The sequence below is a fragment of the Hemitrygon akajei genome, chromosome 5 (assembly GCF_048418815.1).
Source record: "Hemitrygon akajei chromosome 5, sHemAka1.3, whole genome shotgun sequence".
NCBI classification, from domain to species: Eukaryota; Metazoa; Chordata; class Chondrichthyes; order Myliobatiformes; family Dasyatidae; genus Hemitrygon; species Hemitrygon akajei.
This window is the reverse complement of record NC_133128.1, coordinates 65,049,183-65,121,271: the sequence shown is the minus strand read 5'-3', so window position 1 is coordinate 65,121,271 and position 72,089 is coordinate 65,049,183. Positions and strand designations below refer to the sequence as shown.

The following is a 72,089-nucleotide window of genomic DNA, read 5'->3' as shown; positions in this document are numbered from 1 at the left end:
GTTAGAGGTATTATCCAGTGTACACAAAAGAACAACACTGTTCCGAAGAAGAGCAATGGACTAACTAATCATGTTGGGTTATATTTCTCTCTCAATCAATGTAATTTGTTATCACATTTCAGTATGTGCAAATTGGCTGCTGTATTTCCAATCTAACAGCAGTGAATGGACCACAAAAGCACTCCATTAGGGTGTCCTGGGATCATGTAGGATAGTATTCTTTCTTGTGGCTACCAATAATTGATTTCAGAGCTAAAAAGAACAGCTTCATAGAATTTATTGTGAAGAATTAATCTTTGTGTTTGTTGAATCTCTTTACTACCACTGCGGCCTTGACGTATGTGAAGTAGCTGCAGAAGCTTTGATTATGACTGTGGGAATACAATATGGTGACCATGGGAATGCAATACAACTGTGAGAATACAACCGTGAGAGCACAAAAGCCAGGTGAACACAGGAGTGGGACTCATAATGAGTGGTGACGTGATGGTTTGAGCTGGTGCTAATATATTGGTCAACACTGCAGCATTTTATATCGGTGGGTATAAAAGTAGAGTGGTCGGGCACTCGGTAGTCTTTTGAGGTCTCACCTCATGAACAGCGCCGCAGATCAGATAGAGTGGGAGGCATACTGCAGTGGAGGGGCCCGTGCATAACTAGGTAAGTATTTTAATGCTTGCTATTCTGTTCTGATAAACAAAAGTTTTGTAGTTCTAAGTAGATAATTGGAGTTTGTGCCTTTGTGCCTTTCTGCCTTGCTGAGCCAAAACACAATCCTTTTGATGTAACCTAATGAGGTTTTGTCCAGGACAATTGCTTGGCATTGATTCAAGTGCTCAGACTAGAAAACCCTTGGAACCAGGATTCGCAAGACCATTCTGACAGGGAAAGATACTATGGGATGTAATTTAATGATGTTTATTGTGTGACTTTCTCTGACACTATTTTGCTTTAGCTCTTGATAATCCTTATCACTTCCAAAGTACACTTGCTGCTTATATTCATCGTAGTTTAAAATGATTTGTGTAGCTACATTTATAAAAAATGCAGTGAGTCATGCATATCTGTGACAAGAACTGGGAGTTCTATCACAAAATTACTGATCCTTGTAAATACTTTCTTAATATTTCCTTCACAACAAAATCATTGAAATAATACAGCTGTGGAGAAGTTGGATTATATATTTATTCACGTATATCACACAGAGCTTCAGGTACATATAAATGTGAAATATATATTAAATTACAAAGGAAAATAAACCGATTGCATCATACCATAACACCTCACCTAAAAGCTATATTCTACACAAAGTGGTTGCTGATATTTAAGATGTTGAACTTTGTGAATGGAGGTGAAAAGTAATTTTCCTCCTACACAATAGGAAGAATCACTCAGTTCCAACTTGAAGGTATATGCCACAGATGTCACAGACTTAATTATATCCTGTGTGGATGAATGTGCGCCTCCGTGAACTTACTGTACATACCCAAATCGAAAGTCGTGGATGAATCAGAAGGTTTGTAGTTTGCTGAGGGCTAGATCTGTGGCACTCAAGTCTGGCGACCCAAGTCTGTACAAGAAAACCAGGTACGACTTGCAGAGGGCTATTTCAAAGCCTAAGGAACAATTCCAAATGAGGTTGGAGATGAAATCAGATGCATGTCTCTGGCAGGGTTTGCGGGCTGTTACTTTCTACAAAGCAAAACTTAATATCATGAATGGCAGTGATGCTTCACTTCCAGACAAGGTCAATGCCTTTTGTGCACGCTTTGAAAGTGAGAATAAAACTACAGCTATGAGCATCCCTGCAGCACCCAGTGTCTCTGTGATCTCTGTCTTGGAGGCTGTCTTTCAAAAGGGTAAACCCTCGCCAGGCAATAGAACCCAGTGGAGTTCCTGGTAGGGCTCTGAAAACATGTGCCAACCAATTGGTGAGGGTGTTCAAAGACATTTTCAATCTCTCATTGCAACAGTCAGAAGTTACCACCTGATTCAAAAGGGCAGCAGTTATACCAATGCCCAAGAGCAGGGTGAGCTACCTCAACAATAATCATCCAGTAGCACAGACATCTAGGGTGATGAAGTGCTTTGAGAGGTTAGTCATGGCTAGAATTAACTCCTGTCTCAGCATGGACCTAGACCCACTTCAATTTGCCTAATGCAACAATATCGTGCACGCGATCTCACTGGCTCTTCACATGGCCTTGGATCACCTGGACAACACAAGTACTTAAGTCAGGATGCTGTTTGTTGATGGCAGCTCAGTGTTTAACACAATTATTCCGACAGTTCTGATCAAAAGGCTCCAGAACCTGGGCCTCTGTACTTCCCCTTGCAACTGGATCATCGACTTCCTAACTGGAAGACCACAAACTGTGCAGATTGGTAATAACATCTCCACCTCGCTGACAATCACCACTGGTGCACCTCAGGGATTTATACTTAGCCCACTGGTTTCTACACCTATGACTATAAGGTTAGGCACAGCTCAAATGCGATCTATAAATTTGCTGACAATACAACTATTGCTGGCAGAATTTCAGACAGTGATGAGAGGGCGTACAGGAGCAAGATTTATCGCTGGTGTCATAGCAATAACCTTGCACCCCAAGTCAGTAATACCAAAGAGATGATTGTGGACTTCAGAAATGGTAAGGCAAGGAAACACACACCAGACCCCATAAAGGGATCAGAAGTGGAGACAGTGAGCAATTTCAAGTTCCTGGGTATCAATATCTCTGAGGATCTAACCTGAACCCAATATATCGATGCAGCTATAAAGAAGGTACAACAGCGGCTATATTTCATTCGAATTTTGAGGAGATTTAGTACGTCACCTAAAACACTTGCAGATTTCTGCAGATGTACCGTGTAGAGCATTATAACTGGCTCCATCACCGTCTAGTACGGGGAGGGGGGTGGCGCTACTGCACAGGATTGAAGTAAGCTGCAGAGAGTTGTAAACTTAGTCAGCTCCATCATGGGCACTAGGCACCGTGGTATCCAGGATGACTTCAAGGAGTGATGCTGCAAAAAGAAGGCATCCATCATTAAGGACACCCATCACCCAGGTCATGCCTTGTTCTCATTGCTACCACTAGGAAGGAAGTTTAGAAGCGTGAAGGTGTACACTCAATGGTTCAGGAATAGCTTCTTCTCCTCTACCATCTAATCTCTGAATGGACAGTGAACCCATGAATACTACACCTCACTACTTGATTATTTCTATGAGACTCAGACTTCTCAACTTCTCATGATTCTAAATGAAAATAGCGTGGTTTCCCTAAAACATAAAGTAGAAACATTCATAGGTAGTCCTTCAAATCCATGACTAAACTTTGATGCATTCTGAAAATTCTCTTGCATACTACACAATGAAAGAGAAGGGGAGGAATTAAAGAGAAGGTATAGAAGAGAGGAGGACCAGTGAATGAGAATTGCAAAATACATTATGCAATGTAGTTTCTCTCCCAGTATTATTCTCTACCCCAACACAATGGTATTCCTATATAGAATCCATTGTAGTCCAAGCATAGCTTTAAGATCTGAGTGTATTACGTTGGAGATCGGTCCAGGACATGAGCCACTCAACCAATGTTCTCACAATAGAGTTGACAACCCAATAGGGAAAAGTATGAGGGACCTTCTTACACCAGCAACAGCAGAAATCTACATCAGCACATCTTGTAGTACTGGGGGGTAGGTAGCTCCCTCACAAGCATACAATGCTGGAAAGAACGTGATGAATATTGGTGATATTAGAATGATCGAAGAGATCAGCACTGTATGAATGATTGTGGCATCAAGGAGCCTCAGTGAAATGGTAAATAGGAAGGATGGTTAAAAACCGGCATTGCTGGGCTCATAATCTGCAATCAACAAAACATTGTGATGAATAAAAAGCTGCAGATTCTGGAATCTGGAACAAAAATTTAGCCACTGGCCAAACAATGGGTCAGACAGCATCTGTGGAAGCAAATGGACAGTCAGCGTTCCAGGCTGAGACCCTTAATCTAGACTGAAAGATGGAGGGGGACGGTCTGTTGGTAGACATTAAGGGCAAAGGTTGGGCAAGAGCTGGCAAATAATAAGTAGATCTAGGTGAAGAGGGGTCAGGTGGGGGAGGTGGTGACAGAGGCTGGGAGGGTATGTGGTTGTGGATAATGGGCAGATTGAGTATTTCAGGGAAGGGAAAGAAACTGGATGATAAGAAACTCAGTAGGGTTGAGACCAAGGGTCTCGGCCCGAAACGTTGACTGTACTATTTTCCATATATGCTGCCTGGTCTGCTGAGTTCCTGCAGAACTTTGTGTATGTTTCTTGGATTTCCAGCATCTGTAGATTTTCTCTTGTTCGTGATTGGATTAGCTTCTACCTGGTGCCAGCAGCAAGAAAAGGGCACGGCCTGGTTGGTGAGGATCTTTGATGATGGATGCTGCTTTTCTACGGCAGTGTTTCATGTAGATGTGCTCAATGGTTGGGAGGGTTTTACCCGCGACATACTGGGCCGAATCCATTACCATTAGTAGGATTTTCTGCTCAAAGGCATTGGTGTTCCCATACCAGGCTGTAATACAGCCAGTCAGCACACTTCCCACCACACATCTTCAGAAGTTTGCCAGGGTTTTTGATGACATGCCGAACCTCCACAGACTCCTGAGGAAGTAAAAGTGCTGTGGTACTTGCTTTGTAATAATATTTTTATGGTGGGTCCAGGACAGCTACTCTGAAATAGTGACATCCAGGAATTTAAAGTTACTGACCTTCTTCATCACTGATCCTCTGATGATTACTGGCTCATGGCCCTCTGAATTCCCTTTCCTAGTCTACAGTCAGTTCCTTGGTCTTATTGACATTGAGTGAGAGGTTGTTGTTATTACACTACTCAACCAAGTTTTCAGTCTCCCTCCTGTGTGCTGATTCATCACCCCCTTTGATTCTGCCCACAACAGTGGTGTCATCAGCAAACTTGTATATGGTGTTGGAGCTGTACTTAGCTACAGAGTCATAGGTGTAAAGTGAGTAGAGCAAGAATAAAGTACACATCCTTGCACTGCTCCTGTGCTGATGGAGATTGTGGAGGAGATGTTTTTGCCAATCCAAACTGACTGGGGTCTACAAGAGAGGAGATTCAGGATCCAATTGCACAAAAAGGTGGTGATGCCCAGGTCTTGGAGTTTATGGATTTGTTTTGAGGGGATGATGGTGTTATATGCTGATCAGTAGTTGATAAAGAGCATCCTGATGTATGCACCTTTGTCATCCATATGTTCCAGGGTTGTGTGAAGAGCCAACAAGATAGCATCTGCTGTAGATCTGTTGCTTCAGTAGGCGAATTGGAGCAGATCCAAGTCATCATTCATACAGGAGGAACTGATATGCTTCAATACCAGCCCCTCAAGCACTTCATCACTGTGGATGTAAGTGCCACTGGGTGATAGTCATTTAGACAGATTACCACACTCTTTTTGGCACCGGTATGATTGAAACTTGTTTGAAGCAGGTGGGTTCCACACACTTTAGGAATGAGAGGTTGAGGATATCCGTGAACACACCAGCCAGCTGGTCGGCACAGGTCTTCAGTACTCGGCCAGGTGCCGTGTCTGGACTGGATGCTTTCCTTGGATTCGTTCTCTTGAAGGCAGCCCACACGTCACCTTCAGTACTAGAACATGCAGAATTCTTAGGTGTAATTTTGTTTATATTCGTTAAGGTGATGAGGCACTACTGACATTGCAAATCTTCCCTTCCCTTTCATAAAGCGCGTTCTCCATCCACTGCAGTCCATGGGGTCCAATGCACTCTGTGTCGCAACTTCCAGGATTTTGATGCTGTAACAACTTTGGGATGTGGATAGTGCACGAATTGGATGGAAACTTTCATTTTCCGCCTGGGGCCTCTGCCCCTAATGGCACTAATAATTCACTACCATGAACCCATGAAGGGTTGCTGCATTGGATCAAGCGTACCACAGCCATCACGTTTCAGTGGATGTGGGAGTGAATATTTAAGGTGTTAGCCGACCACCTAGCTACTTTATCTTGGCTGGTAACGAGGTTTACATGGGTTGTTGGAGCTAGTGATTGAAAAGGTGAGTCATTCACAATAGGATCCTCATCCACTGGCTAATTCATGCAGTAATCTCTGCATCGAGCTTTAGGATAAAGACGTCAGGATTATCGGTACTGAAAGTACTTCAAAATAGAAAATTTCTGTAGCATTTCATCTTCAAGCTGGCCATTGCTGTGTCATAGATTATCCTGGGTAATCACATACTAAAACCGGCTCTGGGTCCGTGTGGATCTTGACCTTGTTTGAGCAAAATTGCTTGGCAAACGAGCTAACTTATAAATAACCTACCTATAATTGACAGCATAATTCAAAGGCAATCTGTCCTTCAATCAATGCACACAGTAAATGTCAGTGAAATGAAGCATCAGTATCTGTGAATCAACAGCTGGCTGTATTTATTGCTGGTGACATGCAGTGACAGGATTCAGCTGTGTGTAGAGGACAGATTGTCAAACAGTCTGTCATTCTGTGAATGTCAACCTCAAGTTTAATCATTATTTAAGAATTATTTGGACACTTCTCAAGGTTGATGTGCTATTGGAATGTGCTTTATTTTGCAAGACATGACTGGAGACCAGGATGTTCCTTTCAGATCCATCAAACTGAGGAAAGGCACATGTTCGGATTCGATACTGTGGGAAGACTCTGAGTCCTACATCACAGAAATAAGCTTTTTATCCCGACCAGATTGTGTCGACAATCAAATGATGAGGCCTCTGTCAGTAGGGGTTAAACACAGATGTTGGACCCTAGCTGTCTAAGTACGTAAGCCAGAGCAGTGCAATATGGAGAGCAAGCTGTTGCCCATGTAGCAAGCTCCCCCTCTCCACACATCAGATGAACCCAAAGGAATGGCAGAGACTGATATAGTTTGGCACTAGCAGCATCGCATGAGTTTGCCAGTCTGTGTTGAACTCAACGTAGGACTGCCTCAGGGACTCCAACTCCGGACTTTTCCCTCGGGGTTTACTCCTGAAGCCTTCCCCATGAGTGGGTACAGCTGCAATACAGCGGAGGTTTGAGATCAGAGTTTCCTTCTCCTAGGTGAACTGCCAATGATGACTGACGAGCCCCATCTGCCCAAAGTGATTGGTTTTAAGGCGCCAGTAGCTGCCTTTGCTCCTGCTCCCGTCAGTAAAAATTGTTCTGCTGGGCTTAGTAGCTAAGCCGCATGTGAAGGCCAGGAGCTGGACTTGGCTGTCAGAGGCTATTTGAGATGCACACCATTGGGAGCATTTAATAGGTGGTGGGAGCTTGTCCCCATTGCCATTCCTGGCCATAACAACCTTAAAGAAGCCAATTATCAAATAACCACACACTAATTCTACACTAAAGCTCTTTTTTCCTTTCCCTACATTTACATCAATTCCCCCCACATTCTATCAGCACAAGGAGCGATTTACAATAGCCTATCAATGCACCAACCACACATCTTTGGAATGTGGGAGGAGACTCACTCAGTTTTGGGGGAGTACATGCAAAGCCTGTATAGATAGCATCAGAGGTCAGCATTGAAGCCAGGTGGTGGAGATATAAGGCCACAGCGCAATGAGCTTGTATCAGGACTGGCCATTGTTACCTGTCATTTGCCTCTTCCCTTTTTCTTTCATTTATATATTCTGGCCTGCTCGGCATGTCCCACCAGTTCAGACTGTGCATCCATGCTCAGACTTCACAACATTAACAACACAATACACAGACAAAGTGAACTACCCGTCTATTTCACCCTGTTCCAGACTGTTACGTACCCGTGGGTATCTTGTACTTGTCACGTGACAGTGGTGTTGAAGCTATACTAGACTTAAGGTAGTGGTCTTGTGATGGTGGAGTGACGTCATTTTCCTGCCAGTAGAGGTCATGTGACAGTTTTTTTTTTACAGGGTATAAAAGGAGGACCCCTCCCTGTGAGGAGGGGCAGTTCGTGGCTGGATTTGCCATTTTGACTCCATGCCACTGCGTGGTCCAATATTATGATGCAGTTTGGTTGAAAGGTGGAGTTTTATTTAATGCCTAAAGGTTAAAAGGTCGTTGCTGGCAGTTTCTTTATAATACTGCCAGTTAAAAATCAGTGGAGAGTGAAGATCGGAGTTCTGGAGCTAAAAGATCGAGGAAAGTTGATTTCGACGGTGAAACAGGTTCGACCTTGTTTGATCCTCATTCAGAAGGAATTCGTTGGCTGTCCCTGTGGTAAACCCTGTGAATAATAGCAGAAAGGGTTGGGTACAGTTTTGTATAGAAAAGGTCAGTGCCTTTAAGCCGTTTCATTTTCATCTTCGTAAATTCTCTGGGAAAAGTATAGTTCGACTGGGAACCGCAACAACACGACGTGAAAGAGAATTTAAATCATCTAAAAAAAGTCTCTCCTTTAATGGACTGTAAGCATTTTGAACTTTTGCAGTACTACTTTGAAGAACTGTTTTTGCAACATCGCTTTAAGAACTGTTTTCGCTTTATTCCTTTAAGAACTGTTTAAGCTGCCACACAACAGCTGATTTCCGGTTACGTTAGTGGTTTGTTTACTTTTGGGGGTTTGTTTTTCAGTGTTTAATAAATGTTTTATTTGTTATAAAAACCCCTGCCTCACTCATATATTTATTGTTGCTGGATCCGTAACACAGACAAAGCAGACTACCTGTCTATTTCACCCTGTTCCTCTCCCATATCCATCCCCATGTTCTTTGTTGCCTGGAGACACAAGAGACAGCAGACGCTGGAACGTGGTGAAATGCACAAAATGCTGAAGGACTTCAGCAGGTCAGGCAATATCTATATAGGAAAATAGAAAGTCAATTTTAATGGATAAACCCCTTCATCTAGACCAGTGGTTCACAAACTCTTCTGGGTTATGGCCCCTTTGGTTCCCAGACCACATCCCCAGTGACCCCGCTCCTTTTCTGTCCATTACATAATAGCTCAAAAGAAAATAGGAACTACAAATCCAAAACAATGACAAATTATTCAAATCAATTTAAGGCTACAAATTACAGTGAATTAGAGTAATTAATTACTGCAAAAGCAACTTTCACCAAAATTAGAGTGTAGATTGGTAGTCCAACTATTTACTCCTTCATTGCTTTTCACCTTTCAATGAGATGGATGGGCTTGGTGCAGTGATATCAGCTGAAAGTCACTCAGAGTGAATCCCAGGTTCCCAATTCAGCAATTTGCAGTCTGTTTCATTGGTTTGAAAGAAATTGGGCAACTGCACTGAAACTGCACTCTATTAAACATGATGTTGGAAAGGCAATAAAGAACATCTTGACCTTTTCCACAGTATAGTGTTCAGAGATTTTGCTTAATAACCCAAAATATTGACTTTTCCTTCATACCTGTTTCTAGTCCCCTTGCAAGTAACAGCTCTTGCACCAAGCTTTCATGCTTTATGAAGTGAACATAACCAAGAAGCAAAGGTTCGTTTTCATCCAAATGCAGAGGAAATTCTGTCTAATTATATTGCAGAATACACCTTCCACATTCTCAAACATTTCATCTATTCCTCTTTGAACAGAGTTGTCAGTGAGCAGAATCACTTTAATAATTTGGTCTGGTGAATTATGCAAAACCTCCCTTACTGCTGGCAAAATCAGGTCTTCTCCAATTGTACAGGGCTTTCCAGATTTAGCAATGAATAATGAAATGTTGTATGAAGTACACAACCTATCAGTGTTTTATTGCGAAGTGCTGGAAAACATGTTTTGAAATGTTTTCTGTTTCCGAAAGTTTTCACAAAGTGATTGGCAATAAGCCAAGTTCTTTTTTGCTTTATCAAAATGTTTTCTTTTAAAACGTTCGAGGAACTTGGATGGTCTTGTTGCCTCATTTGAAAAAAAAACTTTTTCACACAACAGCTAATGTTGGTTGCTTGGTGCTGGTATAAAATCTGTATTTCAGATACTCCACACTATACTGTCTACAGTTCTTTTTTGTTTGGTCCACTTCAGCCATTTTCATTATGGTTAACAACCACGGTCAATCGCCTCCTGTTTAAGACCAACCTTTAGTGCTGCGATTAATAAAGGGGAAGTTATGACACCATCATAGCTCAGGAAAAACTCCACTCTCTGCCTGAAGGTACATAAAGTGAAGCAGCAATGTCTCTGTTGGGTCACAGAATAGAGAAATGCAGCCAAAACCTTTTGAATGGGCAGATTCCCTACTTTACCCCATTGAATGCCATACCCTAATTCACAGGAATTGTTTCACTAGGTGATTCGAGTATGGGGATTGTACGAGCTAATACTGTACTACAGCAGTGAACGACAGTAATGTGTGGGCTGGGTCCAGAAATGACATGATTTCTTCAGTCCAGGTCTTTCATGATATGCTAAATAGAGAAGCATCGCAGTACTTTTGAACAACTAAAACGTGCTTTGAGTAAAGTCTAAGTGAACAAGGGATGAGGTGATTATATGATCATTTTAATCAGTTATGAGGCACTGAGGACCAAATACTTATTATTAAGTAATTCACTTCTTAAATTAGCCTGTAATCCTGTTGCTACTGAGCATCACCACTGACCACCCCCCCCCCCCGCCCCCCCGGCCAATCACTTTATCTTTATTAACCCTTTAGAAACTTGCTCTGCCCTTAGGGTGGCAATATTGCCAACTTCAAGAGCCACTGACCTAGACCCAGACTAGAAGAGTCTTGATCTGAAATCTTGTTTATCCATTGTCCTCCATAGATGCTGCTTGATCTATTAAGTTCGTCCAGCACTCTGTGTGCTTCTGCTACCTAGATTAACTTGCTTTTTACCTTTGATTAAGTCTCTTCAACATGAAACATTAATTGTTTCTCTTTCACAAATACTGCCTGACGTGCTGAGCAATTTCTGTTTTATATTAGCTCTCTTTGCTGCGTGACTGTGCCATTTGTTTAACTATTAACAGAACAGAACTGAACCAATTTTTGTTTGCTCTTTGTTCATCCCATTGCAAAATAAAACTGCAATGAGTGTCCACGATGAGAATGGCTCGGACCCAAATACTGAAGTATCCAAGGCTGGGATCAAGACATGGTTTCAAACTGGATCGAGAATCTGAGCACAAAACAAACACGAAACAAAATCACAAGATTGCACCATACTCTGGAGAGTTAAAGTGTCTAAACCTTGGAAAGTGTCTCAGATGGGTACGTGTTGTAAAAGTACCTCTTATCCTATGGCCAATTCCTGACAGCCCTGGCTGTTCAGAGAGATGATAATTATTGTCATGGATGAGAACCTGATCCAAGATGTCTTTTTCAGGTACCCAGCACCTCTCCTCTGCTCTGAATCCTTCCCAGTCCACGAGATATTGCTAAACACCTCGAACAGAATGCGAGTTCAAAGTTCTTCTCCACAAACCTGGGCGGCAGCAGGGCTGACGGTGATGGAGTAACGGGCTGATAGTCACAGGATTTTAACTTGGAAACATGGGAAGTGGGATTGATCATGAGGGTGTTGGGGAACTGCAAAGTATAGGCCACTGGGTTTAATTTCCTGAGAATCCTTTAGGGACCAATGAACTCCACTCAAAGAGGCAAATTCTGACTCAATAGCCAGACCTGTTGCCCAGGCTGCAAAACTGGTCCCTGTCTTCTCTTGTAGTTAGCCTTTACTTCAGCTTTCAGGGAAGAAGCTAACAAAATCTCCCTTGCCCTAGTCTCCTTGTAGCGTTGGACAAGATCATTTGAAAGGAGATATTCTGTGTGCCAAGTGCTGTAAGGTGTTGTGGGCAACCTCTGCCCACATCAAATGGTCACTCATTCAGAGGCCAGACACCTTGGGGTACATTCCATATCTTGGTTCACTCACTCCATCTGGCTGTTGGACTGAAGGTGAAACCAAGAGGAAAGACTTGCTGATGTCCCAATCAGTTTGATAAATGCTCTCCAGAAATGCCCTTGGAAGAAGGAAGACCCATGACAAAGCCCATGGAGATGTGAGCCCATGGTCTTTCCAGAACAGACAGAGGGTGAAGGAACCCTTGAGGTTGGGTGCGGGACTCCTTGTTCAGGGCACACACCTCGCATGTGATGGGCTTCACTTGCCATTCCAGGCCACCAATATCTTCTCTTAAGGAACTTGGGGGTCCTGGCAATCCTGGGGTGAGATGTCAATCTCGATGCATGCCCCCATTGAAGAACCCGAGACCAGATGGGGCTAGGAATGTACAGCCCACTTGGAGGCCTGTTCTGAGGTATCTCCCCTTGTGCCTGAGCTTGTCACCAAGTGTGCTGACCCCCAAAGTGAATTGATGCTATCTCTTTGGCTTGGGGCAAAATAGTGGTAGGCTGTTTTCCTTGTTTGTGTTCCTCAAACTGACGGGACAAGGCATCTGGCTTCTGGTTCTTAGATCCTGGTCGATAGGTCAGAATGAAATTAAAATGGCTGAAGAGAAGAGACCACCTGCCTGGAATTCAATCCCTTGGCCTCCTGAATATAAGCCAGGTTCTCGTGGTCCATCCATACACTAAAAGGATCCTTGGTCTCCTCCAGCCAATGATGCCATTTCCCCAGAGCCAATATGACCGCAAGCAGCTCTCTATTTCCCATATCATAATTCACTTCTGCGGGGAATATTCGGCTGGAAAAGAACGCACACAAATGCAGTTTATTGTCCAAAGGCGTCCATTAAGACAACACTGCACCTACTCCAACGTCCAAGGCCCACTTCCACAATGAAGGGAAGGTCTGGGTTAGGTGCAACCAAACTGACAGCTGTCATGAACCGCTGTGTGAGCTCTGTGGAAACAGCCTCTGCCTCAATAGTCCGAACAAAAGGGCCCATTGATCTCTTGTTAGTGCCATCAGCAGAGCGGCCACTGAGCTGAAGTTTCTGATAAACTTTCGATAAAAGTTGGCAAATTCCAGTAATTGTTGGACCTGCTTCACACTGGATAGCGGTGGCCAGACTCCGACTGCCTGTGTCTTACTGGGGTCCATCTTGAGATTGCCATTAGAGATGATGAAGCCCAAAAAAGAAATTGTGATTATGTGAAATCCAGACTTCTCCAGCTTGATGTAAAGTCCATGGTCAAGAAGCTTCTTTTGGATATCTTTGATGTGAGTGGCATGCTCCTCCATGAACTTCGAGAAATTTAGGATGTCATCCAAGCAAATGAAGGTGTACTTAAAGAGAGCATCTCAAACCGTTTATAAAGGCCTGGGAAACTGCTGGCACATTCACAAGGCTGAAGGGCATGACCAGGTACTCATAGTGCCCCATTAGAGTGTTGAATGCCGTCTTCCAGTCATCACCCTGCTTCATGTGAACCAGGTTGTATGCATTCTGCAAGTCCAGCTTCGAGTGTCAATTGGAGAATCCCGAAAGCAGTGCTCATGAATGGAACGGTAACGATTCTTGACCATTATGCAATTCAGCCCTTTATAATCAATGCAAGGCCACAGACTCCTGTCCTTCTGTACGGAGAAGAAGCCAGCACTGGTTGGAGAGGTGGAGGGCTGAATGAATCCCAGGACAAAAGCTTCCTTAGTATACTCCTCTATAATGCTTCTCTCCGGGCCTGAGAGCGCATATAATTGACTCCACAGAGGACATGTACCTGGCAGTAGATCCACTGCACAGTCGTAGGGTAGGTGCGGTGGAAGATTTGAGGCCTTTCCCTTACTGAAGACCTCTTCCAAATCCAAAGGATTTCTACTGGCTTGGGTGTTACAAATATCCCCGAACCTTCCTCTGAGGATGACTTTTGAGTCTCAGTTGTTAGCAGGGGTGCTTCAGCAGACCCCAGAGTCTCCCCCATAGATCCACAGGAGTCTTTAGTGAAAACAGAAGCCAAATCAGAAACCAAATCCTTGCCCGTCTCCTCAGATCTCAGCAGCATGGTGCGACAAATGGTCCTTTGGCTCCTGGGATTAGTTTCTGTTAGGGGATCCTGCACTAGGACTCCCAAGTTGCTTTGCACCTTTGATTTCTGAATATGCTCCTCATTTAGAACGTTGTCCACGACTCCCAAAGTGCATGGCTATACAAATCCTTATACCGTATTCCATCTGCCATTTCTTTGTCTATTCCACTAATCTGTCTCCTCTGCAGACTCCCTGCTTCTCCAATGCTACCTGTCCATCTACCTGTCTTTGTATCATCCACAACTACCTTAACCTGTATAGAGAGCAGAGCAGGGGGCTAAGCACGCAGCTGTGTAGATATCAGATGTTGTTACCAGACTTTACTGGTTAGGTCTGCCTGTGAAGAGGTCAAGTATCCGGTTACAAAGGCTCAGGTCTTGAAGTTTGAGTTTGGATGGGCCAATTGTGCTGAACGTCAATCTATAGTTGATGAACATCAGCTGATGAATGAGTTCCTTTTGTCCAGTTAATCCAGCTTAGAGTGAACAGCCAGAGAAGTTGTATCTGCTGTTAACCTGTTGTGGTGGAAGCAAACTGGAGCAAATCCAGTTAGCTCTGAGGGGGAAGTTGTTTCATGCCATGATCAACCTCTCAGAGCACTTCATTATGGTTCATGTAAGTGCCACCAAAGATCAGTCAGTGAGCCAGGTCTCCATCCTCTACTTGGGCACTGATTCAATGGGCCGTTCTGAAGCCGGTGTGTACCTCATACCGCAGAATTGAGAGTTTGAACATGCCATTGAGCATTCCAGGCAGCTGACCTGTAAAGATCTTTAGTGCTTGGCCAAGTACGCCTCTGACTGCAACTGCGTGTAGATCAGGTTTGGGTGAATTTCCTGCTTAATCTCTCTTTGAGGTCAGCAGATAGTGAGAGTAAAGAAATTTCTGTCCAGGACCAATCGTGTTCCTGTCAGATAGATCAGGTTCATAAAGGCAAATTCAAGTTTAAATATTGACCTAAGAATTGTAACGTAATGCAATATTAATATTAGAAAGCAAACTATTTGAACAGAAAGTTTGCAGATACACAGGATTCCTGGGGAGAAAGCAAAGAGAATGTTGAAGATAAATGTTGAGTTCACAGAGAATCAGACTGCATGTCTAGCTGTTTCAAAGAGTTGCTGCAGATACAATGTGCTGAACAGACACAAAGATTATAGAATTTTAATAATAGACAAATAGAAGCTCTGAGTTATATAATTTTCCATGGCATGCATAAACAAAGAAAGATATTCGACTGCAGGGTGAAACCCATTCACACTAACTTTATTTCAATATGACTTTTGCCTAAGTTTTGCACACAAGGCCACTTTTAAACGTGGGAGAGAAGCATCCATTGGTTACGATGTAAAATGATGACTTCCCACACTCTGGCTTGGAGGAGACTGAAAGAAAGACTGTTCCTAAATCTTTTAAGACCATTCTCTGAAAAACAGGGTCACATTCAAAAAGTAGAATTTTCTTATTCTCAGTTGGAGGCTTTTACGATTCCCAGATATAAAGCACACCTGCTTTCAGCAACTTGAGGCTCTGCTGGGTTTAGCTGGGATGGTTGTTCATGATCCACAAGAGGGAGTACCTCAAGGGATGCTCACTGACTTCATCCAGATCAAGCTGAGGATAAGCAGAAGTCATTCATTTTTATTTCAAAAAAGAAAATTTACTTAACTGTGTTAAAGGGCAGAAACTCAAAGGATTGACACTTCATTCCCACCCAACTCCCCTCCTCACAAATGCTACTTGACCTGCTGAGTACCTGCAGCAGATTGTTTTTGCTCCACATTCGTCTGAGGGTTAACAGATATCGACTACCTTATATACTGAGTCATTATTGGTAATATTCCATGATGGCTATTTACAGAATAGATGCAGTAAAAACTGAAGCTGCAACACCGTAAACAACATTGCACCTCTTTTCCTTGTTACTTGTCATTAGGTTTTACATTGACCTTGCATACAGCTATAGCATTGTGGCCCTGAGAGCACGTTTAAATCATTCACAAAGCACCTGGAGATGCGAAACAATGCAAACTTCATTTGCAGCCAATTTACATTAACATACAGTGTTTATACCCTCAGTTGACAGCAATGATGTGCAAACTGAAGTTTCCTATTTGTCAAATTACAAGAAGGTTGCTGAATTACACTGTTATTGTTCTCCAGTGTTATCTCTGTGTTGCTTCTGCTAATACATTATTTCTAAGCAGCACATCAGCCAGAAAAGTGCCAAGGTTACAAGTAACAATGGTACTGTAGTAAAAGTGACCTGCAGTCAATACAAATCAGGTTCTTCTAAGTGGTGCACTTGATCATGATAAGAAGCACCTTTCAGCAAGGGCTTGATAGATTTTAAGTTAGAGGAAGCTGCTTCTTGAATAGGGTGAATTCAAGGGGGACAGTCCACAACCATTTACGGTCCATTTGCAAACTCCCCCAAGCAGAAGTGTAATAATATTTTCTTTGAAAAAATGTTATGATCTAGTCTATTTGAGAATGCAGTGAATTACAAGATCAAAAGTAGCATTTATTTTCTTCTCTCCACCATGATCTCAGTAAAATATTTATAAACTTTTCATTAAGCCAGCACATTATTTTTCACTTTATAGGAACCTAGTTTCTGATCTCACATGACCTCATGACATTGAATCACAATATGAAGGCAACAAAGTACAGACATAGTGAAATAGTGAAATCAACAGGGCCCAGAAACAGCGAGACATGGGCATTCTTGTCCCATTTATTCAGCAGAAGTAGTGAGTATTTTTATCGAGGATTCAATGTATTCATGGAAACCATGGTACTTAGAAACAAAACTGTGTTTTTAAAGCCACTGGATTCTATCTCCTTCAAGCAAGGCTCTGGTAGAAGAGTTCCAAGGATATCAACACAATGCAAAAAGTGACAAATCAGCCTTCAATGCCAGTCAATTCACTTTCATAGAAAAACACCCATTTTTATGGGGGGAAAATAGCTGGTTAAGGTTGTGAGTTCATTTAAAATTGGAAGATTCTGATATGCAAGCCATCCAAGGAATTTTAAAATGCAAACTATGATTCTACTGTTTTAGGGAAAGGTTTAAATCAGGGGTAGGCAACCTATGGCCCACGGGCCAGATCCGGCCCATTTTAACTGGCCCATGAGCAAATATTGGGGTACTATGCTTATGCAGCTGGCGAGCGATTTTTCCTTATTCTGAGTGTTTCACCACACTAATGGACATGCATGGCATCTTGTTACCCTGGCCCCAGGTTCCTTTTCATTCCAAACCAAACACTGGTATATACGAATGACGGGAAGGCAGACTACCTTATTAATATGTATTAGATACTCTCCGTGAACGTGCAGGTTTTCAGATGGGATCGTTCAAATTTGTAAACAGAAACAGCATCACTGTGTTTTAACAAGAAATCCACGCTAAATATCCAGATATTTACATATGCTAAGATACTTGTTGAAATAAAATCGAGGAAAAAATTCCAATAGTAATAAATGCAAAACACAGAAAGGTAGACACTGAGTGCTGAAATTTCCAAGACACTTGGACACTAGGGCTACGTTCACATTAGACTGGATAATTTTGAAAATGCTGGTTTCGTGTAAAAATGATTGGTGTCCTGTTATGCCCGCAGCCCCCTCCTTTGTGAGAATCGCAAGAGCACTAAAGGGAGGGTGAGTCAGTGGACCCAGGAACTGGGAGAGAGACGTGCCAGATGCCTCGTTCCCCAGCAATGCAAAATAACGCGACATTGGCCATTGTCTCTTGGAGACACATTTATGGATTGGGGACTGGGCTACGTGCAAGCCCTCGGGCAAAGTGGACCCAGGAAATGGGAGAGAGATTGCATCACCCCCAACCTGATTGACATCTACTACCCTGCGAGTCAAGATAAAAGAGGGGCTGTAGAGACGGCCCCTCAGACGCACCAGAAGACACGCTAGCGATCCCGTAATAGCGGGCAGCCATTTGAAGGAAGCCACGTGCGTTCGATTCCCTTGCCTGGGAGCCGGTGGCGGGTACCACAGAAACGATTTTCTTGAACTAACAACGGGGAACCAACTCCCCCGACTCAACGGATTGGCCTCATCAAAAGACCCGGGCAAGTTTCTTTTCTCACAAATCTCTCTCTCTCCAACAAGTGAAAACCCAGCGGTCCCCAAAAATCAGAAGCCTGCAGGAACTGAGTGACTTTTATATTTCCAACGGACAATATATTACCCCCTAGACAAACGATAGAGCTATTTCTTATTGATGATTATTACTATACCCGCGTTTTTAGATTGAGTATTGATGACGTATATTATCTGAATGTTTGTATTAACCTTATTTTTGTGCCCCTTTATAAATAAAGACTTTTAAAAATAGTACCATCAGACTTCAACGGACCTCTCTATCTTTGCTGGTAAGTGACCCAGTTACGGGGTACGTAACAGTGCACACCAAGCGTTTTTTTGAAAATACCTCCGTCCACATTAAGACAGGTATTTGGGCGAATCTCCTCTTACCTGGCATATGCAGGACACATCTACAGAAAACAAGCGACGTGTTTAGTGTTGAATCTCATTGTGAAAGACTTGGAGTGGGTATGTCCAGTTACAGACTAGAAAAACTTAGAAGGAAATTGCCAAACGGCAGGACAACTGTTGGCTCTTACGCAGGAGGACTTAAAACTAAAAAATACAAATACTTGAGCATATGGAGGCAACCAACAGGGAGTTCACGGACCGTATTGGAAACATTTCCTACAGCCATAGTGTCTTCACCGATGAAAGGGATGACAGCTACAACTAAATGCAATAACCATATAACCATATAATAATTACAGCATGGAAACAGGCCATCTCAGCCCTTCTAGTCCATGCCGAACGCTTACTATCACCTAGTCCTACCTACCTGCACTCAGCCCATAACCCTCCATTTCTTTTCTGTCCATATACCTATCCAAATTTTTTTTCAATGACAAAATCGAACCTGCCTCTACCACTTCTACTGGAAGCTCATTCCACACAGCTACCACTCACTGAGTAAAGAAGTTCCCCCTTGTGTTACCCCTAAACTTTTGCCCCTTAACTCTCAACCTATGACCTCTTATTTGAATCTCCCCTACTCTCAATGGGAAAAGCCTATCCACATCAACTTTATCTATCCCCCTCATAATTTTAAATACCTCTATCAAGACCCCCTTAAAATTCTATGCTCCAAAGAATAAAGACCTAAATAAGGCTTGTTACTGTGCAAAAGTGAAATTTGCTGTTACCTCATTTGTTTGCCTTTACTTTTGCTATGTCTTTCTGTATTATTTTGCTGTATTTAACATGCGGAATAAAACAAGTTACTGGGCAAAAGTGATTTTGTTTTTACCTGAGTAAAAGTGAAACTTACAATTTTCCTTTTTTGTCCTTAACATTTTCACGTCTATGCCAAACATAAGCTACTACTTAAAAATGACATTTTAGAAGTAGTGACAATTGCACTTATTGAATGTTTGCACAAGCAATACATTAATAAAGCAGCTTGTTAAATGTATAAAACGTGTCTGCATCAATGTTATCTTGTATTTCCATACAATGTTACATTAGGTGGTAACACAGCTATTGTCAGAAAATTACTTGTATAAATAGGTAAACCACCTTCATACAAGCAAGGACAGAAAACAGGGCAAAGTGAGTATACTTATTTATTCATAAGTTATGGGTCAAAGTATTTGGTGAGTACATTTCTAACTCTTCTGGCTTCAGTCCCATTGCCGTCTGTTCTGAAATTGTTAGGTTGCGTTCAAGAAAACAATGAAATGTTGCGCTGCCGTCTGACAGAGTTTTCAGAAGTCTCCAGTTATCCGTCCACACTGATCTGCCGGAGCGGCATTTTCAAAATTACACACTTAGGAGAGCGTTTCTGAAAAGCTCTGGTTGTGTGGGGGGTTGAAATTCTCTGTCATACTGCAAAGCTGGAGTAACATTCTGCTCAGGGACAGTCTCCTGAAGCCGTCCGCCATTGTTGTTGTGGTGTTGGAGGTTGCGTTCAAGAAAACTTTGAAATGCCGCGCTGCTGCTACCATTTATTCCAGCACGTCATGACAGCGTTTTTATAAAGCTTCAGTTACCCTGTACACACTACACCGGCCAATTGGTGTTTTCAGATTTAAACACTCTGGAGAGAGTTTTAGAAAAGCTCCATTTTTGGGGGAGGAAAATGCAGTTTCAGTGTGGACAGAGGGTCAAAATGAAGAGAAAGAGCTTCAGTTGTGGATTTATCCAGTCTAGGGTGGACACGTAGCCTAGATGACTTCTTCATTGAGCAAGCTGGGAAACCAGTTGGTCTCATTTGCTGAGGAAATGTTGCTGTGAAGAAGGTGGCAAATATCAGGCAACATTACGAGACCCACCATAGTGGAAATTTTAACAAGTTTACTGGGTAAACAAGGAAAGCTAAATTTGAGCGAATGAAGGCTAGTTTTGGAAAACAAATGTCATTTTTTGCCAAGAAAAGCAATGAAGAAGGAAATATAGAAAATATATTCATCCAAATGGGAAGTATCCTAACTTAGTGGACCATGCAAAAAAGATGGCATCATTGTTTGGCAGCACTTATCTGTGTGAGCAATTATGTTCAAGAATGAAGCACACCAAGAACCATTTGAGAACAAGATTGACTGATGCCCGTCTGGATAATGGCTTGCTCTTGGCATCAACAAGTCTGACACCCAATATTGAGAAGCTTTCAAGCAACAAACAGCATCAAGTTTCACATTGATTTATCGACTCTTTGCATTAAAATTTTCTTTTTGATTGTACTTAATTTACCACTATTCAATGCATCATGTTCATACGTTTTATTTTAAAGATTCTTTGTGTCGTTTTAATAGATTGAAAAGCTGCCTTGATTGAAATAAATTGCAACTAAACTGAGTTCTTTGATTACTAATTGGCATCCTTGGTTAAGTACAAATAATTTTTTAGCATGCATTAGTCATTAATTTGAGGCAAAACATAACCAGATGTATTTAAATGGATAATTCCCATATTTCAAGTTTTAATGGCATTTATCTGGCCCACCGTCCGCTCAATAATACGCGATCCGGCCCACAGAGGCAAAAAAGTTACCGATCCCTGGTTTGAATGTTCCCAATGAACATAAGGAAATGAAGCACTGAAGGCTCTGATGTCAGTGATGAGATTTTATCACCCTTTCTACCATTCATTCCTCCTTTAAAAATGGTCCTTAAAATCCATCTCTGACTCACTTTGTCATTCAATGTAAAATCCTGTTTAATATTATGTAATGTTATTAAATTAAGGGCATTATATAAATGCACATGACTGCTTTTGTTTAAACTGTCCCTCCAGAGGCTTCAGTCAATCATCACCGAAACTGCAGATAGAGTTCTAGAAATATCTCCATTAGATTCCAGTCTGCCATGTCCCTCCCTTTCTGGAGTCTGGTACACAAAACAAATTCTTGACCATTGCATTGACACACAACTGTGATTTGGGGATCATGAATGAAAGGAGGGGATAGTGTTCTTATAAGTCAAAAACAATTATGTAGTGTTTCACAGGGAGTTATTCAGAGGGGAGAGTCAGAGGAAAGGCAAATCCAATTAATAGGGACAAGCTATGTTTTTGTTAATTCTCTGGGTAGTTTGCATGATAGACCCCTTAAACACTTCACCTTTCACCCTTAACCCATGATCTCTTGTTCTAGTCTCACACATTTACATTATCTATACCCTTAATAATTTTGTATACTTCTTTCAAATCTCCACTCATTGTCCTATGCTGTACGGACTAAAGTCCCAGTCTATTCAACCTTTTCCTGTATGATTTATAATACTTATAACACTTGTAACACTTATAACATTTATAACACTTATGATTTGTTTCTGGAATCAAAAACAATACAGAATTCCATGTTCTGAAACCAATAATACAGATTACATTATTGAGGTTCTATTTAACTAAAATATTACAAGCTTACAAATAGATACAAGTTTCCCATTACCATTAAGATATAAACATTTCACATTCCCACAAAACTATGTAGTCATTCATTCCTGAATTTCTGCAGGGTCTGGAAGACTGGTTCTTATTTATGACAAGAAGCTGAGCAAGGAATATTGGTTGGGAGTTTAACTTACTCAAAAGCAATCCTTTCATCCCGGGAAGTGTCAGTTGCTGTATTAGAAAGCTGAGCTTGGCTAAAAGCACCCCCCAGCCCCCACCGGCCCTAGGCAAAGGTATGTTTTTTTAAATTTGAGGTCATTCAATTGATAATCTGAGCTACCCCAGAAATTCCATTCTGGGAGAGAATTCAGTATGAACTTAAATAGTTGATAAATTCTGAGAGAATCATTGAAGGGAGCAAATCTTGAAAAAGGTTGTTACTCTGAAAAACTCCCAAAGGACAAGAATCACTGTGCATGTGTACTGATTGCCCATTACAGTGTATCAAAGAGAAGCCTCATCATTACTTCTCTAGGCATCTAGGGATGAGCATTGTATATGGATTGGCAATATTATCCAAAGTCCAAGTATTAATTAAAAGCGTCAATGTTACTATTTTTTAAATAAGAACGTTATTTTTCTGCTTTGAATATTCTGCCTTTCATTTTTGCTACCGTACTCTTCAACACAGGCACTTTCAAGTTGGGCCCGTGTGCTGGTGTAGAGCTTGTTACATACCTCTGGTATGACTTCTACAATCTGCCAATACCCTTGCTTCAGGTTCCGAATCTACATTGGTTGGGTAGTCTGTGGCTCCACCCCTCACTTTACTGCAAATGTAAAACTCACCTTCAGGATACAATACAATAGAGTAAAATCACACTGTTTTCAAATTTCAAAGAAGGCCTTAATGTTTGTGAAATCATAGAATTCATATCCCAAGCTGCCTTATAAATGCTAGGCATCTTACAATTCAGCAAAATCTCAAGTTTGCCTTATTGATGGTGATTCTCTGCCTCTAGTAACCTCACTATGCTTTATTGAACCTGGACTCACTGTGGACAACAGATAGATGATCTAGTAACATTGGAGATAGTCACTGAATTTTACAGGATAAATGACTTCTTGAATCTGAGGCAGTAATATACAATGTCTAGTTCATGTACAATCAATGAAAATTTGACAGTTGCATGCTGGATGAACAATTCACTACTTGAAACCAAAAAGTGAAGTTAAGTTTCCCCTTATTGGTGCTCAGTCTTACTTGAGTACCAGGCAGTGTTAGAAGTACTGTTGTTAAACTGACATGACATAAAGGGATCTGGAGAGGATCTGACAGAGACTGAGAAAAAAGAAATAACTGATAGAGGAGGTCGTAAGAAAGCACAAAGAAACTACCGTAGATTCCGGATTTTAAGCTGCTACTTTTTTCCCACATTTTGAACAGCTTTGAACTCTGCGGCCTTTAATACGAAGCGGCTAATGCATTATTTTTTTCATGCCGCCAAAAACATTTTGCCTCGTAACAGTAGACCAATAAAATTGATGAGTAGTTCACAGAGGTCCAATGAAATTGTACGATAAATCAAGCGCACTTTCACAATTAAATTATTGTAAATCAGTCATTTGTACTCACCCTCATCAACATGGAAAACACTCGAAGAAAAGCATTGTGCTGCCTTTATGGCAGTTATTTAGTTTATAATATTTTCGCTTAGTAATTCATTTTCTAGTTAAAGTTAGAAGAGTTTTAACTATATTTGTTTTCTGTACTACATCGCGGGATGCTATGACGTCACACCCGGTTTCGCCGTGTCTTGTGGGAAAAATGCCGTTTGCGATAAACGGGAAGGAGGGGGGCGAGCGCCGGAGCGGCATTAGACCCGAGCGAAACGCTGCTTTTAAGTTAAAGGTGATCAATAACTTTTCCTGGTAGGCTGCAGTACATATATTTTTTACCAGTCATTAGGAGATATTGGAATGTTGTTCAGTAAAAAAGTATACGCAACGTATATTTAAAAGTAGCCGCGTTACAGGCACGGTTCAAAAAAAAGCATTTGCAATATGTATTTGTTTATGTTACCATATGGATTTAATTAAAAGTTAAAAAAATCCTCATGTGTAATATCTTTCTGTGTAAATATCTCATATTACAACGTGGGACACCTGCGGCCGAAAATCCGGTGCGGCCTAAAATCCGGTGCGGCCTTTACAATTAAAAAATTGATTTTATTTCTAAAATTAGAGCCAGCGGCTTTTAATCAGGTGCGCTCTGTAGTCCGGAATCTACGGTATGTGAAGTGAGCAAAGTAGGAGCGAGACCGCAGTAACACAACAGCTTGAACCTCGGTTCGATCGCAAACTCAGATGTTGTCTGCACGGAGTTTGCATATTCTCCTTATGAAAGTTCAAGTTCAAGTTTATTGTCATTCAGCCATAGACCTATCTTCAGCTAAACCAGGGTTCCCAACCTGGCATCCACAGACCCCTCCATTAATGATAGGAAACCATGCCATAAAAAATGTTTGGGAGCTCAATGAAACGTCACTCCTCTGGGGCCAAGGTACAAAATATAGCACCTATAGTTTTGATGCAGCACATATAATTACAGTAAAGCACAATATCATCACAAAACAATATTTGCAGAAATCTCTGAGTGCCAAGGCCTGAAGATTGATGGTGCATGTGATGTTGTCCTGAAGCCAAGTTTCTGTAAGAATAGCATGGTGCAGTTCCTCATCTCATGCTGGGTCAGTTGCAGATGAAGGTAATCCTGTTTGTTGTCCAGGGAGTGAACACTGGAGAGTGATATCGCTGAGAGAACTAGCCTGCAGGCAGGGTTTACCTTTGAAGTTAGCATTGATTCCAGCACACTCCATCGCACCACTTCTAGCGCCTACTCCCCTGGGTGGCTGTAACAGACGATGCTGTGGTATGAGAGCCTGGAAGGCCTGCTGCGTGCATTAACCCACAGCTATGCAGTGCCTCCTCTGTCCACCTCACTAATAAACCGGACAGAGAGGATCCTTCCATTAATGATAGGGATCTGTGCCATAAAAAAATGTTTGGGAGCCCCTGAGTTAAATGAAACATCCTTCCTCTGGGGCCAAGGTGCAAAATATAGCACATATAGTTATTATTAATACCCAACAGGTTCTTATTATCATAAGAAAACTGTGTAAGGCAAACATTTGTACCATTTTCACATTGTTCCTCTGCAGCTTGGGTTTCTCCCATGTACTCATTTCCTTTCACATCCCAAAGAAAAGATGGTTGGCTACTATACATCCACCATTGCTGCAAGTAGCGGAAGGAGAATTATTAGGGATTTGATGGGCAGGAGAGGGAGAATGGATGACAAGGAAATGAATGAGGAAAATAATATTGACAGGAATGCTCTGAAAACTGGCAGAGACATGATGATCTGAACAGCTCCTGTTCATATTATATGGAAACATTAATTGAGGGGGAAAAATTGAGAAAGCTTTGATATTTGCGAATTATGTGAGCGTTTTCCTGCAATTTATGAATTCATCAGAATTCTGAAAATGCATTGGTTTACATCATTGAAATTCTCTCTTACTAATTTTTCAATCATAGTTTGAATTTCACTTTGTCTTATGGTAATGTTTTAGATGCTATTCCGGAGGCTAAAGCCTGCTATTATCTGCTAATGTTCTGAATAATCAAATTACAGGGCATTATTTTATCAGGAAAAAAATACATTTCCCTTTTCTGTAGTCAAAGGAATACAGTATTTTGTTAGTCATAATGTTGACATATGTTGACTTTTCCACTGGTTTAATCCATTACTATTCAGCTATCTTCATGCACTTTTTCTTCTCTGCCCAGATGACCAGGAGGTTAAGCAGCAGTGATTTAACAGGCTGTACTTTTCCTCCTTGTTTTCAACTGTCTTCTGAGATATATTCAGTATCTTCCTTCAGGGAAATAATAATTCCATAATGGCTTCTTGTCTGTCATTATCTACTTGAGACAAAATAGCTGTTACCATTTACATACATCTCTGTAACTTGTACAGTGTCCCTGTATAATATTCTCATGCTAACAAAAGACTGGGTGGTCTGTCCGTGAGCTCGGCTAATGTCCCTTTGACTGACTATAAAGGAACACAAGGTACCAGCCAGTTAATTTCTTCTCCTTACTAAGAAAACAGATTTTTTTCCTTCTTTTTTCAGGGAAATGCCTTATCTACTGTCCAGCTCAGATTGAAAAGCAAGACACTCTCTCCCATAGATCTAATCATTAATAAACCACCTCTGTGTCCTCTCCTTCTCCTCCAGACCTATCTGTCCCTCATTACTCTGTTCCTTTCCCTCCTCCACTTGATCCATCTGTCCATCACCCATACACTCCATTGACTGGTTCCCCATCCTCATTACCCCCATCAGCCCTTTTTCTGAAACTTGCAGCATGTGAAGTCTGTTAATGTCTGTATAATGTTTGTTCATAATTGGATTTTCAGCTGGATTCTTTCTTAACACAGGTTTTTTGTTTATATGTAAACTTTAACGTACTTTGAAAGTCCAAGGAATTAGTGTGCCCTGACGTGTCTGGACATGAGTGAATGAAATAACAAGTAACTATTAAAATGTGAATGTCTTTCTGGATTCGAGCTTATCACTTATATGTGTAAACTTTAATGTACTTTGTAAGCCCAAAGAATATTATGTGTTTGCACATGAAGGCATGAGAACAAAAGTTCAAAGAAGTTAGTCTATAAGATATAAGGGTAGAATTAGGTCATTTGGACAACTGAGTCTACTTTGCCATTTCATCATGGCTGATCTATTTTCCCACTCAGCCCCAATCTCCTGCCTTATCCCTATATCCCTTCATGCTCTGACTAATCAAGAACCTATCAACCTCCTCATTAAATACCACTCAATGACTTGGCCTCCACAGCTGTCTGTGGCAACAAATCCCACAGATTCACCACTTTCTGGCCAAAGGAGTTCCTCCTCATCTCTGTTCTAACAGGATGCACCTCTATTACGAGGCAGTTTCCTCTGGTTCTAGACTCCCCATTATAGGAAACGTCCTCTCCATTCCTGCTCTATCAAGGCCCTTCAGTATTCCATAGGTTTCAATGAGGTCACCCCTCATTCTTCTAACTTCCAGCGAGTACAGGCCCAGAGCCATCAAACGCTCTTTATATGACGAGCCTTTCTATCCTGGATTCATTTTTGTGAACCTCCTTTGAACCCTGTCCAATGTCAGCATATCCCTTCTAAGATGGGCCCAAAACTGCTCACAATAGTTCAAATGAGGCCTCATCAGTGCTTTATAAAACCTCAATATCATATCCTTGCTTTTATATTTTAGTCCTCTTGAAATGTATGCTAACATCGCATTTGCCTTCTTCACCACTGTCTCAACCTGCAAATTAACCATTAGGGAATCCTGCACAAGGACTCCCAAGTCCCTTTGCACCTCAGATTTTTGAATTTTATCTCCATTTAGAAAATAGTTTACCATTTTATTTCTTCTACCAAACTGCAAGATGATACACTTCCCAACACTGTATTCTATCTTCCACTCCTTTGCCCATTCTCCTAATCTATCTATATTTTTCTGTAGCCTCTCTACTTCCTCAAAACTACCTGCTGCTCCACCTATCTTTGTATTGTCCACAAACTTTGCCACAAAGCCATCAATTCTGACATCCAAGTCATTGACATATAATGTAAAAAGAAACGGTCCCAACACAGACCCTGTAGAACATCACTAGTCACCGGCTGCCAACCAGAAAAGATTCTCTTTATTCTCACTCTTTGCCTGCTGCCAATCAGCCACTGCTTTATCCATACTAGTATCTTCCCTGTAATGCCATGGGCTCTAAACTTGTTAAGCAGCTTCATGTATGGCAGCTTGTCAAAGACCTTCTGAAAATTGAAGTATATAACATCCACCAATTTTCATTTGTCTACCCTGCTTATTATTTCTTCAAAGAATTCCAACATATTTGTCAGACAAGATTTTCCCTTGAGGAAACCATGCTGACTATGGTCAATTTTATTATGTACCTTCAAGTACTCCAAAACCAGATTCTTAACAATCAACTCCAATATCTTCCCAACCACTGAGGTCAGGCTAAGTGGCCTATAATTTCCTTTCTTCTGCCTCTCTCCTTTTTGCAATTTTCCAGTCTTCTGGAACCATGCCAGAGCCAATTGATTCTTGAATGATCATTACTAATGCCTCTACAATCTCTTCATCTGCCTCTTCCAGAACCTGGGGTGTGCCCCATCTGATCCAGGTGACTGACCTATTTTCAGACCTCTTGGTTTCCCTAGAACCTTCTCCTTGGTAATGGCAACTGCATACACTTTTGCCCTGTCTCTGTCTGTCTCTCAATGACTGTGTTTGTGAAACCTGTATATATATTGTCCTGCTGTTTGAAATTTTCTTTGGCTTCAGACAGGGCCAGAAATCACAATAGATGCCTTGAACCCAGGGTGCTTTCACAAATGAGTTGGAATTCAAAGATCCGCAACAGCAACAACTGAGTGATGAAGGAATCGTGATCCGAGAAATCTTAGTGTACAGTAGTATTTTGTGTGGTTTATTTGTGCTTCTATTTTATGATAATAAATTAACGTTAAGTTACTCTGTTGTTCTTGTCCACTCATTACCACATCTCCTGGGCACTCGAATTATTGGAACTGATTAATCCAGCCCTTTACACTTTGGCACTGCTGGCAGGGTTCAGGAAAATGTAAAGGTGAACAAATGAGACAAGCTACCCCATACCCGAGATTTATCAGGACCCTGCATGGATGGAAAACTCTGAGGGTTTTGAATCCCTGGCTAATATTCGGAGTAAGTGAAGTCCTCTCAGATGTAGGGAGAAGATAGTTGCTGAATTATCTATGTTAGGCTTTCATGTGTGGCATCACAATGCTTTAAGCCAGTGGTTCCCAACCTTTTTTTTTGCCATGCCCCACCTAATCACCTCTAAAATCCTGATGCCCCCTGTGGTGATATATAATTCTTATTATTCAAAAAGTGAACTCCTATTCACCTGGAGGAAGCCTAAAAGACCATTAACTTGGTTTAAACAAGCTTCCAAAGAACATGGCATTCATGAAAGAGAAAAATAAAAGAACCGAAGGACTGTTAAAGTTCTGAGGAAGAAATTACTAAGAAATTGTAAAAAAAAGAACATTAAGTGATATTAAAATAATAATAATAATAAATAAATAAAACAATGCCGATTCGTTTCTACAGCATAGACAGATACACCGTTTAAAAGAGATGACGCAATGTACACACCTTCACACCACCAAGAACCGAAAGCTACTGCAAAAAGCAGCATTGGCGCGACCTCGTACGAGTTTCTTACGCGTTTGGACTTGTTCATTCGTTCCTTCCTACATCAGTCAATTCATTAATTTAATTATGAAAGCCATTTGATGGTTGTAATGATGGTGATACACTATATATACAGTACATACGCAATTACACATGTACATACACACAAGTATTTTTATGTATGCATACTGTATATACACATATGTATTAACTGGCACACACACTCATACTCACACAGACTTACTAGAAAAAATTCACTATTAATAACTCATTCTCGAATTGCCCCCCTTAAAAATCAAATTACCCCCCCCCCGTGGGGCATACGCCCCACGTTGGGAACCACTGCCTTAAGCAGATAGCTTTTCCGCTTAAGAGGGATTCTCTGCATCAAGTACGGTGGATTTTTTAAAACTGCATTGTGGCAGCTGAGTATTGAAACAGCTGAGCTCTCTGAGGAAAACAAGTGCCTGCAAAACGTGTTGGCTTCTTTGAGCCCTATTTTAAGTAATGTGCTGCAGGCAGGGCAGGCACTCTGAACCAAAACAGATTGCCACGGCAGACAGAGATATCTGGTATATTGATGACTCATATGTAGATGAAGACAATATAATCAAAGCTCAAACCTTCTGTCATGTTGATGGAATGTGGACCTTCATGGAGGAGGCATTTTGTTGGCTATATTAGGGCCAGCTGAGGGTTGGACTGTTGCAGAGACCGGCAGTCTATTGCCCCAACTACAAGGGTCAGATGTAGATCAGGGATGGGTGCAGGCTATGGCAGCTTTTAAATCCCGGCAGCAGCAGGGTCAATCTGAGTGCGTGACGAATGGAACTAGGAATACCCCAAAGCAGCCGACGACTGTGCCCCACAACTAATATCGAAGATACCCTCTTCCTGGCCTCGTAGAAAGGAAATGTTTCTCTCCCTGCTGAAGGCTGGGCTGGATAAGGAAAAGATTGACAGTGTACCTATTGCCGTTCTTTATGCGATATAACCAAGAGCATTGTGACCAAGGTGGGTTGCATTCTATAGGTCAGACAAAGGGACTGGTCACCCTTGCTGCAATGTAATGTTACTCCCGAAAAGAAGGACACTCCCCAGTTATATCTGGGCTTGAGTGAATTGGGCCCTGGATGGGGGGGTTACTCAGCCCATTGCCTAGAGGTATGGCCTGGGCTTTGGGACCACCACTGTGCTATGGCAACTCATGTTCCCAGAGGGGGACCTGAGGCCATAGCATCTACTACCATCTGATGATGACATGGGAACAAGCAGCAGCGAATCGCCCTTGTGGACATTGAGGCTGGGGTTACTTTATTACATAGGAATCCTGATCTATATACAGGGGAATGTGTGTGTACCCAGGGATATGTGCAATCAGTTATGGATGCTGTATGAACAAAGGTCCATCTCGCTATTGATGAGGGACCTCCTTGTTCTGTCCACACGCTCATCTCCCAGGTAACAGAAAACATTTTGGGTACTGATTTGTTAATGGGCACCTCTATCATGGCATCCTTTGGTAAGTTTGCTTTTGGTATTTAGAAGGTTTCTATTCTGGTTGGAAAGGCAAAATGGGAACCTGTCTTTATACCCTTGCCATTGTAAATAGTAGTTGCCAGGCAATATTGTATCCCTGGAGGGCATAACGAAGTCAATGAGACATTAGAGACCTTCCTAAACCTGGGGGTCTTCAGCCTGCTTCATCCCCTTGTAATAGGCCGGTATGGCCAGTTCAGAAACGTGATGGTTCATGACATGTGACCTTTGGTTATCACCAGTCAAATCAGTTTGCCCCTCTGCTGGCCATTGCTGTTTCAGGATTGTGACCCCGACTGAGGACCCTTCTAGGAACTGAAGGTTATTATGCTGTTACTGAATTGGTTAATGCTTACTCCTCCATCCATGTTGCCGAACCGTCCCAAGATCAGTTTGCTTTCACATGGAACAGCCTTCGGTACACCTTTACACGGCTTCCACTGGAATAGTTCATAGTCCGACGATTTGCCACAGTGTGCATGTGTCCTATCCCCCAGCATGAAAGTAGCTCACTAAACAGATGATGTGTTATTGCAGGGGCTCCTCTGAAGAGGAGGTTTCCGAAGTCCCTGATACTTCGATCAAGTTGATGGGAAATTAACCCCCATATAGTACAGAGCACAGCTACGACTGTTCATTTTCTGGGAATACAATGGACTAAAGGTGATAGGATAATTCTGGGTAAGGTTAGAAAGAAGATCTTAGACACAGCACCCTCTAAAACAAAACAGGAAGCCCAATGCTTTGTTGGCCTTCTGGGATACTGGCAGCACCACGTGCCCCATTTGACTTCGCTCCTCCAATCCTTGTGCTTTGTGACCAGAAGGAAATTTGGTTTTGTACGCAATCCTGAGCAACAATCAGCTTATGAGGCTGCAAAGAAGGCCATTGCTTTAGCCTTACCCTTATCTCCTCATCAGGAAAGCCTCCCTTTGAACTGTTAAAGATTATGTGTCTGTCTGGAGCCTGTGTCAGAAGTATGAAGGAGAGAACATAGAACATAGAACATAGAATAATACAGCACATTACAGGCCCTTCGGCCCACAATGTTGTGCCGACCCTCAAACCCTGCCTCCCATATAACCCCCCACCTTAAATTCCTCCATATACCTGTCTCTGGGTTTAACATGGCTAACATGGCTCTGGGTTTCTGGTCCCGAAAGCTTCCTGATACTGCTACTAAATAGACTGTGCTTGAGAAACAACCTCTTGCCTGCTACTGAGCTTTTGTAGAGACTGAACCGCATACATGGGATTTCCCCATCTCTCTCCACCCTGACCTCATTATGGGATGGGTACTCTCTGATACACTCACCAATAAGGTAGGGGAGTGCACAACGGATTTCTATTGTCAAGTGGAAACGGTATATATCTGAATAGGCAACATAGGGACTGGATGGAACTAGTAAAGTTCATAAACTGGATGCTGAGTCCCCTCAGGCGACATCAACCATGCTTGAAACTATCCCAGTCAAAGCCTTGCCAGTTGTGTGGGCCATTCCCTTTGATCTTCTAACTCCTGCTCAGCAGCAGCACGTCAGGTTTATCGATGGTTCTGTGACATGGAGAAATGGTTGTGGTTGTTAGGAGGCTGCCGCCTTTAACCCTCTCAACCAACAAGTTCTGAAAAAGGAAGGCTGTGATGTGTCAAGTCCATATACAGAGCTTATAGCAGTGCTTACTGTCATTATGCATAAAAACGAAGAAACCCATATTTTTTTATCAATTCTTGGGCAGTTGTTAATGGACTTGCTGTCTGGTTACCGGTTATACTGATACGGACATCCTTTATGGGGAGTGGAGTTATGGAAGGACATTTGGAGCGAATTATCACATTTCAACCTTGTCTTAAATATATTTACTGAGGGAGCCTCCACTGCTTCAATGGGCAGAGAATTCCACAGATTCACCACTCTCTGGGCAAAGCAGTTTCTCCTTATCTCTGTCCTAAATCTACTCCACCAAATCTTGAGGCTATGTCCCCTAGTTCTAGTCTCACCTACCAGTGGAAACAACTTTTCTCCCTCCAACTTATCTATCCCTTTCATAATTTTGTATGTTTCTATAAAATCTCCTCTCATTCTTCTGAATTCCAGTGAGTATAGTCCCAGGTGATTCGATCTCTCCTCATAGTCTAACCCCCTCATCTCTGGAATCAACCTGGTGAACTTCCTCCGCACCACCTCCAAAGCCAGTATATCCTTCAAGTAAGGAGACCAGAACTGCACAAAGTACACCAGGTGCGGCCTTACCAGTACCCTATACAATTGCAGCATAACATCCTTTCCTTCAATCCTCTAGCAATGAAGGCTAACATTCTACTTGCCTTCTTGATAGCCTGCTGCCCCTGTAAACCAAGTTTTTGTGATTCATGCACAAGCACTCCCAAATCCTTCTGCACAGCAGCATGCTGCAATCTTTTACTATTTAAATAATAATCTGCTGTTCCATTTTTCCTTCCAAAGTTGATGATCTTGCATTTACCAGCATTGTATTCCATCTGCCAGACCCTTGTCCACTCATTTAACCTATCTATATCTCTCTGCAGACTCTCCTTTCCTTCTGCACAATTTTTCCACTCAATTTAGTACCATCACCAAACTTAGATACACTACACCCGGTCTCCACTTCCAGATCGTTAATGTATATCGTGAACAGTTGCAGGCCTAGCACTGACCCCTGTGGCACACCGCCCACCACTGATTGACAACCAGAGTAACAACTACGTATCCCAGCTCTCTGCTTTCTATTAGTTAACCACTCCTCTATCCATGCTAATACATCACCTCCAACTCTATGCATCGTTATCTTATGGGTAAGTCTTTTATGCGGCGCCTTATCAAATGCCTTCTGGAAATCCAAGTAAATAATGTCCATCTGTTCCCCTCTATCCACTACACTTGTTGTACCTTAAAGAACTCCAGTAAGTTTGTCAAACGGGACCGGCATTTGCTAAATCCATGCTGTGTCTGCCTGACTTCTTTCCAGATGCTTCACTATTTCTTCTTTAATGATGGCTTCAAGCATTTTCCCAACTACAGATGTTAAACTAACTGGCCTATAGTTACCTGCCTTTTGCCTATACTCTTTTTTGAACAGTGGCGTGATATTTGCCCTCTTCCAATCCGCTAGGACCTGCCCAGAGTCCAGAGAATTTTGACAAATTATCACCAAAGTCTCTACTATAACTTCTGCCATTTCTTCCAGTACTCTGGGATGCATTCCATCTGAACCAGGGGACTTATCTACGTTTAGAAATTAAGGGCTGACAAAATTTAAAATGACCCTTGCCTACCATTTACCATGAGAGTGCTCCTGCTCGAACTTGGCAAATAGATTACCGTATGTCAGTCCCCTTCCTTTATAGAAGCAATTCTACTACCTTCTCACTATGGTAGACACTTATGATGCCAAACCCTACTGTTAATGATAATCAGGATGGTACTCTTCAGGGATTAGAACATTTTGTTTCTGCATACGGTGATCCCCTTGAATTTCAAACTGATAATAGTTTGCTCTTTTTGGGTATCGGGGTACAAGGGTGGGCCGTCTCCAATGGTATACAGTGGGTCTTCCATGTCCCCTATTATCCTCAAGCTGGTAACATGATTGAATGAATAAATGGCCTATTAAAACAGCAAATTCATTTACTTACTCCTGTCTACACTTTACCTGAATGGTTCCCTGTCTTCCCCATGCATTGTATAATTTGATCAACTGCCCCTTGAAAGGAGGTCCTCCTTTTTTAATAATGACAGGACAATTTGTTCCTGATGGCATAACTGACCACAGTCGATTCAGTTTTGCAAGGGGTTGAGGGGTATAGTATGGGTGGCCTACCCATCTTCCTCTCCAGTGGAGGGTGAGATTACAGCCGACGGACGAGGAAATACAAACTGGGTGATGGTATGAGGACAGACCCATCCTGTGTGTGTGGATAGGGTTAAATTGACTAAGAGAAAATGAAAATAGTTCTGACTATGTCTCCCCTTATAGTTTTTAAAGGTTGTTTTTGGAATGTTGCTTTGTTCTGTTTTAATGATTATCCTGTCTTTAGTTGGATGTTGGGCTTCTGTTGATGCCTGACAAGCCACTGATAGCGTTGTGATTTGTGAAAATGATATTATTGTTCTGGGAAAAGTTTACAATATGTGATATGTGCTAATCGGGAGTATGGGAGCCTATGAGTGGGAATGGTGTAAGCCTCAAGTGTCTGGCCCTATATGACTTCTCTTCTGTGAAACAAGCATAGCACCGAATTGATTGTAATTTGACCCTCGCATCCTTGATCACAATAAAGTGTTTACAAATCTTACTCATTCAGGTTGAATTTTCAACAAGATGTTGTTACCACCCCACCCGTCCCCCCTCCCCCAAGGATGAGGACATACAGTGTATATTTTAATGTAAGTGTTGAATTTAATCATTGGATTTGCATAATTTCTTAAATTTTAACAATGGACTTGGGATAATATTGGTTTTAATCATCCAAGGGATATTGACACAGCGTGAATTCTTTGCTTTAGGGAGGATGGAAAAGTTTTCTGTGTCTCTAGCCTAACAGACATTCAGCATGCATTTTGTAACACATTGAATGAATGACTGTCAGGTCATTGACGATTTAAATTTTCTGAAACTTGCAGCATTGTGAAGTCTGTTAATGTCAATAGAATGTTTGTTGATACGTGGATTGTTAGCTAGATTCTTTCTTAACTCGGCCATATTGTTTATGTACTTTGAAAGCACAAGGTGTATAGTGTGTCTGGATGTGTCTAGACACGAGTGAATGAAATAACAATGAGTAACCATTAAAAATGTGAATGTCTGTCTGAATTAGGAATTATCATTTATATGTGCAAACTTTAGTGTACTTTGTAAACTCGAGGAATGTTGTGTCCAGACGTGAAAGAATGACGAACAAGAGATCAGAGTTTGTCTGTCTCTTGATGACTGTGCTTGTGTACACATTGGACTGCTTTCTGAGATTTACTTTCAATCAAGGCCAGAAATGGTGATCAGTGCCTTGGAGCCAGGGGTGGTTTCACGAGCGAGTCAGAATTCAGAGATCCCCCGACGACAGCAACAACCGAGTGGTGAAGGAACTGTCAGTCCAGGAGTCTTTGACTTGCTATTTTGTGTGGTTTATTTCTGCTTTCTATTTTATGATAATAAATTAGGCTAAGTTATTTTGTTGTGTTTGTACACTTATTGCCACGTCCCTTGGATACTCGAAGTGTTGGAACTGATTAACACAGACCATTACAGAAGGGCAGTGGTAAGACAGGAGAGCAGGGTGATTGAGGGGCTAAGAATGGATGTAAGATGAGTCCTGTCTTGGCCTGAAATGTCAGCTGTTTATTCATTTGCATAGGTGTTGCTTGACCTGCTGAGCTCCCCCAGCATTTTGTGTGTGTTGGGCTGGATTTCCAGCGTCTATAGGATCTCTTATGTTTATGATGTAAGATGACAGGCAAGCCATGTCTGGTAGGGAGGGGAACGGGGATGGAAACTGGAGACAGCTCAGCATTTAATCCCATCATTCCCACAATCCTGATCAAAAAGTTGCAGAACCTGGGCCTTTGTACCTCCCTTTGCAATTGGATCCTCGACTTCCTAACTGGAAAATCACTGTCTGTGTGGATTGGTGATAATATATGCTTCTCACTGACGATCAACTCTGGCGCACCTCAGGGGTGTGCTTAGCCCACTGCTTTACTCTCTGTATACATGTGACTGTGTGGCTAGGCATAGCTCAAATACCATCTACAAATTTGCTGATGATACAACCATTGTTGGTAGAATCTCAGAGGTGGTGACGAGAGGGCGTACAGGAGTGAGATATGCCAGCTAGTGGAGTGGTGTCACAGCAACAACCTGGCCCTCGATGTCAGTAAGATGACAGAGCTGATTGTGGACTTCCAGAAGGGTAAGACAAAGTAACACATACCAATCCTCAGAGGGATCAGAAGTGGAGAGAGTGAGCAGCTTCAAGTTCCTGGATGTCAAGATCTCTGAGGATCTAACCTGGTCCCAACATATTGATGCAGTTATAAAGAAGGCAAGACAGTGGCTATACTTCATTAGGAGCTTGAAGAGATTTGGCATGTCAACAAGTACATTCAAAAACTTCTATAGTTCTACCATGGAAAGCATTCTGACAGGTTGCATCAGTGCCTGGTATGGAGGGGCTACTGCACAGGACCGAAAGAAGCTACAGAGGGTTGTAAATTTAGTCAGTTTCATCTTGGGTACTAGCCTACAAAGCACCCAGGACATCTTTAGGGAGCGGTGTGTCAGAAAGGCAGCGTCCATTATTAAGGACCTCCAACACCCAGGCCACGCCCTTTTCTCATTGTTATCATCAGGTAGGAGGTACTGAAGCCTGAAGGCACACACTTGGCGATTCAGGAACAGCTTCTTCGTCTCTGCCATCCGATTTCTAAATGGACATTGAACCCCTGGACACTGGCTCATTTTTTCAAAGTACAGTATTTCTGTTTTTGCATGTTTTTAAATTTATTATTATTTTATTTATTATTTTTTCCTCTTCTGTTTATCTATTGCATTGAACTGCTGCTGCTAAGTTAACAAATTTCAGATCAAGTCCTGGTGATAATAAACCTGATTCTGATTCTGACAGTGGAAGGAGAATGATAGGTTTTTTTGTATGTTCCACTTTCTTACCTTGCTTTGCTTGAAGAAATTTCTCTGAAAATATTTTTTAATACTAAGTTTAAGATTCCAGTATCAAGAAAAGGTTCTCTCCTAATCTGGCATCAATTAAAGCTCTGCTGCCCGTCTCAGTTCACATTAAAATTGTATTACATATGCAATTTCTCACTATATATTAGAAAAGAACTATTCTGAAGGCACTTTGTGTATTCTGAGGTTATGAAAAATGCTTTATAAATAACCTTTTTTATCTGTCTCTAACACAGATAAAAGTTCCACAAGTGTGAAGCTAGTAGGTAAAAATAGGAAGTGAGTTTATTTGGTTGATGGTCCATTCTCATAATCATGGGACTCAGCAGTCTTTCATTTTGTCTGTCTTTATTTCTCTACTTTCTACTTCAGAATAATGCAAATTTACATATTTATATCTGATTGAGAGATACCACAGTGCTATAATTAGTTACAAACAATTAACTATTGAGTAATGTTTGTAGGATACAAATAACTAAAAATAGCTGAAACTATCATAAATATGTGCCTTTAATTATTTTAGCTGAGGGTGACACATAGTAATGTCCATCAGAAGACACACTTCTATTGCTGCAAAATATGCATAATTCCTCAAATAAGATAATTAAAACTAGAGGAAATACTTAAAATGGCAACAATTATTCCTTATATTTTAACCAGGGATCTTGAACTCTGATATTTTTAGACCTCTTTACAGTGCTAGCCTTTGTTCAGAGATATTTATTTTGTTACTGCTTCAAAATTCAGTCCCGACTAGAGCACAGAATCTAAACTAGCAGGAGTGCTAAGCTCTTGTTATCGCATTGTCAATTGAGTTGCTGATGTGATGGTTCAAACCTGCTCTATCAAGGAAATGTAAAGTCTCCCCTAAACTCACCACTAGTTGAAGAATAGTAGACTTCTTGAGTTCTTTTAGCAGATATCTATCCCTCAATCTACATCTAAAGAAGCTGATCTGGTCATTTTAGTGACTGCTAAATGTAACACTTAAAAGAGGTTTAGATATGTACATGAATGAGAGAGGTATGGGGGGTTATAATCAGTGTGCAGGGAGATGGGACTAGGCAGAAAAATCAGGCTGTCATGAATTAGATGGGCTGAAGGTCCTGATTTAGTGCTGTACTGCTGTATGACTCTTGTGTTACTTTGAGTGTTTGCTGTGTACAAATTGCTTGATTTGTTTTTTGACATTACAACAGAGCCCACATTTCAAAACTAGTTGTCGACTTCGTAGTGCTTTGAGATCTATGAGGTTCTAAATATTTAAAGCAATGGATAGCTCCGAGCAATTCCTAATTTTCAGTCTGGTGTAGGCAAAACAACCCAAACTGACCATTCTTAGTACAGACAAAAATGTATTACTTGACTCCAAAAAAAACCGATAAAACTCTAGTTAGGCCACACTTGGAGTAATGTGTCCAGTTCTGGTCGCCTCACTATAGGAAGGATGTGGAAGCATTGGAAAAGGTACAGAGGAGATTTCCCAGGATGCTGCCTGGTTTAGAGAGTATGGATTATGATCAGAGATTAAGGGAGCTAGGGCTTTACTCTTTGGAGAGAAGGAGGATGAGAGGAGACATGATAGAGGTGTACAAGATATTAAGAGGAATAGACAGAGTGGACAGCCAGCGCCTCTTCCCCAGGGCACCACTGCTCAGTAGAAGAGGACATGGCTTTAAGGTAAGGGGAGGGAAGTTCAAGGGGGATATTAGAGGAAGGTTTTTCACTCAGAGAGTGGTTGGTCTGTGGAATGCACTGCCTGAATCAGTGGTGGAGGCAGATACACTAGTGAAATTTAAGAGACTACTAAACAGGTATATGGAGGAATTTAAGGTGGGGGTTATATGGGAGGCAGAGTTTGAGGGTTGGCACAACATTGTGGGCCGAAGGGCCTGTAATGTGCTGTACTATTCTATGTTCTATGTTCCAGATAAAATAAATAGAAATAAATGTAATTAAGTTCAATAAACAGGCATCAAAGCACATAAAAAACAAGCAAAACACAGAATAGGGATGTCTAGATTTTTTAGAGATGCTATGCTAATCATTACAATTTGATAGTCTATAACATAATGTGTCATACGGTGTAACATACAAAATACTATCTTATATAGAGATTGTTATCATACTTTAGTAATAGTAAATGGTGTTGAATTGAATGTTTTAAAAATCCCGAAAAGATCATGGGAAGATGATGACCTAATCCCAGATCAGCACTGAGTTATCAGAAGCGCACAAGAAATTGGACTAGAGCCTTTGAATAGAAAGCCTTGTTGGTAATTGTAATGACAAATGCACAAGTAGAATACATTTTTGGATTCAAGGTTGTTTTTTTAACAGCATAGTGTTCTTCTGCACAATGTTTTCCTTAAATTTGATTGCTGTTCTGTTTATTACAAGCATTTCAATTGGTTTCATTAGCTTCATTAACTCATAATCAGGAATTACCAAGGATTAGAAATGCAAAGTGGAAAATGCAATAAGGAATTATTCAAATAAAAAAAAGCATCAAAGGGAGCAGAAGATAACTTTGGAAATATTTGGTTACTTTTTCAGTGAAAATATCAATTGATTTTTGAGAAGGAGCAGCAAAATCTGAGTCAAGGTCAGAACTAGAGCAGAGCTTTATGTTTTGCCTGACAATGGAAATTTTACAGAAAGGGATGTGTTTCTGCACTGATCACAGTATGGTTTCAAATTATTTTAAAATAAAATAAGAAATAACAGCTGAATCTCAGAAAATAAATAGAATGAAGAAATACTGAGCACAAAAATCAAAGAATAACTCCGGAAATAAGCATTCAGTGAAAGGATACATTTCTAGATGGAATTTATATAATATTACCTGAAACAAATTACTGAAGTTATATTATCTATAAAATCTGTGAAGATTAAGAATTTCAGGATGTATATTACATACATTTCTCTGCTATTAAATGGAAATATTGAACTACTGAAATAATTTTGTGATAAAGAAAAGTTACATTCTTGGGGGATAAAAAAAATCAAGGAATAGGCTGCATGTTGAGAAGGCAGGACTTGCAAGAAAAGTACATGTTTTTATTTAAAGGATTAAAAACTATTTTGGAATATAGAAATTAAATTCCAGATTTGTAACTGACTTCTGAGCAGCCTATTATGATAACATTATTACCTAAAAATGGCATAAAATTTGTAAGGCAACAGAAAGAAGCAAATACAGGTCAGGTATCAGAATGTAAACCATTGGGAAAACAGAACTTGTTATGGAAAGGTACACAGAATATTTCAAGGTCATGAAGAAAAGTCTACACAAGAAATTAAGTCTGACCAATTTATTGTAATTCTTTTAATAAGCAGGACTTGCCTTTTAGGTGTAGAATGTGTGGGAGGAATTCACTGATCACACATGACCTGTCCGAATAGGGTAAGAAGCTAAGTTTGATCCCATGTTCCCAGAATTCATTCATTCCACTAAAGACAACTGAATACTTGGATAGATTTTAAAGAAATTGGGATCACTAGGACTGGGGAAGAAATTGAAGATCAAGATAAGGGCAAGGCTAAATTTATATCTGGCATTCTGTTGTCTCCTGGCTTGATTTTGAGGAAAACATGGTTAATGTTTTCCACTCAAAAATATTAGAAACCTCAAAGTGAAAAACACTGCATTTTGGCAAGTCTGATCACCTGGCTGTACTTCTACTGGCATTCAGGCAAAGACTGAGCACCACAACACCACTGGTGAGGACCATGGTCAAATGAGGCAGAGGAGCACTTACAGGGTGGACTGGACCATGTTGAGGGATTCATCTTCGGATCTGGACGAATATGCCACCTACTTCATCGAGACACCTGTGGATGAGTATTTGCTTTCAAGAACATACCGGAAATACCCAAACCATACTGAAGTTCACAATCTGCTGAGAGATAGATCTGTGGTGTTCAAGAACAGTTATCCAGAACAGTAGAAGTCCAGGTATGACCTATGGAAGGCTATCTTAGAAGCAAACAACCCAATTCTGAGTGAAGTTAGAGCTGGAATCAGATGTACACCAGCCATGTCAAGTTTTGCAGGCCATTACTTCTTATAAGTCAAAACCTAACTTCATAAATGGCTGTGGTGATTTGAATGCATTGAACGGGAGAATAAAACTGCACCTGTGTGAATCCCTGCAGTATCTGGTGACCCTTTGATACCTGTCTCACAGGATGACATCAGAACACCTTTGAGGTGAATGAACTCTCACAAGGCAACGGGACCAGATGGTGACACCGCTGTTATTGGCAGAATCGCAGATGGTTACGAGGAGGTGTGCAGGAGTGAGATAGTAGTTGAGTGGTGTCGTAACAACAACCTTGCAATCAATGTCTGTAAGACCAAGGAATTGATTGTGGACTTCAGGAAGGGGAAGTTGGAAGGACACACATCAGTCCTCAGCAAGCGTTCAGCAGTGGAAAGAGTGAGCAGCTTCAAGTTGCTGGGTGTCAGCATCTCTGAAGATCTATCCTGGGCAAAGGGAAGAGGTGGAAGCAAACATGAGAACTTAGTTTCAGACAGACTGTGAACAATCATGGAATAGAGGTATACAAACTATGTGCAGGCAGACAGGATTAGTTTAGACTGGCATCAAATTAGCACAGACATAATGGGCTGAAGGGCCTGTTTCTGCGCTGTACTGTTCTCCGTTCTATTTTCATTAGGTCAATCTCACTAAACTGTGCGCAGGAAAGTCTGAGTCACATTGATTATGTTATGCGTGCAGTGGTCAAATATCAGTTGTCTGTTTCCAGACGGTGCAGCGAACTCTTGCACAGTTCGATCCTGAAGGATGCATCTGGGTATGCACAGTCTGATCCCAGTAAGGACAGCTAGGTAAGCGCAGTCGGATCCCGGCAGATAAGGCTGAATGAGCACAGTCTGATCCCAGAAGTTGAGGCTGGGTGCGCACCGAGTGCATTGCGCCTGACAGTGGGCGCCCTCTATCGCTCCAGCCGCTCGCAGTGGGTGGGAACCCAGGCTGGACTCATTTATAAATGAGCCCGCAGCCTCGGAGCCCTCGCTGTGTGCCGGAACGCGGCCGCGATGTCTTCAGCCCGCGCCCACGTGTGTCAGTGCAAGAACGGCAGTGGTCTGAGCAGCATCCTGTACAAGCTCCTGAAGAACGAGGGTCAGGAGCTGCCGCAAGGGCACCTGTCGCCTACTGCTCCGTCTGCAGTCGCGGGCAAGCTATGTGCCTGCAGCGCCAGACGGACAGTGGTGCTCAAGTGCCCTCACATTACCTGTGCCGAAGCTTCTGCGGTGCTGGCCAAGACACTGACATTTATAAAGAACGTGCCCTGTTTCCAGGCGTTGCCCAGTGCCGACCAGCTCACCTTGCTGAGGAGGGGCTGGGCGCCCCTCCTCGTTCTGGGACTGGCACAGGACAAAGTCGATTTCGAAACTGTGGAAACCAACGAGGCGAGTATTCTACACATGATTTTAACCAACGGACCTGCGAACAGCCACAAAGAGAGCGGCGAAAATCACTCACCGTCAGCGGCTGAGATCCAGACCATCAAAAGGTTTCTGATGAAGTGTTGGAGCCTGGACATCAGCCCCAAAGAATATGCTTACCTGAAAGGGACCCTTCTGTTTAATCCAGGTCAGTACTTCTGTAAATGAATACAGAGGAAATGGGAAATGCTTTGTGATCTTGCAAACTCCAATGAATCACTGAGACCAGTGGGATTAATATTGGCAGTGTAATCTCTTGCTCTGTTTCCCTTCAGCCCATTCAGACTCTAGTTGTAGGACCAGCAATTTTGACAGGGTAGTACTCTTTAATTATCACCCTAGTATGTGTGTGTCAAGTGTCCAGAGAGACTTTGGAACTCATTGTCTTCTGTATCAGACTACAATTGAGCCGAATCTGAAACTTCAGTTTTGTTTAAAATGTATTCCGGTGGCCCTTAACTCAAAAAATTATTCTGGAATAGAACAAAAACGTTAAATGCTGTGTATGCTCCTAAATTAGCTTTCAGTTGTTTACAGGAATCCTGGGAGAGAGGTTCTGCATATCTATGCCCCGATGATGTGTCAGTATTTACCAAGGACACCACAGGTAGCCCACGGTACTTAGTATATCGGAAAGGCTCTGAGGTTGAATGATCACATTGAGAGTCCTTGATGTAAACAGAAATTGATTATCCAGCTACTAGTCTTTGACTTCATAACTACAATGGGAATGTGACATGAAGTACCAATATTGTGCTCTGAAACAAAATAAATAAATGTGATTTGCATCACCAAAGAATTCTCTATACTTCCATTGCGGCTGTAAACCTCTTCTCAAATCTCAGTGGATATTTCTGTATGACTACTGCTTGATTTTAATCTGGCTGCTCAGATGTTACATACTCCGAATGTATCTGTTACTCATTCAAACTTCTTTACCTTTCCTCCTTCAGGAAAACAAAATTAGCCCATTTGGAAAACATCTCTTATTAGCACTTCTGAGACTAGGTATTCGGTAGTGATATCATAAGTCTAAAAGTTCAAAGTAAAATTTATTATCGGAGAACATGCATGTCGCCACAAACAACCCTGAGATTCTTTTTCTGTGTCCATACTTAGCAAATCTATAGACCAGTAACTGTATACAGGATCTGTAAATTGGAAATAAACTGTGCAAATGTAGATAATAAATAAATAATAGCAATAAATAATGAACATGAAATAATAAGGGTCCTTAAATGAGTATAGTTACTCTCTTCTGTTCAAGAGCCTGATGGTTAAGGGCTCTTTTCCACGAATGCTGCCTGGCGTGCTGAGTTCCTCCAGTGTTTTGTGTGTGTTGCTTGGATTTCCAGCATCTGCAGATTTTCTCTTGTTTGTTAAGGGGTAGTAACTGCTCTTGAACCTGGTGGTGTGAGTCCTGAGGCACCTGTACCTTTTAAATTCAGAGGAGTTTGTTCATTCATCTGTGTTTGGATTGTCTTCCAGCTGCTCAAGTCCTTTTCAATATTTAGTAATTCAAAGGAGTTCTCACAATAATAGTCTATCCAAGGTGGCATTATTGGTGGCTAAGCCATTTGATTCATGTACTGATGAAGATCTCAGCCTGAAATGTTGACTGATTATTCATTTCAATAGATGCTGCCTGACATGTTGAGTTCCTCCAGCATTTTGTATTGCTTGATTCGGTACCTGCCTTCTTTATTAATACTGTACACTGTAGATATGGTACACACCACTGGCAGACTGCCTGGCAGTAACAAGATGAATGATTGGAGCTCACTCTTCAATTTACAAAGTCCAGAGCCTCAATGTCAGGAGAACATCTTCACTTCAAATAAAAAAGGAAGATTTTGGATTTCTGAAATTAAACAGAAAACCATTGGTTACACACACAAAGTGCTGGAGGAACTGAGCAGGTCAGGCAGCATCTATGCAGGGGTATAAAGAGTTAACGTTTTGGAATGAGAACTTTCATCAGAACTGGAAAGGAACAAGGAAGAAGCCACAATAAGAAGGTAGGTGGGTGGGCGAAGGGGGATGAGGTAAGAGGCTAAGAAATGAATATGTTGGAAACACTCAGCAGGTCAGCTGACGTGCATGGAAAGAAAACCAGAGTGAATGTTTCTGTCCAAAGACTGTTCAATCTAGTGTGCTATTGTTATAATAATCCCTTTTATTATTTATTATTACTATTCCTTTCTCCATTTTGTTGTCTGGCCTGCTGAATGTTACCAGCATTTTCAATCTTTGCAAGTTTCCCATCATTTAAAACATCGTCCTTACTTGGAAATATCATTATTTTAACAGTTGCTGGGTAATAGGGAAATAAGTGATGGAATGGGACCAAGGGTATTAATCTGAGAGACAGCATACACTTAGTAGGCCAAATGGCCTCCAGTAATGTCACAATAAAATTTTAAAAAATATATGAGTTGAGATAAAGAATCTCCTTTAATTCCTTATAGTAGGCAATATATCTTACGAACAGACATAGAACCATTACCAGACATAATTTTTTGGTGAGTGATTAAAAGTCACAGGCCAGAACTGGAGAAGGACAAGTAGTCCAGAAGGTTTCAAGGCTGGGGGCAGTAGCAGAGTTGGGGAGAAATGAGATAACTGAAGGATGGAAAAACAAGTCTCAGAATTTTAAAGTAGCATGCAATGATTAACCACAAATAGGGACCACATGAGATTTAACACACAGTCAGGCAGAAGATGTCCTCAAGCTTCTGGTGGTTAGAACAAGTTACAAGTGTGAAATTAGCAATTAATACTCTCACTCAATATCAGCAAGACCAAGGAGTTGATTATCAACTTCAGGAGGAGGAAACCAGAAGTCACTGGAGGATCAGAGGTTGGTGAGGATCAGCTAATTTAAATTCTTCAGTGATACCATTTTGGAGGACCTGTCCTGGGCCCAGCGTATAAGTGCCATTACAAAGAAAGCAAACCTCTATTTCCTTAGTTTCTCAAGATTCAGCATGATACTTAAACCATTGACAAACTTCTATAGGTGTGTGCTAGAGAGTACACAGTATTGACTAGCTGCATCACAGCCTGGTATGGAAACATCAATGACCTTGAACAGAAAATTGTACCAAAAGTCATGGATACGGCCCAGTCCATCACTGGTAAAGCCCTCCCAACCACTGAGCACATCCACATGATGTGTTGTCACAGGAACGCAGGTTATTGTCACATCATCAGGGATCCCCACCACCCAGGTCATTCACATTGTTGCTACCAGAAGGAAGAAGATAAAGGAACCTCAAGACTCACACCACTAGGTTGAGGAACAGTTATTAACCCTCAGTCATCAGGCTCTGAATCAAAGGGAATAACTTCACTCTACTTCACTTGCCCCAGCATTGAAATGTTCTCACAACCTATGGACTCACTTTCAAGGACTCATCATCTCATTTTTTCAATATTTGTTGCTCATTTATTTATTATTATTATTTCTTTCTTTTTTATTTGCACAATTTGTTGTCTTTTGCACACTGGTTGAAAACCCACATTGGTGCAGTCTTACACTGACTATTATGGTTATTTTTCTATTGTGGATTTACTGAGTATACTCAGAAGAAAATGAAGTTTGTAAATGGTGACATATATGTACTTCAATAATAAATTTACATTGAACTTTGACATTTGAACTTTAATACCTTATCAGTACAGAGAAAGTGATGGTAAATATGTACATCAATTAAAATTTAAGATTCAAGAATGTTTAATGTCATTTCTTGTACACAAGTGTAAAGGATAAGTAAATAATTGTTACTCCAGATCTGATGCAGCTTAAAAGAAACACAAAAAGGTAAAGAACAATGTTATAAAAAAAGACACTTGCATCATACACCAAGGTGCTCCCTCCAGTTACCTGATGAGGTAACCATAGCCTTTGACCAGGAGCTGATGTCATCAGGTGGTGCCCAACCTTCATGGAGTGTTTCGACCCTTAACCACTACACTCTCCAGTTGGCAGGTCAGCAGTAGTGGCCAAGTCACTGGCCATCTGCTCCTGGCTTCCAGCTCAAGTCCTTTCACCTGCTCCATACCTAGCAAGAGGCTCCTTCTGCTTCCTCCTCCATCCTGTAAGCTGCTTGGTTCTTGTTCTTTTCATCAAGGCTGAGTGCAGACAGAAATCTTCATGCTGACCTTGCTGGGAACCTTCTACAACCAATCTTCATGGGGAACAGCCACACCTGCCATCCTTTGTCCCTACACTCCTGGACTAAGGACTGGTATTTCAGGGCCTTCCTCTTGTGAGTTTCCTTGCATCCTTCCTCCCATGGTACTGTGAGCTCCACCAGGGTGATTTTCTTGACTTTGGTGGACCATAGTATGATGTCTGGTCGAAGTGTGGTTTGCACCACATCTGGGGACTGCAGATTTCTCTCTACATTGACCCTCATTTCCCATGCTTTGGCAGTTTGCGGCATATTGGACTCAGGTCTCTTTGATATGACTGGCATGGCCCTCTCCTTGGTGAAAATGACTGCCCTGTTTGTCCCTCTGCCAGCTGCTCTCTTTTTACACCTCCTCTTCTCTAGTGTGTCAGCAAGGGGCAGGAGGACCTTGTGGTGGTGCCACCTATATCATCCTGTGTTAGAACCTTTTTGCATCCTGACAGTATGTGTGCTAGTGAACCCCACTGACCACAAAGCTCGCAGTTAGGGTCCTCTCTCAGCCCATGTGTGTGGCTGTGATTGTGTAGGGAGAGTGCCATACACGGAGCGCAGAAGAGCTCCAATCTCCAAAGCTCTAAATAAGTGATCTTTTGCTTGGGAAGATCCCATTTCATCCAGACTCCCTGTGTCCCCAACTCTACTGCCTTCGATACTCATGTTTCGTCCTCACAGTTCCATATTCTGCCTGGACCACGTCATGCCTGTTCCTTGCACTAGGAAGAGTGCAGGGTTGAGGCTTTGTCATCCCAGGCGTGGGTTGCTGATGATGTCTCTCAATTGCAGGGTGCTCACTGCCTGGTCTGTGTTCGAGTTGGCAGCCCACTTTCAGTTGCCTTTGTTGTGACTCTTACTTGGTCTATTAGCTTCTCATTGGAGCCTCTCAGTGTTAACACAACTCTACAGTTTTCCAGAATCCCCAGCCACCTCCGCAGGTGCTTGTTGACTTTCCTTTTGATGCCTTCTACAGAGGTCATGGGGAACTTGTACACTGTGAAAAGCCCGAGCAGCCTCGTTGGAAGACCATGTTGATACAACTGTGTCTTAAATTTACCAGAGAATCCGGTTTTGTCGATCTTCTTCAGCCAGTCTTCAGTCTGTTGTGCATTATCGGTGATGTTGGTGTTGTCCGTTATTGCTGAATTAAACTACTTTCCAAGTCACATTACTGGGTGTCCTCTATGGATGGGATGACTTCTCACTGTACTTGAAGACTAAACTTGCTGGTAACCTTGCCCTTTTTGATCACCATGCATCAAGCTTTGAAGGTCATCCTAGCCCAGGTAGCTACATTGCCCAAGGTTCCCAATACCCATCTTGCTTGGACATGGGTTACAGTGGTCCATGAACTCCTGTGTTACAGGTTGTCAGATGCCGGGCTTCAACATTGGGCCTCGGGTTATGTCTGCTGCTGCTGATAGGAGGAAGTTCATACCTGTGACAAAAAAAAATAGGGGAGATGGTACAGCTGGTTGGAATCCATTTTTGGAGGTATTGCAACCTGGTTGTAAAGTGGGCTGAAGTGACGCCTAGCTTGAATCCTCCTGGGTAGCTGGTGATCATGTCTCGCTTTACTGGTGGGATCTGGCAGTGGTCCGGGACGTGTGGAATTGATCCATAGGCATTGGCTAGGTTTTATCAGACAACTGTTAGCTCTCCTTTGCCTGGCCTCGCAGATCAATTGGCTGATTATTCAGGTGTGTTCAAGGCACCCAGAAAAACCGGGGGATGCCACCTTTCTGAATGAATGTGTTGATATAGTGGTTCTCCATTAAGTGGGTAAATATAAACACAAGTTAGGTTATATACGTAGGTTGATTGTATGTTGATATAATGATGCTTGGTTGTACATAAGGTGACTGACAGGAAACAATAAAGTAGTGGTGGTGGTGTTGATCAGCCTTACTGCTTGGGGAAAGTAACTGTTTTTGAGTCTAGTGATCCTAGTGTGGATGTTTTGTATTCTCCTCCCCGATGGAGCGGGACAGATGGAGCGTGTGTAGGATGGGTAAGATCCTTCTTAATGTTACTGGCCCTTTTCCGGCATCTTTCCATATAGATGTCCTGGATAGCAGGTGGGCTGTTGCTGGAGGTTTGCTGGGCAGTTTTGACTAACTGTTATAGAGCCTTCCTGTCTGTCGCAGTGCAGTTTCCACACCGAGTAGTGATGCGGCTTGTCCGGGTGCTTTCTACTGAGCATCTGTAGGATGACGTGAGTGTGGATGTGTAAAGTTCAGCTCGCTTCAGCCTCCTCAGAAACAAGAGACATTGATGAGCTTTTGTGACTCTGCAGGATGTGTTCTGACACCATGAGAAGTTGTGTGTGATAAGCACTGTCACGAGTTTCTGTGCCACCGATATAAAGGGGTGTGAGAGTGGTGTTGAGTGGAGTTTTCTTGAAGGTTATAACCATCTCCTTTGTCTTGTTGACATTAATGAAGAGGTTTTTTTGGCTGGCACCAGGCCTCGAGTTCTTCCCCCTTCTCTCAGTAGGCTGTCTCATCACTGTTGATGATGAGCCCCACCACTGTTGTGTCATCAGCAAACTTGACAATGTAATTGTTCGGGTGTTTGGCTGTGCAGTCATTTGTGAGCAAAGTGTACAGCAATGGGTTCAGCAATTAAATTACTGGTTTAATATTTAGAACAACAGGAAGACTCTGACATTGAATTGAAAATGTTTCTGTTCAAAGACTCTTCCACTTTCTGTGTTATTATTACAATCCTTTCATTAGTTTATTACTATAATAAAATAATAATCTGTGTCCTGATGAAGGGTCTTGGCCCAAGATTTCAATGGTTTATTCCTCTCCATAGATGCTCCCTGACCTTCTGCGGTCCTGCAGCACTTGTATGTGTTGTTGATGTTAATGATGTTGCTCCTCAGAACTTGAGTCTTTATCCAGTGATCACTTCAGAGGTGTGGCTCACGGAAACTTCAAAGATAACGGCTGCATAGTTGAGAGTTCAGGCAGCAAAATAACAGAGGTAGGGGGTGTACCTGTGGTGAGACGAGATGATTGTTTTGGTAGCGAAGATATATAGTCTAAATCTTACTCAAAGGTCTATGTAACATCAGAAATGATAATCATCTGGTTCAATTCCATACATTCACAGAGATAATGCAAATGAATCAATTTGAGTGTTTGCTGTCAGGAAAAAACACTTTTAATTTCCAAGTTACTGTAGGTTGATTTGGTATCTAAAACCTCTTCCAATAAAAATATATCAATTTTAGTTTTAGAATTTCTGTCACCCTTTTTACTCAATGGATCTCTTCTGAGCAGACATCTTTTGAACAGACTTTCTGGCAATAACATTAACAGGTGCAGCTTTTGAACGTTGACAGTGAAATGAGGGGCAAGTACAAAGCTGCCTGTATCAATCAAGGTGGTTTCAGGTGTCTGTGCTGTGACTAACTGGGGTCATCATGTCCCCAACAGTTCCCAAGTGCACATTTCTGATTTTTGATGCACACATTATTTTTAAATGACTATCTAGTTGTAAGTTCAGAATGGTTCTATTGGTGAGCAGACTCATCGTATTTCATGGGGTTAAGGCACAGAAAGGAGCCATTGTTCTCGCTGTTGAGTAGGATCTCCTGTTTCAGTCTCATTCCCTTCCTTTTGCTCCATCTTTTGCAATAAAATTCTTCTCCTGTTTTATTTTAAATGATGCTATAAAGTTTGGGTCAGTGAGCTTGTGGTAACCAATAGAGTGGTAATCTCTCTGGGAAAAATGTCCATTAAGTTCCCCCTTTGTTCTTCTTGTAGAAGATTATGATTTTGTCCAAATTTCCAGCCACTGGAAACATTTATCTTTTCATCATTTTGAAAACCTCAAATGGGCACTGCCTTATTAGTGTTTTTTCTTCTGATAGAAAAGTCTATAATTATTCAGTTCTTTCACATCAATAATAACTTCTCATTACTGGTATCGTCTGGTGATTTTTTTTATTGTATCCATTCAATACCACTGGTGTCCTTTATTTATGACTTGCTTAGAATTGTATGCTCCACCTGTGTGCCAACCAATGTATTAAACAAACTCAGTCTTACTTTCCTGGTTTTATAGTCAATGTCCCAAGAAGAAAAACAAATCTGAATACCTTGTGTTTTCACATGTGCTTCATATTCAGTCCTTGCCCACGACGTCCCTAAATCCTGAGAAGTGAAAAGAAACTTACTGTTTATTCTTGCTTGTCATTCAAATCTTGCACAGATTCCAATCCAATAAGGACATTGTTGCTTGATATAATTTCCAATTTAGCCAGTGATTAATCCATAATTGTGTATATGACGTGCGCTGCATGTTCAACTCTCTGGACTGGTGTCAGATATTATGAGATTCCAAACTAAATGAGAACAACCACTATGTACTTTATACTTAATGCCAGGGTGTTCCTTTTAAACTAATTTATATTGCGGTCTGAAAACAATTCCTCAAGTCACACGTCACAATGCAACTATAGGGTTTACCACTTAGAAAGAGACATTCAACCTTGATGTACCTGTACAGATTAATGGCCAGAATTAAATCTTGTACCCTGATGACTTCATTCTCTTTTCTCTACCTTAAGTACTGATTCACCTTTCTCTTAAAAAGTGAAATAGTTGTTGTCTTATCCTTTTATCCCAGCAGCAAGCATTGTCTGTTCTCCTTCTTCACATTTTTAGTGACAACAGAGGTTCATATTTGCTCATATCTAATCTCTGTGAACAAAGGACATACCTCTTCTCCATTTATTCTATTAATACTCATTGAATGGTAAATAACTATTAAACTTCCTTTATTCTCTTTTTTCCAATATCTGCACTTAATCTGTTACAGTTGAGGCTTGTTTTTATAATATGCAGCCGGGCATTATTGAATGCATTGTTTAACTGTTAAAGTGATAATGATGACACGTATTTCCAGTTTTACTGGTGACATAGATCATGTGACCCACTGAATCTATACCAGAGTATTTCAGACTCAATCCCTCAAGATTTGGACATAACCTCAACATCCGGGAGAGTAGATTTAGGATGAACAATTAGGAGGAACTGCTTTTCGCAGAGAGTGGTGATGTGGAATTCTCTGACCAATGAAGCAGTGGAGGCTACGTCAGTAAATATATTTAAGACAAGGTTGGATAGATTTTTGCATAGTAGAGGAATGAAGGGTTGCGGGGAAAAGGCAGGTAGATGGAGATGAATCCATGGTGAGATCAGCCATGATATTATTGAATGGTGGAACAGGCTTGATGGGCCAAATGGCCTCCTGCTCCTGTTCTTATGTCTCACTACCCTCTCTATTTCCCTGCAACCTGTTCTCTCACAGGTGCCCATTAATGCCTTTTTGATTCTACCACCAGCTAATTACAATCAATGAAATGTATGGTGTCCAGTAAACTGACCAAGCAACATATCTTTGGGATAATACTAGTGTTGTTATTTAAATCTGGGATCTCCTTATTGCAACAAATATGAAACTGTTGAATCGGATATTTACTTTCGGTCGAGTCTGTTGAAAGTTTATGTTGGTTAACGCTAACCCAAATTGCACGTTGACATTTTGCAATTTTCATTTTCAGAGCTTCCAGGACTACACTATGTCGAGTACATTCAGAGTCTTCAGCAAGAGGCACATCAAGCTCTCAAAGAATACGTGAAAAGCATTTACAAAGATGATCAGAGTCGCTTTTTCAACCTCATCATTACACTTTCTATGCTTCGCTACATTAGTGCAGGTGTCATTGCTGAACTGTTTTTCAGACCTATTGGTAATGTCGATATAGATGGCAAGTTGCTTGACATGCTGTGTGTTGACAGCAAAGTTCAAGCTACTAAGCAAATCAGTACATAGTAAATGCTGAGTTGCTTGATAAAAGACCATGTAAATTATTTGTGTTTTTTGCAAAAGGTATTTTTGTAAATTATATTGTAGATTGGTATTCTTGCACTTAATTTGATTTGCTATAAATAAATCCAGCAGGTATGACATCTATTGAAATTGATTGAGCTCTTGTAGACTTGCTTAACTTTTAGTTGTGACAAGGCTATTTCTTTCTATCAATACAGGAATATGTGATGTTTTGTAATATTACTTTCCCAGCTCCTGGTTATTTTCTGTAGCTATTATCTATCTTATAGGCAGTTCAACAATCCTCGACCGTGATCTTGATCCTTCATTTCTGAATCTCACGAATGAAGTTATTGTGTAAGAGGATAATGGACAGCTGTCAGAGAATAACCTGGTGTTCTTCCAGCTGTTTGATTCATCATTTTCCATACACTAAAGAATAACTACACTATAGATGTATTTTATGACCTTGAGGTGTGCAAAGTCAGTTACATAGATTTTAAAATATGGAAACAGACCAGGCATGCCATTTGGTTCATGTTGGTAACAAGGGCTGAATTCATTTAATCCTATTACCACATAAATTTCCATGCCTCACTAACTTTTAAATTGCAGATTGTGTTGTTTTGAGAAACACACCACTTTCATTGTAGAATGTGCAATTCAGAGTGCATCAAACCAAATTGTATTAATTTGTATTTTCTATGCATTGTCTGGAAAGAAAATCTGACCACAATAGAAAGAAAGTAGGGGAATTAAGGGTTATGGGGAAAAGGCAGGTAGGTGGAGATGAGTCCATGGTCAGATCTGCCATGATCTTATTGAATGGCGGAGCAGGCTCGATGGGCCTGCTCCTATTTCATATGTTCATAATGTTCTTAAAACCTTAATCATCTCTGAATGGAACATTCAAATTTATTTTATATTCATCGGAATATCAAGGTTTTAACCTAAAATAGAACATCTTAATCAAAACTGAAGTCCTAACATTGAGGTGCTCCATCCAACACTAAACTTCCAAAGATTAAATTATGTCATTCAATCACATTGCATCTTTGACCTTCTGTTTCACAGGGATAGTTCTGGATTTCATATGATAGCAGAAACTACACACTGGTAAATTTGCAGCTCGTTATCTCTTACCATATTTATTTGATTCTAAGACTTGGTAAAAGTCATATTCGAGTAGGAGACCCACACGCAGTTAACAAAAATCAGCTTTGCAATGATAATTACCATTTTATGACTAAGGTGTCTACATTATAAAAAGGAAGTCATTTGAGCTATTTTTCATGTCCCACTCATTTGATAGAATGATCCAGAACTAATCTATCTGGCCAGCTTGTATCCTGTACCTCATTATTTTACTTTACTTTGAATATTTTCCTTTTTTGATTAATCCATCCAATAGTCTTTGCCTCAGAAATTACTCCAGGTAAAACATCTCCACAGCCCTGTGTTCAAAATCATTTCTCCAAAGCACTAACTCTAATTCTCTGCAAATGCACTGACCGCACAGAAAAATAACCAATATCCTTTACAGTCTATGCTAAGAAAATTCTCAATGTGTACATTAATATTAAATAAATATTTACTTAGACTTCTCTGCACTAGTAAGAATAATCTGCAGATCTTTCATATAATTATAATTTTCCATCTTTTGAAACACCCTAACAAAAAGGACATGTTTTTCTTTTGTTTCAACGACTTTACTTTCCATGTCTCCCTTCAGTACCTGAGGGCCGCCACGTTTACATCCCACAATTCCTCTCCCTCCACACGTGTGCATACACTTGCATAACAGGGAGATTGCGCATGTGTACTAAATATTTACATAGTCCAAATGAACAGAACTCAACAATCTCCCATCATTTTTATGTATATATTAAAAATAAAGTATGAAAAAAAATTAAGTCAATTCAAATGTCCATTAGGATATGGGATTAGTTCTAATGTTTGAAGTTAGTACAATTCTTAAGGTAATAAATGTCTTCACTAAGTACCTTTAACAGCACAAGAGCTGGAGCTGCTTTCTTAGTGAGACGGTCAGCTATTTTTTCCTTTGTAGTTGACCATAGCACATGATGAATTTTCTGTGCTTGGACAAGTTCTTTGATGCTGCTTATCTCTAGGCGAAGCCTCTTCTCCGTAACTGCCTTGGTGGATTCGATGGCATTAACCAAAGAGTAGTTGGCTGTGACATGTTACTTGTAGACTGTCCTTCCTTGGGTCATGATGGAAAATCTCAGAATAGAGTGTGGCCAGAAAAACCGCATTGTCAATACCTTCAGACATTACAAGCGTTTCTCCTGCCAGTGTACTCTGTACAACTCTTTGGATCCTTTTTGACTACCGATAGAGAGGTGAAAATCTTCCCTCTTCTCCCATCAGTTAGAATAAAATGTCCCCTTGAGTACCTCCATCAGGAAGATTTCCAAGTGAAGCATCACTGAAGACAATGAACTATCTTTACCAAGCTGTTGAAACTTTAAGACTACTTTTTCTGATTGAATTCTGTGCACTATTTTGTTTGCCTAATGTAAAGTTTGTACTGTGGCATTTTTCGTGCTGGATGCCAAGTTGCAGGCATCAAACATGATGTCAGCTCTGCTCTGCGTTTTCACCCACGGAATCTGACCTATCTTTGTCCCACGTTGCCCCACTTCATCTTCGCTAAGGGGTGCATCCTGTTGTGTGGCATGTGAGAATTCCATGCAGATTGTCTGAAGTTTCCTGATGGAGCTTTCTTGGTGCAGTTGTACTGTTCCGTCAACAGCAAGGATGTCTATCCCTACTCAGCAGAATCCGTCATGTTCCTCCCGTCCAACCTGAAAGGCTGACTTTAGCTGAGAGACAACTGTTATGGCGGTTTTCTGAACCTCCACATATGGTCACCTACATGATAGGCAAGTATTCCAGTCACATGATATCTTGGAATCTTGCCAGTAAAAAACAGCTGGATCCACTTGTGACATCTTTCCACTTGTTTTCAACATTATTTCCTTGACCTTATTATACCCGCAGAGTGATGCATCTGCTAGACCATACACACACTTTGTGAATTTCCAGTGTTCTTTCGCTTCTGGCTTGAGGAAGGGTGTTGAATGTAAAAATCACGTGACAACCCCATTCCCAGTAAAAATGCGGATTTTATGTCCATGTAATGGGCTTGCCGATGCTTTTGACGTATCAGTGAGAGAAGTAGTTGGAGAGACTCTGATGGACATGCTGGTGATTTTTTTTTTCACAGTTCTATGATCAGTTCCTCAAAACCTCTAGCCACCAGACATGCTTTTGGTATAATTCCTGTTGGGGTTTCTTTCAGGGTGCACACCCATCTTCTGGACTTGTGGCGAATGTCTCTTCCTTCCTCAAACACTCCATATTTCTCCAACTTCTGATTTCACCCTGTTTTGCAGATTTAAACAACACCTCTTTAGTTACTAGGACATCTTCATCTTGATGCTTCTCAGCCTTATCTACACTTGGTTCAATATGAAATGTGTCTACACATGATATATCTACTGACCCTGCAGTGCCAGTGACCATGACTGGTTCTAGGTAATTCAATTTGTACCAACTTTTGTTTCTCCCAGTGGCTTTGCCTGCTTGTCCTAAGACTTCAGCTTTGTGTGAGATACCAGTGTTTTCGTCTACAAACCTCAAGTTTGTCCTGATTGAAGTCTGAAACTTCCATGTTATCTTTGCACTTGTGATAATTTCTGTTCAGGCAGGTCTATTGAATTCTCAACTGCACTCTCTGTGCCCTTGCTAAGCAACTCTGTTGGGCCTTTAGTTGCACTCTTCCTTGTCTGTGCTATGTGACAGTGTGTTAGGTAAGAGCTTTTCAATTTTTGTGCCATTTTCCATGGAGTTCTGATGGTCTTCAGTTTGTGCTTTATGTAGTCTGGAATGATGCACTCTCACATATGTACTTCCATGTCTCACGAATACCACAACTCCATCCAGACCAATGACAACTCCAGGACCTTTCCATTCTGTACGGTCTAAACTTTGTCCCCGTGTCATATTTGTCATTTGTAGGACGGACCTGTGCCCTCAGTGCTCTTTGAATTCTTTCTGAACACTCTGCTTCAGTGAAAGCCTTCATTGATGTATGCAGTGCTGAAATATGTTTCTCAGCCCACTCACTCCTTGTAGCGCCCATCAATCAGCAGGTGGTCCGTCAATCAGCAAAGGGAAGGTTTGGATTCTTGTGGAACACCAATTGTTATGGGCTATAGCCATTAACATTGTGCATGATATTCTTCACCATAAGCGCCCAGTCCAGGGCTGTGTTCCAATCGCAGCCATTGCTTTTCTTTACCTTCAGCGTTATTTCAGCAAGTGTTTAATTATGTTACTCCAGAACTCCATGACTCCAAGGACTATATGTCTTTGTTTCAATATTAAAGTTCTCTGCTATATCTGCTATTATAAAATTCACCACCGTTATCACTCAATATTTTACCAGGTGGGCCATGCACACTTATCCAGGAATGGATGAAGTTTTTAAAAACTATTTCTGAGGGTCTCCTTGTATTTACAATGCTACCAGTACTGAAAAGTGTCAACCCCTCAATAATGTGGGGATACCACCTTCCTGTTCCAGTTCACATAGGTCTATGGCTATTGTTTCATTGCATTCAGCTGCTTGTGGCAGATCAACTGCAGGCTTGGGCTTGGGCTTTCCAAACTTTTGGCATGTCTCACAGCTGTCAATTATCTGCTTTAGAATGGAAATATTATTTGTATCTTTGTTTCCTGAACTCCTGAGCAGCTTCTGAAGTTTATCAGTTGAAATGCGTCCAAACTGCTTGTGAAATTTGAGCAGCACTATGCATTTCTCATCTATGGTCATGTTTTGTGTGACAGTACTTCATTCTCACATTGGTTCTCAGTAATGTCTTTATCTAGAATGTTCACACAGTAATGTCTAGAGCTGGTGTGCACAAGAGACACTGGCTGTTGAAACATTGTTGCTTGGTCATTCTCCATATCCAGCACTGCTGCGGCTTTCCTCGGGAAGATTTACTCAAGAGTAATGGAGTGTTCACTGGTATGACCTCCGTTTCAATGTAACACTTTGTCTGACCTATTTTTGCAGGAATTTTCCCTCTGTTGGTGGCATGTACAATCTATCCATCTACAAATCTGAATGCTTTGTTACTAGGTGTTTCTGTGTTCAACTGTTTATGCATTTCATTCTGGTTTAGTTCACTGACAAGTCATTTTTCTCCACACACTGTGCCTGTGCATGCTGTATCAATGACAGCAGATCCTAGAGATTCTATCATCAAAATCTCTGCCTCAGACGCCTCTGCATTAGTAAGTGATTCCTTCTCAAATAATGTGATATGGCACTCTTCTACATCTTCAAATTTGTTATTTTCTTCAGTTAGCAACTTTTCCGGAACGTGTGGATAGTTTCTTGCCTAGTGCTAAATACTTGGTTATACTGCACATTTCCATCTCCTACCGTACTTGTTTATTGAATTTGTGCCAGGTAATGGTACCCTTGGCTGGTCACTCAGAGATCTATGCTTGCTATACTCACATTTCTTTTATGCCGTTTCCAGATTCCAACTAATTCCAACTGTTGTTTTTCTCCAAAAATCCTCTTCAGTGCTGATTTCACAGATGCAAATATAAGTTCTGTGCATGCAGTTAATGCTAGCTGTCTGTCCTTCTGTCCTTTATGTCTAGACATGCAATATCCAACAATTTAAAAGCTAATACTGTGTCAGGAAGTTCCACTTTGTATTTGCACACGAAGTGTACTTTTATTCAAAATCAATAATATTATCAGCCATATTTTTAGAAATGTCTCTATCAATTTTGTCGAAGTCTGAATATGCCTCATAAATTTGATTCTTCCTTCAAAAAAAATCGTGTATTTATTAGCATATTCATACCATCATCTTTGTTCAAATCTTCCACCGAAATTCCCATCATGTTCTCTCTCTCTTCCCAGAAACGATAAGGTATCAGCCAAAGCTTGCTTTGTCTTCTCAGTTCCGTGACATGAGTCCATATTCCAATTTTATTTTTCCAGCTTTCGTAAGGCTTGCTCTCATCAAATGCTGGTGGGATCCTGTAATTGGAAACCATCCTCTGCTACCACTGTTAACGCCAAAACAACAAGGTCATGTTTCTCTTTTGTTTAAACAATTTTACTTTCAACGTCTCCCTTTAGTACCTTTCGGCTGCCAGCTTTACATCCCACAATTCCTCTCCATGTGCGCATGCATACTAAATGTGTACATAGTCCAAGTGTACAGAATTCAACAGAACTATAGCATTCCCTTCAAAAAGAAATGAATAATTTGGTGCTCAAAATTACATACAGTTCTTAATTCTGACTTACCAATGCATACAAAAATTTATCATTTTTACTCCTGCATTCTATTATACCACTTACAAGATCCAACATAATGCTATGTTTTTCCATGCTTTAACCTATCAACATACATACAAGAATTCTGCATCTGGACTTAAATTGTACTGTTTATCATCCATAATATCTATGTCAATACCTTTTTCTATCCATTTTCTTCCCAATGGACTACCTCCCATTAAATTGCATTATTAGCTGTCTGATCTTACCACTGTTCTGACTTCCTTTCTCACTTCTCAAAGTTTCTCAAACAATCTATGTCATCAACAGATTTAGATATTGCTCATAGGCAGGTTCAAGCAATCAGTGTAAACCCAGTCCTAGACCTGTGAGGATATTATAGAGGATGATTGATTGTTTTGAATAACGAGGTCTTGGGACTTATTATTCTGCACCTGGGGAACAGAGTACTGAGCTCTCTTTAGGTGAGTAACTGGACAGAGTATGTGAAAGGTGGTGTGGTGGATACTGTATGTAAAGAAAGGACATTCAGACTGCAAGACCTACAGTCGGGTTGAGAAGCTGTGAAGATGCAAGTAGTGGCTGACCTTGACAGATTTTTATTTGTGGTCTGGATTCCATGTTCAGCTCTGTAATTTTTAAAGCCAGGTCTTTCTGCGCAGGGCCAGCATGTTAGGTCACATGTAAACTTGAACTTATCTGAGTGTTGCTAGCATACTCAGCAAATTCACCTTGTCGTGAAGGAGCATCAAACAGTATTTCACCCCCTATTTGAGTATGCAATAGGCCAATCACCTGTTTCAACTTGTAATAAGTTTGAGTTCCTTGCATGTTATACTGGGAACAAAGGAACCATTTGAATGCCTCAAAAATAAGTACTTCACCATTGAGTTTCAAATTTTCCAAAGATAGTGTGTGATCACATTCACCGTGTTTGCTTTGGAATTTGCATAGTTGTCATTTACTTTTCACTAAGGGATGAAAAGTGGTTTTGGATCAGTAATATACTGTTATAGGGAATTAATCTGAATTTATAACATGCTGGTCTAGTGGGTTGTGGATGTAAGGGCTATGATTATTTTTTGCAGGCAAGGGTTTAATATGTAAATTACTGAAAATTCCATGACTCTGAGGTAATCTTTAAGCAAAAGCATGACCTTTGGCTCATCACGACTAACTCTGGAGAGATGTAAATTTGTTTTCAGTGCTACACTATAATCCATTAACAAGAGATGTATTTGTATGATCAATAAACTGTGCACATTATCCTCTTTCATCCAATATAAAATACTCGTGATCCTGTAAAACAGCCAACTCTATAGTGTACTTTTCTGTCATAAATAATTATAATGTGTAAAATACTTTTAATAAGTCAGATGTATTGAAGTTATTATTTCTTATTAAGTGTATATCAACTGAAACATTTTCTTCAGATGCCTTGGATTATTTTGCAGCACTGTGTCTTCATGTTTGTCTTATGGCAAACAATATCCTCAGAGGGTTCTGTTCTGAACTGATGAATACTGTCTTGTTTTGGATATTTAAAACACTTTTCATTCCAAACACCGCATCAGTAGAAATATTTGGAGGGAAAAATCTATCTGCTCTTTGAAAAGGAAATATTTTATTTTCATTGATGTTGGAAGTCCACTATAAATGTGACCTAATTTCCCTTTGGGACTGATTTGTCAAAATTATTATTTCACACAGCTCTCAGAAGAGATCAAATATAAAAATAATTAGCATTTGAGCAAAACATGAGCTGGAAGTTCTTTTGGGAAATATATACACAATGATCAGTTCTTATTGCCATCTCAAATATCATATTACTGACCAATTTCCACAAAAATATCTCAATTAATCTAGCTTCAAAGTTGCAACTATTCAATTATAGACCAGAGAGACATTCACATAGCACAACATACCCAGATGGTACAGTGTCTGTCAGGTGGCAGGGTCAGGGACATCTCAGACTGGGTGCACAGCATTCTTAAGGAGAAGGGGGAGCAGCCAGAAGTAGTGGTACATATTGGTACCAATGAAATATGTAAGAAAACAAATGAGGTCCTGAAAAGTGAATAAAGAAAACTAACACGAGGAAATCTGCAGATGCTGGTAATTCAGACAACACACACAAAATACTGGTGGAACACAGCAGGCCAGGCAGCATCTATAGGGAGAAGCACTGTCGACGTTTCGGGCCGAGACCCTTTGTCAGGACTAACTGAAAGGAGAGACACTAAGAGATTTGAAAGGGGGGGGGGGGAGAGGGGGGAGTGCAAAATGATAGGAGAAGGTGGGATGAAGCTAAGACTGGAAAGGTGATTGGCAAAAGGGACACAGCTGGAGAAGGGAAAGGATCATGGAACGGGAGGCCTCGGGAGAAAGAAAGGGGGAGGGGAGCACCAGAGGGAGATGGAGAACAGGCAGGGTGATGGGCAGAGAGAGAGAGAAAAACAAACAACTAAATATGTCAGGGATGGGGTAAGAAGGGGAGGAGGGGCATTAACAGAAGTTAGAGAAGTCAAGCGAAAAATCTGAACCCAGATTGTTGCCTGTTTATGCATCAGTGGGGTAAGAATAGGGTGATATGGCAGATAGGTGGCTAAAAAATTGGTGCTGGGGTTAGGGTTTCAGATTTTTGGATGATTAGGATGTTTTCTGGGGAAGTTATGACTGGTACAAAAGGGATGGGTTACACCTAACCAATATCCCTGTGGGCAGGCTTGCTAGAGCTACAGGGGAGGGTTTAAGTGAATTTGGCAGGGGGATGGGAACCAGAGTGATATGGCAGAGGATGGAGCAGTTGACATGAAGGTAGATGCAGTGTGTAGAGAGACTGTGAGAAAGGATAGGCAGTGGACAGGAGATAACATGCTGTTAGATGGATGGTTTGAAGTATGCCTTTATTGGGAGAAGCATCAGGAACAAGAGTAATGAGCCAGCGCATGGAACTACGTCATCATGGCAATTACAGAGACTTGATTATCACAAGGGCAGGAATAGCTGTTGGATCTTCTGGGATCTAGAAGCTTCAAAAGGGACAAGCAAGGAGGTAGGGAAGTGATACTGCAAATTCGTGCTATGACAGCTACAGAAATGGATGACATTGTGCAGGGTTTGTCTACTGAGTGAGTGTGCATGGAAGTCAGAAACAGGAAGGGAATAATCACTCCACTGGGGGTATTCTACAGACTCTCCAACAACAACAGAGACACTGAGAAGCAGAATGGGAGGCAATTTTTGGAACGTTGCAAAAATGACCGGGTTGTTACGATGCAAACACGAGGAAATCTGCAGATGCTGGAAATTCAAGTGTAACGAGGGTTTTTTCTTTTTCTTTGTTACTGTGTATGTAATCAAAATGGCGTCTTTGTTTTGTTAAAAGTAGGAATGCTGGCGCCTGTGTTAATAGTAGGAATGCTAGCGTCTTTGTTATGATAAGTGCTGGAAGCTTGTTTGGGACTGTAAACTGATTGTTGGCGGGATTTTGGGAAGTCGGGGCGATGGAGTGAGAGAGAGAGGACGGGATGCTGGAAGCTGGGCGACGGTCCCCGGCCCAAGGTGTTCGGTGATGAGAGGAGACGGAGACAGAGGAGTGTGGAGCGTCTGGTCGACCACCGTGGGGGTCCCAGGAGGCGGGTCGAGGAAGTCGGAGGGGATCGAATGGTGGCCATGAGACTTCAGTAATTGAGCTCCAATGATTGTGCACGAAGTGGTTTGGACTTTGATAAGTTTGGCGCCTTTTCTTTTTTTTCTCTTATTCAAATATACTGTATCGTTAGTAATCGCTTACTTATAGTAATCTTTATAAATTGTACTCATTTAATCGCATAAGGTGTACTGTCTGTTTTTTGGGCGAGGCGGGGACATCACACAGCATCCACACCAGCTGATTACCCAGTTTGGCGGGGCTGAAGGCTGCTCCCCCTAGACTAGAACGAGTTTGAGCGATGCCTGAGGCGACCCAGGGGTTACACAAGCAACGCACACAAAATGCTGGTGGAACACAGCAGGCCAGGCAGCTTCTTCCTATAGATGCTGCCTGGCCTGCTGCGTTCCATCAGCATTTTGTGTGGGTTGTTACGATGAGTGACTTCAACTTTCCTAACACCGATTGGCACATCTTTGTTGCAAAGGGTTCAGATGGGGAAGAATTCCTGCCACAATTTGTAGACAGGCAAACTAGAGGAGAAGCCATACTGGATCTGGTACCAGGCAATGAACCTGTCAGGGGCAGGTCTATTGGTGGTGGGAATCTTGGAGACAATGACCACAATCCCCTGACCTTTACCATAAACTTGGACAGGGATAGGAGCAGATGTTATGGGAAAGAATGTAATTGGAGGAGGTTGAATTAATGATGCTATTAGGCAGGAACTTGGAAGTGTAAATTGAGAACAAATATACTAATAGAAATGCACAACAGAAATGTGGAGGTTGCTTAGGGAGCACTTGTATGGGGTCCTGGCTAGGTTGTTCCATTGAAGCAGGGAAAATATCAGAATCAGGTTTATTATCACTGGCATGTGACATGAAATTTGTTAACTTAGCAGCAGCCGTTCAATGCAATACATAATCTAGCAGAGAAAAAAAATAATAAATAAGTAAATCAATTATGGTATACGTATATTGAATAGATTTTAAAAAACGTGGAAAAACAGAAATACTCTACAGTAAAAAAAAGTGAGGTAGTGTTCAAGGATTCAATATCCATTTAGGAATCGAATGGCAGAGAGGAAGAAGCTGTTCCTGAATCACTCAGTGTGTGCCTTCAGGCTTCTGTATCTCTTACTTTTTGGTAACAGTGAGAAAAGGGCATGCTCTGGGTGCTGGAGGCCCTTAATAATGGACGCTGCCTTTCTGAGACACTGCTCCCTGAAGATGTCCTGGATACTTTGTAGGCTAGTACCTAAGATGGAGCTGACTAGATTTACAACCTTCTGCAGCCTCTGGTCAACCACAGTTGACAAGCGATGTGAAACATCTAGTCAAGAGGAAGAAGGAAACATACTTAAGTTTCAGGAAGCAGGTATTGGACTGGGCTCCTGAGAGTTATAAGGTAGCCAGGATGGAGCTTAAGAAGGGATTTAGTAGAGCTAAAACAGGACATGAGAAGGCCCTTATAAGTAGGACTAAGGCACTGTACGTGTACATGAAGAACAGAAGGATGACTAGATTGAGAGTAGGACCGATCAGGGATAAAAGAGGATAAAAGTGCCTGGAGTTGGAGGAGGTGGGGGAGGTCCTTAGTAAATATTTTGCTTCAGCATTCACTAGTGAGAAGGACCTTGCTGAATGTGAAGTCAGAGTAAGACAGGTTAATATGCTGGAAGTCAATGTTAAGGAAGAGGATGTGCTGTAACTTTTGAAAAAATCATTAGAATAAATAAGTTCCTGAGGCCAGACAGTATAAACTGCAGGTTACTAAGGGAAACAAGGAAGAAATCTACTCTTCGTGATGTTTATAAATGACCCGGATGAGGAAGTGGAGGGATGGGTTAGTAAATTTGCTGATGACACAAAGGTTGGGTGCATTGTGAAAAGTGTGGAGGGCTGTCAGAGCTTACAGCGGGACATCGATAGGATGCAAAACTGGGCTGAGAAGTGGCAGATGGAGTTCAACCCAGATAAGTGTGAAGTGGTTCATTCTGGTAGGTCAACTATGATGGCAGAATATAGTATTAGTGGTAGGACTTTTGGCAGTGTGGAGGATCAGAGGGATCTTGGGGTTTGAGTCCATAGGACACTCAAAGCTGTTGCACAGGTTGACTCTGTGGTTCAGAAGGCATATGATGCATTGGCCTTCATCAATCGTGAGATTGAGTTTAGGAGCAGAGAGGTAATGTTGCAGCTATATAGGACCCTGGTCAGACCCCATCTGGAGTACCATGCGCAGTTCTGGTCGCCTCACTACAGGAAGGATGTGGAAGCCATAGAAGGGGTGCAGAGGAGATTTACAAGGATATTGTCTGAATTGGGGAGGATGCCTTATGAGAATAAGTTGAGTGAACTCGGCCTTTTCTCCTTGGAGCGACAGAGGATGAGAGATGACCTGATAGAGGTGTACAAGATGATGAGAGGCATTGATCATGTGGATAGTCAAAGGCTTTTCTCCCCAGGGCTGAAATGGCTAGCACGAGAGGGCACAGTTTTAAGGTTCTTGGAAGTAGGTACAGAGGAGATGTCAGGGGTAGGTTTTTTATGCAGAGTGGTGAGTGCATGGAATGGGCTGCCGGCGACAGTGGTGAAGGCAGATACAATAGGGTCTTTTAAGAGACTTTTGGATAGGTACATGGAGCTTAGAAAATAGAGGGCTATGGGTAATTTCTAAAGTAAGGACATGTTCGGCACAGCTTTGTGGGCTGAAGGGCCTGTATTGTGCTGTAGGTTTTCTATGTTCTATGTAAATTACTGCACCCTTGGTGGTGATCTTTGCATCTTCACTGGCTCAGTAGTAGTACCAGAAGGTTGGAGGGTTGTAAATGTTATTCCTTTGTTCAAAAAAGGTAATAAGGATAATCCTGGGAATTAAAAACCAGCAAAATTTACATCAGTGGTGGGCAAACTATTGAAGAGCATTTTTAGAGACAAGATTTACATACAAGCATTTGGAGAAGCATAATCAGCTTGGCTTTGTGAGGAGCAGGTGGTGCTGCATGAGACTGACAGAATTCCTTGACAAAGTGACAAAACAAATTGAAGAAGTGATTGTGGCGTATATGAATTTTAGTAAGTTGTTCAACATGTTTAGGGAAATTCTAGGCCATCTCTTGAGTAGGTTACATAGTCAGCACAACATTGTGGGCCAAAGGGCCTGTAATATACTGTAAATTTCTATGTTCTATTTATCCATAGTAGGCTTATTCAAAAAGTCAGGAGACGTGAGAACCAGGGAAACTTGACTGCTCTGATTCAGAATTGGCTCAACCACAGAAGGCAGAGTGTTGTTGTAGATGGAGCATATTCTGCCTGGAATCTGATAATCGGTGGGGGGGGGGGGGGTGTTCTGGGACTTCTGTTCTTTGTGATTTTCATAAATGACTTGGATGAGGAAGTGGAAGGATGGATTAGTAAATCTGCAGATGACACGAAGGCTGAAGGGGTTGTGGATATTGTAGAATGTTATCATAGGTTAAAAAGGGACATTAATAAGATATAAGAAGTGGCAGATGGAGTTCAATCTGGAAAAGTGTGAAGTGATACAATCTGGAAGGACAAACTTGAAAGCAGAGTAGAGAGTGAATGGCAGCACTCCGAACAGTGTGGAGGAACAGAGGGACCTTGGGGTCCATGTCCAGAGATGCCTCAAAGTTGCCACACAAATTGACAGTGTGATGAAGAAGGTGCATGGTGTGTTGATCTTCGTTAGTCAGGGGACTGAATTCAAGTGCCATGATGTATTGTTGCAGATCTAGAAAACTCTGGTTACTGAAGTCAATACACTTGGAGAATTGTGTTCACTTCTCGTTGCCTCATTATAGGAAGAATATGGAAACTTTAGAGAGGGTGCAGAGGAGATTTACCAGGCTGCCTGGACAAGAGAACATAAGAGATTTTAGTTTGGTGTGAAGGAGGATGAGAGGTGAGTTGATAGAGTTGTACAAGTTGATAACAGGATTGATAGAGTGGACAGCCAACACCTTTTACCAAGGGTGGAAATGGCTAATACTTTTAAAGTGATTACAGGAGAGTATAGGGGGCATGTTGGAGGTATTTTTAAGCAGAAATGAGTCTGTATGGAGATAATGGTAGGGATAGTACATTAGGGCATTTAAGAGACTGTTAGATATGCACATGGACGAAAGGAAATTGGAGGGCTATGCAGGAGGGAAGCATTAGATTGATCCTGGAATAGGTTAAAAGATTGGCACAGCATCATAGACCAAAGGCCCCTGTGTTGTGCTGTAATGTTCTATGTTCGTACACAAATCCTAGTTCACACTGATCACAAAGCACCCATTTGTGCCAATTCAACTCTAATCCCATTTATCTTCCCATTTTCTCATCAACTCCCCCTCCCCCACCACCCAGGACTTTCCAACTCAACTAAACTCTAGGAGCAATTTACAGTGGGCAATTAACATACCAACAAATACAGTATATTGCACATGGAGACACAATAGACTACATGGAATCTTGAGCAACACACCAAGCACAGGGAATAAAGGGGGCCATTTCTGATTGGCTGCTGGTGACTGTTAGCGTTCTGAGGGAGTCAGCACTGGGACTGCTTCTTTTCACGTTATTTTCAATGATTTGGATGGTGGAGATTTTGTGGCCAAGTTTGTGAATGATATGAACATGAATATACGTGGAGGGGCAGGTAAGTTTGAGGAAGCAGTGTGTCTGTAGAATGACTTAGACAGATTAGGAGAATGGGCAAATTAGTGGCAGATGGAATACAGTACAGGGAAGTGTATGGCCATGCACTTTGGTAGGAGGGATAAAGGCATAGACTATTTTCTAAATGGTGAGAAAATTCAAAAATCAGAGGTGCAAAGAGATTTGGGAGCCCTTGTGCAGGATTTCTTAAAGGTGAGGCTTTATAAGACATGTGTCAGACTGCACTTGGAATAATGTGAGGAGTCTTGGCCCCCTTATCGAAGAAAAGATGTGCTGGCATTGGAGAGGATCTAGAGAAAGTTCACAAGAGTGGTTCTGGGAATGAAAGGGTTAAATTATGAGGAGTGTTTGATGGCTCTGAGTCTCTACGTGCTGGATTTTAGAAGAATAGGGGGATCTCATTGGAACCTATTGTATATTGAAAGGCCTAGATAGAGTGGATGTGGAGAGGATGTTTCCAATAGTGAGGGAGTCCAGAACCAGAGGACATAGCCTCAGGATAGCGGGTCATCCATTTAGAATAGAGATGAGGAGGAATTTCTTTAGCCAGAGGGTGGTGAATCTGTGAAATTCATTGCCACAGATGGCTGTGGAGGCCAAGTCATTGAGTATACTTAAAGCAGAGATTGTTTGATTCTACATTGTTTAGGACATCAAAAGTTATGGGGAGAAGGCAGGAGAATGGGGTCGAGAGGATTACTAATTCAGCTATGATTGAATGGCAGAGCAGACTCGATCGGCCGAATGGCTTAATTCTGCTCCTATGTTTTATGTTTTATGTTCTCACTGGAGGAACACAGCAGGTCAGGCACGGATCATTGTCATTTTGGATCGTAACATTTAATCTTATCCAGATAAAGGGTATAGACCTGAAATGTCATCTGTTCATTTCTCTCCATAAATGCCACCCGAGGAAATCAGAGCACTCAGAGGGAAAATATGTAAGCTCCATGCACACAGCACCCGAGGTCAGAACTGAAGCTGGGTTCACTGGAGACGTGTGGCCGCAGGCCCGCTAGCTGTGGCACTCTTTAATCCATATAGTGTGTGATGTGCAATATTGGCCATATTCCAAATTCACAGAAATCACCAGCCTTGTGAACTGCCATAAAATACAGCAAGTTGGTAATGAAGGTGTCATGAAACCAATATGCTGACTAATTAGTTGCCTGCAGTTCATTACTATCAATTCAAGGCAAACCTGGGACAGAAAAGAAGGATAAGTATTGCATGCGTGGGTCCCCAGAAAGAGTTTAAAATTATGTATATTCAGGGTTTCAATAGAGAGCATAATTAAGCAGCTGTCAAAATAAGAAACACAAGGGATTTTGCAGATGCTGGAAAACTTGAGCAACACACAAATTGCTGGAGGAACTCAGCAAGTCAGGCAACATCCCTAGAGGGGAATAAACAGTCGACGCTTTGGGCCAAGACATTTCATCAAGGACTATCCTCGTGGGCACCCATAAGATAGTGTGGACTATCAGCAGCTGAGGTAAAAGTGTCCTCTTGGCTTGGAGTACCCTTCATTCCACTGCTGCTATTCAGTTAGTGGTCAATAGGTGGCACTGTAGTGTAGTGCAGGGTTCCCCAATTACCGGTAGTTTTCAACTCGGGCCAAATTATGTCAAGCATGCCAAGCCAAAGGCCAAAACGTCTAGGGTTTTTTTCTCATTGCACCAGTAAGTTGTTTTATGGGCAGATGTTGTTATTATTATTAGTATTATTATTATTAGTAGTAGTTGTATTGGTAGTAGTAATAATTTAAGTCTGGGATTCTCAAAGCCTGGGATTCACACAAGAAAAGAAAGGCATCCTTGAAACAAAATAAGTCCAAAACCAACCATTTAATTATGACTCTAGCTATCACAACTGTCAGCTGTCATATTGAGAACTCATCTGGGACTTAAAACACACACACACACACACACAAAACATGGTAGTCTTCACCACTTCTAGTCCACACAAAGGGTTCAGCAGTACTGTCTTTTCCACTGTTTCTGTTCTCTCATTTAATCTATTTGTTCTTTTTAATTAAGCTATGTAGCATTTGATGTATGTATTGTAGCTATAACTGAAATTATCAGTATTATTGACATTGTAATACCACAGTAAGATTGACAAATGGACAGAAATAAATTAATTCACTCACCAATCAGTGAGAGAAGTGACAACGACGGGATGAGGCAATCCTTCTGATGTTGGGCCTGTATTCTGTTGTGACAATCCTGAGGCGCTGGCCAAGATGTGCATTGGAGAGTCTGTTTCTGTCCTGGTTCTTGATAGAGTTCATTGAAGAAAACGATGACTCACATATGTACGTGGAGGTGAACAGTGTGAGTAGGAGCATTGTAATAGCTCTCGTGTTTTTGAATTGAGCTTGGGGAACCACGTTAATCCAAAAGTCACTCACCCCAACTTCCTTGTGTTGTGCTTTGAGCAAATCAGATGTTCCTATTTCCAAGCCCTCCATCTGAAGAGTTGCCTCATCTATGGAAGGCACCAGCCTTTTGGCCTCTGCAGTCCACTGGCCATCAGCCGAAACGGAGAACGGCTGTCTCAGGAAGAGGAGGATGTTACCTGAGAAGTTAGGGGAGCTTTCAAATCGTTCCCTGAAGTTTTCTGCCAGGCTCGTCATGAAATCCTTCATCACTGGATCCTCCTGCATTTCGTTCTTCTCACAATGCTCCCACAGACGTGGAAAGTGCAGCTTTCTCCCGTGAATGTCTCCCTCCAAAAGGGTCTGCTTTGACCGGAAAGCTTCAATCGCCTCGTACATGTCTGCAACAGTGTGGTTGTTGCCTTGTAATTGCAGATTAAGTTGATTTAGATGAGATATGATGTCACAGAAAAAAAGAACATGTGCCATCACCTTGTTGTCTCTTAAAAACCTCTTAAATCCTTGGGCTTTTTGGCTCTGCAGGCTGGATAAAAATGACACAAGCTCATCGTGCAGGCTGCACACCCTCTCCATCACACTCAGCGAAGGTCGCCTGCTCTACGGGGGCGTAGGTCAAGTGTATGGTGTGGGATGAGATTAAAATAAATTAGAGCAGCGCACGTTTTATTTAAATATTATGACAGGTGCATTCATGTAAGTGCCAATGGGTCTGCACAGTCCAGACATTTGGTTCTTGTGGTCTGGACCTGGCCCGCGGTCCACCTATTGGGGTTGTCTGGTGTAGTGGATAGCATAACTCTATTAGAGCACCAGAGCACTGGGTTCAATTCTGCTGCTGTCTATAAGGAATTTCAGTAATATTGCAAATATATTGATTGATAAAGAATTCTTTGATGTCTACAAAATGCATTGTGGGTTATATGTAAAAGTACATAAATGGCACATGTTATTACGCTGCCACATCATACATGCACACATTGCTTAAAATTAAAACAAATGTATATGATTGATTTTCTGGCTCCGTGTTTTTATTGAGTGAATTGGGTGGAGAAGCATTCCATTTGCTTTGAAGTTTGACTACCCCAACCAAACCAGCTGATATGAGCTTTGCTGATATCATGAAAGTAATACAGGAACATTTAGAACCAAAAACCATTGTTGATTACAGAATGCTTCAGCTGAAACAAAAGGAAGGGGAATCCATTTCAGCATACGTGTCCTAATTGAAGAGATTATCTGAGCACTGTCAGTTCAGTGATAGGCTTAATGATGCACCAAGAGGTTGTTTAGTTTGTGCAATCTTGCATGAAAGCATTCAAAAGTGACTCCTAACTGAAGCACAACTGAAAATGCTGTATCACTGGAAACAGCAGACACAGATGCAACTGAATTGCAGTTAAGAATGAAAGTGAATGTGAACAAAAGTGCGAAGTTTAAACAGAAATCAAACAAGTTTTGTTACTATTGTGGCAGGGGCTCGCATTCATCAGACTAATACAGATTTAAAGGGGAAACTTGCAGGAAATTCCACAAAGCAGGACACATACAAAGAGCATGACAGGTAGACAAAAGTTAATCAACTGCAGAAGGAATCAATAAAGATAAATTGTCAAGCTGGAGTTTCAAAATGAGCAGTAGTTTGCATGGTGTTAATGAAAAATTGGATAATGATGAGAGTGACACAGGACTAGGTAGACTTAAGATCTACAATGTGAAAACTAACCATAGACAAGAAGTGTGGGATAGCGAGCTCGTACCGTGGGTCACTACCCGATCCCACAGGGTTGTGCCGTTGCAGATTTCTGCTTGTGGCACCCACAGTGCATTGCTTATGCTCTGCTGGTCAGAGAGGCTTCCCAGGGCACTTGCCTCCTGAAGGGAGAGGCTGAGGTTCGGTCCCCCCTCGTCCCACAGCCGGAGCAGCCAGGTGGCGAGGTGCTCGCCCGGTTGTTGGCAGTAGCGATCCGCCAACTGGGTCAGCTCCTTGGGGGAGAAGACCCGGGTCTCCGTGGTCTCGGAGTGACTAGGGG

The 72,089-nt window shown here is 41.5% G+C and overlaps 1 protein-coding gene across 1 annotated transcript; it reads left to right on the top strand.

Annotated features, from left to right (window-relative positions):
• Nucleotides 1-42,463: 42,463 nt before the first annotated feature.
• nr0b1 (nuclear receptor subfamily 0, group B, member 1) lies at nucleotides 42,464-53,424 on the top strand. The gene is made up of 2 exons (XM_073044574.1): nucleotides 42,464-43,065; nucleotides 52,686-53,424. Exons 1-2 carry the CDS (start codon nucleotides 42,507-42,509, stop codon nucleotides 52,955-52,957), a joined length of 831 nt encoding a protein of 276 aa, XP_072900675.1. The 5' UTR covers nucleotides 42,464-42,506; the 3' UTR covers nucleotides 52,958-53,424.
• Nucleotides 53,425-72,089: the final 18,665 nt, after the last annotated feature.

Coding starts and splice junctions, on each gene's coding strand:
- nr0b1 (XM_073044574.1), top strand. CDS start 42,507: ATGTCTTCAGCCCGCGCCCACGTGTGTCAGTGCAAGAACGGCAGTGGT. Junction 43,066..52,685: donor GACCCTTCTGTTTAATCCAG/GTCAGTACTTCT, acceptor TTTCATTTTCAG/AGCTTCCAGGACTACACTAT.